General features: G+C 35.9%; 5 protein-coding genes and 1 non-coding gene across 16 annotated transcripts; 3 read left to right on the forward strand and 3 right to left on the reverse strand.

Moving 5' to 3' along the window:
* Positions 1-344: 344 nt before the first annotated feature.
* Positions 345-10,154, reverse strand: LOC132640542 (AP-2 complex subunit mu). Of its 3 annotated transcripts, XM_060357167.1 has the most exons (14): positions 9,872-10,154; positions 8,488-8,665; positions 7,234-7,324; positions 5,000-5,094; positions 4,675-4,767; positions 4,536-4,584; positions 4,328-4,466; positions 4,079-4,195; positions 2,486-2,576; positions 2,242-2,384; positions 1,767-1,881; positions 858-902; positions 694-781; positions 345-528 (listed from the first exon to the last, which is right to left on the reverse strand). In XM_060357167.1, the coding sequence occupies exons 1-13, from the start codon at positions 9,952-9,954 to the stop codon at positions 701-703; spliced, it is 1,320 nt and encodes a 439-aa protein (XP_060213150.1). In that variant the 5' UTR covers positions 9,955-10,154; the 3' UTR covers positions 345-528; positions 694-700. The 3 variants fall into 3 exon arrangements, with proteins under 3 accessions (XP_060213150.1, XP_060213156.1, XP_060213142.1); XM_060357173.1 differs by having other exon boundaries at positions 345-781; positions 4,675-4,764; XM_060357159.1 differs by having other exon boundaries at positions 345-781.
* Positions 10,155-12,003: 1,849 nt separating this feature from the next.
* Positions 12,004-15,935, forward strand: LOC132640561 (uncharacterized). The gene is made up of 2 exons (XM_060357186.1): positions 12,004-12,427; positions 15,215-15,935. The coding sequence occupies exons 1-2, from the start codon at positions 12,197-12,199 to the stop codon at positions 15,449-15,451; spliced, it is 468 nt and encodes a 155-aa protein (XP_060213169.1). The 5' UTR covers positions 12,004-12,196; the 3' UTR covers positions 15,452-15,935.
* On the forward strand, positions 13,277-13,377 carry LOC132618533 (U6 spliceosomal RNA). Its single transcript, XR_009574162.1, has one exon. It is a non-coding gene; the product is annotated as a U6 spliceosomal RNA (small nuclear RNA).
* An 881-nt stretch (positions 15,936-16,816) lies between the features above and the next one.
* On the reverse strand, positions 16,817-24,259 carry LOC132640567 (uncharacterized). Of its 7 annotated transcripts, none has more exons than XM_060357202.1 (10): positions 24,085-24,259; positions 23,769-23,868; positions 22,574-22,634; positions 22,426-22,477; positions 20,609-20,704; positions 18,870-18,923; positions 18,716-18,781; positions 17,881-17,959; positions 17,657-17,802; positions 16,817-17,125 (listed from the first exon to the last, which is right to left on the reverse strand). In XM_060357202.1, the coding sequence occupies exons 1-9, from the start codon at positions 24,186-24,188 to the stop codon at positions 17,725-17,727; spliced, it is 690 nt and encodes a 229-aa protein (XP_060213185.1). In that variant the 5' UTR covers positions 24,189-24,259; the 3' UTR covers positions 16,817-17,125; positions 17,657-17,724. The 7 variants fall into 7 exon arrangements, with proteins under 7 accessions (XP_060213185.1, XP_060213202.1, XP_060213193.1 ...); XM_060357219.1 differs by lacking the exon at positions 16,817-17,125 and adding an exon at positions 17,210-17,547 and having other exon boundaries at positions 22,426-22,468; positions 22,589-22,634; XM_060357210.1 differs by lacking the exon at positions 16,817-17,125 and adding an exon at positions 17,210-17,547 and having other exon boundaries at positions 22,589-22,634.
* An 8,958-nt stretch (positions 24,260-33,217) lies between these two features.
* Positions 33,218-42,441, reverse strand: LOC132640600 (SAC3 family protein C). 3 transcript variants are annotated; one of them, XR_009582298.1, is made up of 10 exons: positions 42,086-42,441; positions 41,296-41,396; positions 39,301-39,522; positions 37,566-37,790; positions 37,339-37,424; positions 37,144-37,240; positions 36,833-36,925; positions 36,585-36,739; positions 34,879-36,430; positions 33,218-33,670 (listed from the first exon to the last, which is right to left on the reverse strand). XR_009582298.1 is itself a non-coding variant. In XM_060357244.1 (9 exons), exons 1-9 carry the CDS (start codon positions 42,327-42,329, stop codon positions 33,643-33,645), a joined length of 1,251 nt encoding a protein of 416 aa, XP_060213227.1. In that variant the 5' UTR covers positions 42,330-42,441; the 3' UTR covers positions 33,218-33,642. The 3 variants fall into 3 exon arrangements, 2 of the variants coding, with proteins under 2 accessions (XP_060213227.1, XP_060213237.1); XM_060357244.1 differs by lacking the exon at positions 34,879-36,430; XM_060357254.1 differs by lacking the exon at positions 34,879-36,430 and having other exon boundaries at positions 37,572-37,790; positions 42,086-42,440.
* A 2,342-nt stretch (positions 42,442-44,783) lies between these two features.
* Positions 44,784-45,386, forward strand: LOC132615218 (uncharacterized). The gene has a single exon (XM_060329782.1). The coding sequence runs from the start codon at positions 44,784-44,786 to the stop codon at positions 45,384-45,386; it is 603 nt and encodes a 200-aa protein (XP_060185765.1).
* The last annotated feature ends 26,160 nt before the right edge of the window (positions 45,387-71,546 follow it).

Raw genomic sequence — 71,546 nt, forward strand, 5'->3', positions numbered from 1 at the left:
TCCGAAGTATTACCATCGTTTGACATAAGCTACTTCAAGCGCCTGTTGCGCAATTCAGTTCCGTTTTCTGCACATGCTTTCTACAAGTAAATTTACTCTCTTCCCGCATCTTTATTGACACGAAAAACCCCGAAAAAACAAAAAAACAAAAACCGAAAGGTTTAAAAGAAATATTGGCAAATACCAGGGTAAGAAATATCAGATTCTAATCAATTCAGGCAATTCATATTTTCCATGCAACAGGCAGAAAATGTTTATATTACCATGCTGTACGGCCAAATTTGGCTATTCCACTGAATATCTATTCCTCTCACCAGCACAAGCACAACCATGTAAACCAAAGATTAATCAGATGAAAAGAAACCACCTAGTATTTTTTTTAATTCTTTATGGATTGGTACCCTGTTCTCACATGGTTTTCATCACTTCACTGGGGGGAAAAAGAAAAAAGATCTTAGGGCAGACTATGTCAAATATACAAATAGAATGGAAACGAAAGCCTCTTCTAGTCCTCGTAAAAGAACTGACCTGTACAACAGAATAATAAATTTTAAACAATAAACATACTATAGACAAACCACGTTTAAAAGCCCTCACAAATCACAATACAAGATTCATAAGTTGCATTTCCAGAATAACAAAATGGCACCCCTATCTTCCATAACTCTGATCCTATAAACTAGATCAGCTTACCTATACTTCAGCACCTAATCTCATAAGAACCAGCTTTTGTGATATAGCGAACCCATTCAACTGTGTTGTAGCCACTCTTTTCCCATACCTGCAAACAGTTGCTATGTGAAGCAGCGACTCAACCCAAAAGAGTCCAAAGTTAATTACAAGTTTAGCAAGCATACCTTGAGAAAACGAACTCGAAGTCCAGATGCTGTAAACATGGGAACCTATAATGCCAAGAAGTGGGTCATTCATCTACAATCAATAGTTTAGCCAAGACAGAAACAACAAAAACAACAAAATTTCAGAGGTTAATTGTCCTAATCATTGCCATAACTGACTATAATCAGATCCTGTATATAAAACCTACATCTTCTCATTGCTATGCTGATTTAAAGTCAGAAAGAAACAACCATTGCCATCACATGAGTGGCCATTAAGCTCCCCAAATAATAAGTGAAATGCACTAAGACTCATATTTGTAATAATTTACTAATCCCTTGATTAGAAGATAGAAAAAAAAAAGGAAAAAGTAGATAAAATTTTCTCTTGCTTGAGCAAAGAGAAAATAGAAAGAAAAATAATAGGACAAAGTCAATTTTCTCTAATTCCAACTTCGTCAATGACATGAAAGACTTATACTTTTTTCTTCACTCCCACTTTCTAGTCAATCCAAACAAAGAATGAGAATGAAATTGTCTTCACCATTTCCTTCCTTTATTCTGCCTTACCTTCTTACCAAGCGAAGGTAAGCTCCCCCCATCAACCAGTAACCTTGGCTGGTATAACATTTCAACAAGGCTAGATATCAAACTCCTCCAACTTGTGTCACAAAAGAGCAGTAGAAGCAAATAGTGGTGATGATAATGTACAACATTCAGTAGCAGTTTTCCACTCTTAGTTGTCCTTTTGGAAATGTTTTCTAAGCATTAGGTTCGACCACATCTAATTCCAAAATTCTTTTACTTTCAGGTCCCTCTCTCCACAAGAACCATTGAAGCTATGAATACATGCCATCATCAACCAAGTGAACACAGTTATCAACCCCCGCACCCCCACCAAAAAAAAAAAAAAAAAAATCATCCACGCACCTGGAATTCCATCTGAATTGGTGGCCTAGTCCAGGACTTCTTCTCTGCTATTGTCGAAATCAACTCCACTTCAGCACTCAACGTTGACTCAGTTTGCCCAGGAAATTTTTTTATCCTGCAACAAGAAGTCCATATTGAAGATCCAATCCACTAGAAACTAGATTTACTGCAGAAGAAGGTAGAAAACATAGCTAGCATACTATTAAAGAATATAGAGCACAGTCAATACACAATCAAATAGTGTCCACAACAATATCATGGATCAGTGGGAAAATGGAAGAGAACATTTTTGTGCACTCTACACCTCTTCAAGAACAACGTCCAATAGAGCGATGCCAATTCCATATTTTTAGACTAGGTCGAAGTCAAAGTCAACCCCAAGCCCCGTGGTCAAACCCCGAAATAAATTATGTTCCCAAGTTATCCATAACTCTATAGGATTATGGCAAACAAGATAAAGCCATTTCATACTCACTTCCACACCAAAGAGTCAATGGATGGATTGTACTTTGCTCTCCCTGATGTCACCTGGAAGCTTGCTTTTGCAGTTTGCTTTGGCACTGGAATTTTAATGACAACTCCAAGAGCAAACATTTTCGCACCATACACACTCTTAACCTGAAAAGGATACAAATCATATTAGAAAGTTATAAAGCATATCAACGTGGAGTAACATTTCGAATTGAATTTCACTCTATATTGAAAGAAGAGCGACAAACCTTAACATTCACTTCCATTCGTGTACGACCTAATTCCTTGATTGTTGGCAATACACGGAAAGGAAGATTTACTCCTTCAGTAATGCGGTACCTGAGGAAAAAAATAAGTTTGCAATTACAAACTTAGGCACTGTTATGAAAAGGGTATGCCTGAACATGTGCATAAAATTCAGGCACTCCTTCAGTAATGAACTGTTCTTTTTCCTAAACCAAGTGGCCAATATTTGAGTTAAAAAGCTTCAGCACATCCGAGCGATCAAACATATGCATACCATATATATAGTCCGCAAACATTACGACTTGCTCCATTACACTACAGATGACACTGGTAAATTTAGATTTCTCAAGAAAATTAAGGAATTAATCCCTTTAATTCTTTCAAGCTGAGTAAGTTTTTAAATTAGTCAAAGTGAAAGGTAAGTAGAATAGTTATAAAACCGCCAATGTTATATGGTAGTGAATGTTGGGCCGCTAAAGTCCTAACATATCCACAAGACGACTGTTGCTTAGATGTGGATATTAAGATGGATGTGCGATCACACAAGATTAAATAAGATGAAAATGATCACATCCACCAGAAGGTGTAACTAGCACGCATTAATAGGTACGATAGAGAAGGTCATTTGAGATTGTTTGGCCATGTCCATGTCAACCGACTGATGTACCGGTCCGTAGGTGTGGAACTATGGTGAGTGAAGGTGTTGGGGACAAAATAGACCTAAAGCACATGGAAGAAAGTTGTCTCGAAAGACCTACAATTTCTTGGGATCAATGCAGACCTAGCTAATGATAGGGCAGAATGGTTCATCAAAGATCCATATAGGTGATACTAGCGGTGAATAAGATTTAGTCATCTTAGAGAACTTCTAATATTATTATTATTACTGTTACTATTATCTATATATATTTAACTTACTTTTCATTTTTTTTTTTATCGGGTAATGAGGATGACATGAGTTGAGCTTAAATGGAGAAATGATGATTATATAGCCGACCCCAACTTGTTTGGGATTGAAGCGTAGTTGTTGTTGTGGTATAGTAGTTTATCTTTCATATAGTTCTGGTACTGGTTAAAGAAGATACCAAACTAACTGTTCAAATTTTTGTGTGAAGTACTTCACGGAAGAAGATCATGGCGTAGTTTAGATTTAAAATTGTTGAAACTTGTGAATCGTGCACAAATAGATCATCTTATAGAAGTGAATGATAAGTTTGAGATGTCTAGAGGCGGGAAATGGAATGCGCCGATGGAAAGAGGGACCAGAAAATTTATATCTTGGAAGTATGATCAGAATACTATGTGATTCCACCTGATTGTAGTGCAGTTCCTACCCCCTATTTGTATAACAATTCAAAGGACAAATACTCAAAGTTGATAGTTTCTTGTATGATGCTTACTCAGAGTTCATATTAAGATGTTAGAGGTAAATCATCATTTGCTGTGAACATGAGCAAAATCTCCAAGTGAAGTTAGCATTGTTCTATAAAAATAAATGAAGAGCCACAGACTCAGCCTTCCAGCTTGAGAATCTAATAAAGATAATAAAAACAGAGCCTAAAAACAACCGTGTAGCGAAAGAGGTATGAACTTACTTCATCAGTTCAAATTCACCATCTGGTGGTACAAAGCTGACAGTCTTTTCTGAATTGAATCTTGTCAAGTTTACACATTGGTGGAAAGTAACATCGTCGAGCTCAATAGTTTTTCCGCTGCACAGAGTAGCAGAGCAATGCATATATGTTGGTGATCAACACAAAATGGTAACCTACCATGCAGAGGCTGAAACTAACATGGAGACCAAACTGAAAAAGCTAGGTACTACACAAGTATTCAGAAGTTACCTCTTTGTTGGACGGGATTTAAGCTGTGACTCTTTCTCAAGGCCAATTTTATCATTTAACCCCAACTTCAAATCAGGCATTCCCGAAAGGAAGCATTTCATGAGAACTTTCCCAGTTACATCACAACGGAGCACACTACCTACAATTGTCTTGTTAGTGGAAAACTGAAAACCAAAAGCATCCACCAAGATACAAGAGAACTTTATACCTTTTGAAGACATAAGGAGATTAACACTTTCCACAATATCCAGAAACACCTGTCAAACATATAAATTCTATTTAAGTTACAAAATTGGGTGGATAAGAGAACCACAGAAAAAGTTTAAGACGTAAACAGAAAAAACCACCTCATTCTTCTTATAAACAAGACCCTCCCTGCGCCAACCAACAGCACCTGTGACTTGTAATGTTGCATTTGGAACTGGTTTATCTAAAGGCTGCTGGTTTTTGTGCATGAGAAGAAGAAGTCAATAGAGTTATCCATATATTTTTTAGAAAGAATAGAGTTACCCATATTACAACAAAAATTTCTCTTTGCTTACATCCCATGACTGATATCTTTTCTTTCGAGAGGTATCTCATGACTGTACTTTTTTTTTAAGAAAACCAAATAGATAAAATATTCTAAACTATTCTATTGATGCTATGAAAGCAAGTAGAGAGACAACTGACCTTTGACGAAAAGGGTGAGCGAACTCCTTCCTGAGTAATATAGAGCTTCAAGATTTCAGGTGAAAGATTTTGAGGGTAACCGAAGTCCATTATTTCTGTGATGTATACAAATTAACGAAAATCAATTTATAAAGACATTTGATAAGTATATGAAAATGACTGAACATTAAATTTTGTGGCTTACAACAAGTGATTATCGGATTTATGCAGATTGAAGTAATTAGCTTGTCCATAGACAGTTGTCATTTATTATCAGACTCCGAATAAACAAAAAGCTCATAAAAGAAGCTTAAGATGTCCATGATTGAAACAAATAAGAACCCAAATACTAAGAGCTCATTTCATACACCAGATCAGCCTCAGGTTAGGCAAAACAAAGTGCGCCCCTCGTAGCAATCAAAATTAGACCAAATTGGATTTATTTTCTTTTATAAGTATCCAGATATTGTTTCATCGCAAAGGAGTTCGGATTGCAGTCTACCTGGCAGGTTTGAGGTAAATGACTGAATTGGCATTCTCATATAAATAGAGAAGGATAACAACTGGGCTAAGGGACATCGCACTAAAGGTGGTGATTTCACCCTGACAACTAACTAGCAGAGCAAGATTCCTCACTCTTTTTCCTGTCTTCATCTTCTTCTTTCGCCTCCTCCTATCCACTACAAACAATTTCAAGACTCTCAACCCGGATGCCTGGGAGCACAGACCTCTTTTAACCCTCTTTGGGTAGCTTCTCTTCTTCCTTCCTTTATCTCTTCCTTTGCCCCAACAGTCAAGCACCCAATCAAACAATTCCACACTAAACCACTGCTTTTTTCCTCCGACGATAGAATACTAATATTTGCCGGCCAATGAAGCATTCAAGCTCTTCCTCCACCCACCCTGCGATAATTTCTTTGATTTTTTCAATTTTTCCTGATATTTTTCCACTTTCTACCAATTGTTTTTGCATTTTTCCAAATATTTTTCACTGCCAATGCTTTTGTTGATCTCTGCTGTTTCTGATTGTGTCTTGAAATTATGCCACTTAGATAGCTTTTTGGTTTGTTGAAGTTGTGTGGTAATATTTTTTTTGTATATCTTCGATTATAGAGAGATCAAAATGTGGACAATAGACTTATAAAACAATAAATTCGGATTGGGAATTTTGGAAATAAAAATTGAATTCACTGATTTATATGCGGTGTCATCCATCATATAAACACTAGTCACAAATACAAATCCGCTCTCGATTCCCCTCGCTAATACTCCAATCCTAAGTAATACGACCCCACCCTGTCCCATTTAATATACCAAATGACCCCCAAGATATGCATTTTTTATGTTGTGCACCGTCCACGAGAGTGTAATATACTACGTCGAGCACATCATGCTAAATCTGGCAAACAGATGTGACTAGCTAGTCACTAAAGCAAGATAATAAACATTTTCTGTCAGATAACGTAGAAAAATCACCAGGGGAAGTTTTCATCATATTCAATTCAGTGGAACAGAGCTTCAGTTAGGGATTTCTGAAGGAAATATTTCAATACAAGCATCTGGAGGGTGTGTTCTCTAGCGTGTATAGTGAAACAGAAGCAGCCCTAGTAGTGCATATGTACTGAAATTCTCCATAGAGGACAGATTATTGTTTTAAAGAAGACTGTCACACCAAAGGCAACAGAAATTTCTTTCCACACTTCCTTTCATCTCAATTAAAAAGGAAAAAGCTTCTTCACCAAGACAGCTAAACCTAACAAAAATTACTAGATATGCATGCTTCCTTAAGGTCCACAATACTGTTTATAGAAACCCCGTGTTCAAGCAAACCACAATGATAAACAAAAGCAACCATATCCAAACAATAGCTCCTTGCAAGAGAGGATATGAAGAACCACATCACCTATCAGTCATCACTCAATTGAACTATTGAAGTATACTATGTAAGCAACATAGCCTCTCCTTAAGTTTGCTTTCCAGTTTCCACATTATCCTTACAACAGTACTCTGTCCAGTTATAATTAAATCTACAACCTTTCCTCTCAAAGATAACGAAGTGGGTAATGGGAAATCAATCGCACACATAAAAAATCAACATCACTTGCAAAGAAAAAACAGAAATTTAAAAAAACAAAAATGTATATCATAATCAATACAGAAAGTCTGTTTCTTTTTTAGTAAGTAATACAGAAAGGCTTTCTTGATCGAACTTTTAGAATAAAATTTCAAAAATAAATCATCTCCGAATGGCTTACCATCCAAAAGCTCATAGATTAAGACAAAGTTATTACGGATGGCATCCTCATCAAAAGAACCACCGAAATAAGATTTGAATAGTGCAACAGCCTGCATGAGAATCAAAAAGAAAGTTGCCAAAACGAGTAAACACAACTAGAATACACTGGAATTAAAATCCACTACCTACAAATTATAGCACATTCATCATACGAGTTATAAAACGAAAGGGCAGTAACAATGACAAGCAGAACACAGATTTGGCAATTAAATAACAGATATGAAATTATGCTTCCCCTTCTCCTTTTCATATGAAATTCCATGCATGTTTCTCCTGAGATAGTTGAAAATGTATGATATTTTTTACAATCGTGGTGTTTGGGAAAATTTGTGCACACCTCGACTACTATCCCAATGGATACCTGCTATTTCTCAGCAAACTTAGGCAGATGAGAAGATATCATGTCGAGTGTTTTGTCTCTAAACCGGATTTGAACCTATTTTCCTATGGTTTTCATCCACCTCATTAACCACTAGATCACACCCTTGGTTTGAAAAATTATGATATTTAGACACCTAATACTGGAGACTAAGAAAATGGGTTTTGGTGTTCAACAATGCTGCGGATACATGAAATACAGATATTTATAATGTGTAAATGTTTTCTTTTAAAATTAGTAGAGGCTATTATAAGCAATATTTATTGCTAGTTGAACGTGGAAATAAAGGGTAGTAAACGCCAACGACAACAACAATAAAGCAATTAGCCAAGGAAGAAAAGAACTTCAGATATTTATCCAACAAAAGGTGGTTGTTAAATATAAGGCATAATACATAAACAGACCTTCAAACTTCGCCTCAGCTGGCAAGTATGCCCTCCAACTTTTGGTGTGCACAAGTAGGCACCTCAACTTGTCTCCACTTTATCAGTTGAACACTCCAACTTACAAAATGATCATCTAAACACCTCCAAAATTTATATGCCATGTCAGCATTTGTGTTTACATGTTCAACTTAAGTTGAGGTGCCTACTTGTGCACACCAAAGTGGAGGGCATACTTGTCAGCTGAGGCCAAGTTTGAGGGCATGTATATGTATTATGCCAAAATATAAAGAACCTAGGTTCAGATAACACAAATATATCCTGCATTTACTCAAAATAATTTCGAAACCCCATTTGACTCCCTAGTAAACCGTCATTTCCAAAGACCAAATGTCAAAATTCTGAAAGTACAGGATATTTTGCAAAATTATTATTAAGAGAGTGAGGTTACCTCAACAACAAACTTGAATGCACATGCGACATTTGCATTGCTGCTAACTACAATCACAATATAGACATTGCTAATTCTCATGTAGAAGAAAGAGCAGCCTCCAATCTGTCTAACAGGACATGTCCCAAGTTCTTTTGTCTGCATTATGTGCATCCGGAAGGCATCTACCATATTACCGCTGTTAAATCAAGTTCACAGTTAATGAGAAGATCACAGCTTATATTGCAATAGACTTCTTTATTTTTGACAGGGGATAGCATGTAGGATTTCTGCACATATTTTATTAGAAAATAGAAAGAAAGAAAGAAAACTGAAGACAAGTAGAAATTATTTATAAAACGTACATAACGATAACTGGAATGGATGTCAAAGCCAAAACTTTGACATATGCAAGCTTCACATTGGTCAGAATTTCTCGATAGCGGGATAAGAAGCACAATTCTTACAAGTGACATGTAATGGAGTGGGCTCTATGCCAATCCAATCCATGATGGAGATACCTATGGATCCTATCCCAAACTTTTACATGTTACTGCCGCTAACGCTATAGAAATTACAGGAGAGAATCTGGACATGCAAGCAAAGAATGCTTTAATCAATCAAGTTCAGGTGTATAAACGAGGAACTAGAAAGTCATTACCTACTCGGTCACAGCTATTATACTACCACAAACTAGATTGCAGGTGGCCAGTTTTTCAATAGCAATCACGACTGGAAGAATCTCTACCTAGGGTGGATGTTTGATGTTACTACTAATAAGTGCCGTTTCTTTTTCCTCTGGTACTATTTCTAAAGAAATATTGGAAGTCTATTACTTGCAGCAAACTGCCCAATCTTTTGATGAGGATCTGGCGAGAGTGAGACCAAGTACAGTACTACTTGGATTCTGGTAACTGATGCTACAGAGAAATGCAACACATACATACATCTGTCACTGCATCACTACTGCTTCGTGGCAATGCATTCCAATACAGTATAAATATATACTCCCTCCATCTCAATTTGTTTGTCTAGTTTTGGCTAGGCACGGAGTTTAAAAAATTAAAAAAGACTTTTAAATCTTGTGGTCTTAAACTAAAATTACGTGAAATGTGCCTTTAATATTGTGATTTTAAACATGTGGAAAGTTGAAATTAAAGAGTTGTCAAAAAAAGGAAAGACAGATTCTTTTTGAAACTAACTAAAAAGGAAAGTAAGAGGAAAAATCTTTCAAGCACACGCTCATGTAAATACGCATCTACACTAAATTTCAACATATCGCTACGAAGTAGAAGCAGTGTAATGACACTTTTTGACCTAAAATCCTAGATCCATCAGTCAATAAATTTCCACAAAATACAATACAGAAATCAGTAAAATGATATCAGAGTTCAACGTAACGTACCCGACATCGTCACGGTAGAGGCGGTTGATGAGGACATCTCCACGGAGATTAAGGAAGTATACAGCTGAAGCTGCCACAGGCATCGCTGCAATGGATCTTACAACCTTCTCAGATCTAATTGATTCGATAAAATGTTGGAACAACAGTTGGATTTGTTTAGGTGAGAAAGAAATGTGGCCAGCTTAAAATCGGCGTCTTCGGTATTCTTTTTCTAATTTCAACGCCCAGGAAGGAACGAAATGAAGACGACACCACCTGCTCTTAGTCTGACTCTGACCTGCTTTAAATTTTAAGAAACGATTAAAGGCTCAAATTTGCTCTATTTTATTTTTACACACTTTTTAGGAAAAAAAGAAATTCAATTTACACCTTTGATAACTGACGAGTTTTAATTGAGACTATCACATATTATTTTAAATTATTATCAAAAGTAAATGTGTAAATTTAAATATTTTTATCAATGTAATTTAACACATATCTCAAATTCCACTTATGAGATTATATTGTTGTTTGTTTTGTAATTTGACAAATGAGATTGTATTAGTTTCTTATTGAAACTTCTTATATAATAAGGTAAAATTAGAGATTATTTACTTAATGACGAGTATATGAATTAATCCGAAGTATAAAATATTCTAAAATTGAGCAAGTTGAAATGATTAGTAACAACTTTGAACCTTTTGCCTTTAAGAAATCCTACTACCTAATTGTTTTTTGTCCCATTTATGTGATATCATTTTTTTTTTAATCTTTCTGAAAAAAATGATACATTTTTATATTTAGAAATAATCTAACTTAAAATTTTCTTTTTTATTCTTAATATGAAATGATATACAGTCACACAAATATATACGACTTATTTTAGATCACCAGTTTCAAAAGTATTTCTTTTTTTATTTAACTCAGTACCTAATTAAATTATATCACATAAATTGAGACTGATGGAATCGTGCTTAATATTCTTTCTCTCTAGTTTTAAATAATAGTTACTAGTAATATAATATTTATTTATTTTTGATAAGCAGGTTTCTGTGCTAATTTAAGCAACTCAGAAGTGAACCAAAGCTCAGTTGGATGAGCATGAGCTTTCATAACGGAGGTCTCGGATTCGAAACCCATGCAGTTATGTCTTTTGTGTGGTTAGTGGAATTTACTTTGTGCGCACCCGTAAAATAGCGGCTGCGGATTTTCTTATTACTCCCTCCAGAGGCGGATCTAAGATTTAAACTTTAGGGGTTCAACATCTTAAATTTTTAGCACTAAACTATTATATTTCTAAAGTTATGGGTTTATATCTACTATTTATTGTAATTTTAGTAAAAATTTTCACATAAATTTATGTCTCGCATCGAAAGTTTGGGGTTCAATTGAACCCCAAGTTATAGTGCTCCATCCGCCTCTGACTCCCTCGGTCCTATAATAAGTGTCACTTTAGCCAAAAAAGTTTGTCCCATAATAAGTGTCACCTTAGGAAACCAAAACATAAAATTGCTAGTTTTTTCCAATTCTATCCTTGGACAAAAAAGTGACATCTAAATGATGATTGAAAAAGCCACATAGTAACTTGGTATTATTGGATTCTCAATGTCAAAAGGTTTACTTCTTGTGCATGCTCTAATAAAGGGTAAAAGTAATTTATTCTTATTATATAAGGGTAATTTGGTAAACTTTATATTGCATTATTGGTTTCTTAATATGCATATTTTTGGCTAAGATGACACTTATTATAGGACGGAGGGAGTATTAAACAAAAAAAAAAAAATGAACCAGGAAACTGCACCTAAAACGCTAAACTTTATACTACTACTCTCTCCGTGTCAAATTATGTCTAAGTTATAATTTCTCTCCATTAAATATTTATCTCATTTTCATTAATGATAAAATTCTACAAGGGTAAAATGAGAAAGAAATAATCAATTGCGTTTTGAACTTTTATAACAATAAATAATTTGAGACAACTATTTTTAGCAATACCAACACAAATAATTTGAGGCCGGGTGAGTACTTGATTAGGTGCTAACAAAGTGACTGAAGCCAGGATCATTTCAGCTTTGTCGTTTACTTTGGGTAAAAACACAAGTTAATTGCGTCACCAAAGTTCCAACGAAAAGAGAGTAAAAAAAAAAAAAACTACTTTAGGCCTATTTTTGTCAGCTCGTCGCACTGCACCTTTAAACTAGTCAATTATCAATCATCATCGTCATCTCTACTCTCTAATTCGCCGATCACCAGTCCGTACGAAGACTTAAGATCTACCGTCGATTGTGATTTTCAGTGTTTCTTTGAACTTGAAATGCATGTACTATCTTATATGTAGTACAAGTGATGGGTATATTCAGGAGATTAGCTGGGTTTCTAGGGTTTTCAAAAGACGAAGGGGGGCATGAAGTTAGAGATGTAGAAGAAGATGACAACAACATAGCACCACCTCAGAATAATAATAATAATAATAATGTTCCTCGTAAAGGATTTAGTGTACCTGTTCAAGTTCCTGTTTCCAGAGATCTACCTGGTCCTATCCTTATTCCCTGTAAAACAGGCGCTGGTGGCGTTCAGGTAATTACTGGGGACAAAAATTGAAAGAAACTTTTATTTTGAGAACCTGTAATATAGTTTTGTTTTATTCGTTTCTGCTTACAACCTTTTCTTTAATATTGATGAACAATCAATCAATTACTATTATGTTAATCCAATTTTGTTAGGTCAGCTTAATAACTGTAAGTTAATGCTACATAAGCTCATTTAGGTGAAATTCCTTGCCACTGATGGATGGGCAGACGCGTACTTCAATCTTATGGTTCTTCATTATCTGCATATGGCTTTTTTTCGTAGGTGCTCATTTTGTCTGGGCTTTTAATTTAATGTTTCTATTCAGCGGACGTGGTTATTGGCAAGAACTTATTGAATCCATCGTTTGGGCTCATAATAAATTAAAAGTTGCTTCTGCTTACTTAGCCGAGAGCCTTGAGCATTATACAAGGACGTGTTGTAGGAGTAACCCATTACCTTCTGGGTGGAATTGCCACAACATGGGCATTCTTCTTAACAAGAATTATTGTAGTAGGATAATGGCAAGTTCTGGATTGTTCTCCTAGTTTTAGAGGCATTGTCATTCTTTGCTATTTCTAGGTTCTATGAATGCAAATATTCAGTGTTTCTTGTAGGACTAAGTTTCTTGTACGTTGTAGTTGTTTGTTTCTTTGGCAAGTTCCCAAGATCCTAGTATTGTTCTCCTATGAAAGTCTAATTGTGCAACCAGGGCATAAGATTTTCGCCTACAAACATGGTGTACAGAGAGGACATAAGATTTTGCCTACAAATATTGGTTCCTGTGATAGACTAGGCTATAAGATTGTCTGCAATCGCCTAAGAAAAGTATCATGAACTAAAGAAAGCCTATAACTTGTCCCTTTGGGAACATCCAATAAAATTGGAATGATGCAGAAGATTACCATGGCCCCTGCGCAAGGATGACATGCACAAATCAAGAAATGGTCCAAATAAAGCTTGTCACTTGCAGGTCCCTATTATGCCAGTTAATGAAATATCTTTGAAGAGAAATACAGGATCAGATCATGATGTGTCCTCAAATGCATAAGAAACGATCACTGTTTTAGCATGAATATTCAAGTCTCTTTTCTTGGCCAATTAATTAAATTCTATGGAAAAGTTTGTCAAACATAGGACGACATCCGATCTAAAGAAAGAATTTAGTTCTTCAACTTGGTTCCTAAATGTTTGAAGCTTTGAAAGTTTAGTATTTGATTATAATTGTTGTGTGGTAAAGGAGATTCCATCAACATTTGTGCTAGGTTATCTTCATCTTATAAAGGAGAATTTTTTGTTATTTGCTAATGCAAGATTCGCTTGGTAGTTTGTTTAGATTTTGGGGCATGGTGATTTCCCTGCAAAAGGAAGGACATTAATATGAAGGATTACTAAGTGAGCGAGGATTTCATTTGTAAGCCTAGATGCGTTGTCGTTAAAGGTTCACTTTCAGGCACGAACCCTGAAACTAAGTGAAGTACAAGTTGGATGTTTCATCTCACTTAGGCGGCGCTTTGGTGTAGGTTCCACGGCGCTAAGGCATCATTATTAGGCTTCTATCTCGAAGGTGTAACTAAATAATAAATATTGTTGGTAAATTGATGTATAAGCTGTTAAGAAAATGTTATGAATGAACATGTTTTGGTATGGAATATGAAATTAGAATTTTATTAAAGTAAGCTGGTCATTAAATTTGAATTCGACTCTTAAAATTGCAACTTTGCATCTCAATCAGAAATCTAAAATGGTTTGAATATGATTGACATGATTTTTTTACTTATACTTGACTTCATTGTGATTTTCTCAACTTGTCCAAATAATTGTTTTTGTGTGTAACTATTTTTCTAGCATTTTATATATACAGACACACATATGTATTTCCTCATTTGCATCTTCTTCACTAATGTCCATGCTTTAATTGTGCCTTGTGCTTAAAGCCCCATCGGGGCTTTGTGCTTTTCTATGCATTCCGCCGTGAAGGAGGTGAAGTCCTCTGAAAATCTGCTCCTCACTCCTAGCTTGTTATCGAACAAAAAAATGGGGATCAGGTGTCTTTCCATCAACCTTCTGTGTATGAGCTCGGTGCTCCACGCACTATCTGATAAGAGTATCTGAAAGCCAGAAAGAAGAGCTTTTTCATTAATTTGTTATTCGGTGTATTCTTTTATGTATTAACTTCAAGGACTCTTAGTGCTTCATATCATAATCAAAATACCTCTATGGCCAACCTTCCTGTCCCTCTAAAACATAAGAAATAGCAAAATGGTGTCTAGTAAAAAAAGGTTTTCTAGTTTAGAGAGGACATGGGAGATTTTCTGGTCAGTTTCTAGTTTAGAGAGGACAGGGGAGATTTTCTGGTCAGTTTTAACTTTTTTTTGGATAAGTTTTTCTAGTCAGTTTAACTTCTTGATGCCGTGGTCCTGCTGCGGTTTGTTAATGCCTGTCGTTGCTTCTTTGTTGAAACTTTGGTGGTTGCGCCTTTTCTTCTCCTTGTGTTAATCAAACACCTAGAGTTGAGCTGCAAAGTTAACAAATAACACCTAATGTTTAAGTTTCTTGATTCATTTGGGATCATGTACGTGCATTATCTTTGATGCTGATGAGAGAATGACAACTTTCTTTGACTGTCCATACATGTTCGACTTGTTTAATTGTCATTCATTAAGAATGACTATAATTTCTTGATTGTTGTTCAGTGCATCCAGTTTTGTGCTTTTGTTGTTCTCTGAATTTTAGAATAACTGGTAAGTTTGTGATGCACATCTTTAACAGTCCTCATTTTTTCTCTGTGCTTAGGGATTGAAATGGTATGCCAAGCGTCTTAGAATAGATGAAGACGGAGATGTGGCAGACGAGTTCCTAAATGAGATCCCACCAGATACACCTTCTAGTACAGAATTGAATCACAAAAAATTCCCTAGGTTTGAATTGAAGTACACTACAAAGTCTGCAAAAGTAACAAGCCAGGCACTCTCAGCAGCGGGAAAAATTAAATATCGTGTGGAATATCAAGGCAGATTGGAGTGGATTTGAAGACTTACTCTGGGTAGTCATTGCATTTGAGATGGGGATTTCAGTAACATGACTGCAGCTACGCAGCTTGCTTGATTTTTTTTTCTTTATTCTCAAGGACTAACGGTGTGTTTATGTGGGGTGGCATTGATTGGGGATTCAGTTTCCTGTTGGGCTCTGATTTGTGAGAAGCTGGTGCCTTGAAGTGATGAAACATACAACAGCGTAATTGTACTCCTAGATATTCCAGTATACACATGCTTATTAAACTTTCAAGAACATCATGTCTTGTTAGCTATTCACTGTATCATTGTATGTATTGAGAAATATTAGCATGGGCATAAATGACACATAATAGGCACTTTTATAGAGTTCCACTTTCCTGTTCTAACCATAAGACTGTAGTAGAGTGGGTTCTCTCGTTTTTTTTTTTTGTATAAAGGTAACATTAGTGGGTTCTCTCGTTAGCTGTTTATTGAACAAAATGTTTAGTACAAGAATCTCACTCGCGCATGCATTATGCTTTAAATAATGTTTTTCTTTGTAGTATTTATCTCACGCCTCTCAAGCGAATTCCAGTTGCTTTGGCAATGGTTAGACTTCAGGATGTTATATTCTGAAATGTTATCCATACGAACCTATGGTGATTAGAGACTCATAGTGAGGCGTTTAAGTTTATAGGGTTTATATATGCTTTCTAGATTCTTGGAGACTAGCAAGTGATACTGTGAAGGTTCCAACTTCTCCTGCAGCAGAAAAGAAGCATCATTGTTGAATAAATTCTTTGTTTTTCCAGACTTCTTGTGGTGAACCCCGAGACTTTATTTTTCGCATTTGGTATAAGGTAAAATGTTTTTCATGAGAGATTTTACCTTGTTCAACAAGTCTTATTTAATGAGATATGAAGTACGTGAGACATGGTGATAGTGGAAGGATTGTTTTGAGTATTAGGTCCTCACTTGTGGGATTACGCTGGTTTGTTTGTTGTTATAGTTGTTTGAGTCTAGAGGTTGTCAGCAAGTTATAAAGAGTTTATTGAATCATGTGATTTTATTGTAGTGTTGAGATATTAGTAAAAAAAATGTCTTGCATACAAATGACTTTAGTCATATTGTTTCATGGAGGAACAAAATGTATAAAGCACAGCCCTTGGGTTCCTTGTTGAAGTAAAAGACTTGCGTTGCTGAAATTTCCTACGAAAGGATCCTAGTTCGATAATGTTCAAAAATTTCAGAGCGCATACTCTTTATATTAACAAAAAATTCAAACTGGAAAGATAGTCTCATCCATTGCGCATTGCCTTCCCTTCTCGTATTTTTATTTTTCCAAAATTCTGAATGAGGTTAGGATTGCTGGTTTCTTAACCATAATGTTAATCAAATTTTCAATAAACATACTTTCAAGGAAAAAAAAAAACCCTCATAACTTCATGCATCTCCATGAAACCTGGCATCCTTTCTTTTAAAACTACACATTATCATGGATCATCTTCTTTTTTCCGATATAAATGGAAGTGTATTTGTCAATATCCACCATGTGGTACAATGATTTGCAGATGCTAAGGTAAATCTACTCTATGCTTCTCGGTTAGACTTGCTTTTGTGAGTGAAGATTGAATTCAGGTAATTCTGCCATCATTTAAAGAAATAGGGGTTGTGTTGAAGAGGAAGCTCCATTTTGCTTTTCCTTACACTACTGCACTTGGAAAGTGTTAAAAGAAAACAGATAAGAGAGAGAAAAGATAACCTAAATATAATCTTCACCAATCCATATGAACACTTAAAACAGAAGTATATTATCAGTTTGCACATTATGACAATCAATAGCAAAGCATGGAATCAGTATTTCAGACAAAGTATTTCTCATTGACGAGCTGATTACTCAAACAGTAAGAGAGCTTGATTGCATCAGTCACAGATTACAAGACGAAGGTTCTATTTCAAACACACACAAGACTGGCACTAAAAAACAATACCAGATACAAGAAATTCTAGCGAACGATCTACAAGTATTTCAATACTCCTAACGTGATAAAAATTCGAGAGGGTATGCAACATCTTTTGTCAGATCCTCCTAGGCCATGTACAAAAATTCCATAGGAAGAGATAACTTTGTGCCTGAAGATGAAATACAAGAGAAATCAACCTATGAGTTTTGCAAACGTAACTAATGAAAAGATACAATGGCAAAACTGAAAAAACATGGTGAATACAGAATTGTGCTCACCTGGACAAGCATTAGCTTCAGCAGCAGAACTCGGTAAATTCCCACTAGGACGAATGAACAGAACATTATCATGCCCAGAGTAATGTAACTATGAGAAATAGCATAAAAGCCAAGCCAAAGCAAAACCCGGCAACGACCGCAAAAGCCTGGATCACAAAATCACATGGTGAATTGCAAAACCTTGTTACGTTGATGATGCCGGAAAAACTCACAATTTCACTTACTTTCCCTTGTGATTCAAACTTCATCTTTGTTGTAAACCATGATAGTCCTCTGTCCACAAAAGGAGCGAGAGCTAAAGCCCTATAGACAATCAGCAAGTCTATAGATTTTAGTTTCTCACAGATATGATGCATACATGTAGAGAGCTGCGAAATTCTTGCCGAGCTAATTTTTGAAGACTGAACCTCATACTGAAGAGAATCTAAGAAAGAATAAAAATTCTGTAAAAACACAATAATTAAAATACAACCAGATTAATTCCATCTGAAACATGATCAGTATTTATTCACATTAGGACGGGAAAATCTAGAAGGAAGTCAGGAAAACTATAACCTAAGCATGTCCAAAGATGCAAATGTATGTATTGCAGAAACAAACTATTCACTCCTAAGAAACATAGGATGATAAGGATTGACTCACAGCTCATAATTCCAATGTTTCTCATACAAAATAATCTGTGGAGTCAAATATCTCTCATGACAGAAGATCCATTGGTGTCATTTGAAGAGATTGTTGTGTCTGCTAAATAAATTCTAAGACTGTCCTCTTCTCTATCTATCCTTCATTACATCGTTTTATATGCATGTTCACTTCTAATATGACATGGTGGTTTCCTCATTTGTCTCCAGGGAAATAGATAGAACGGAGAAACATATTCAGAGTAGTGAAACCAAGACAGTAAACTGATTTGTTTTATCTGATCTAGAATTAATAAATTAGACAATTCCAACAGCAAGTTTGTGGTTTGAAGTCCCCCACACTAACTCCCAAAGGAAAGGGACTGAAGACTCATAGAACACTACTCAGTGGCTAACATGTGCATCATTAGATTCTCACCCTCCTGCTCGGACAAGCTTTGTAACTTGGCTACCAGCCCATACCATGGCCATTACTTTGAGAAACCTGCAGATAAAGTGGAACTACTTAAATTTATCCAAAGAAGCCAAAAGGATCCACCGGAAAGGGAAAGAACGCATAAAGCTACAGTTACCGTTCAACTGCAGCAAGGTAACCCATTCTTCCAGGTGATGGAGCCACATAAAACCTTGAAACAGACAAAAAAGCTGATGAGAACAAAATGGATAAACCATATGAGATTGTGTAACAGAGCAGGTGTATCATGTAGTCTGAAATAGTTGAACAGATAGATGCTTCTGGTCTTTCAACTAATTTTGTTATCGTGAGAGACTTTCTTTAGATAGGAGTAAAACATTGTATATCTTCTCCCATCACCGCCACTTGGTAATATTACTGTTATCAAACTACTGCTTAAATTTGTTTGGCGTATTGCCTCTTGGGTCTCGACACAAACTGGTTTTCACATTGGGCAGCAGCAGGAGTTGCATATTTGATATGTAACCTAGGGCAGCTAAAAGGAAAAAGAGGGGGCAGTCTCTTTTGATACCCTGAAATTTAATCACACTGATGTCTTGTCAATTACCATTATGTTTACCTTAGGCCTAGACTCCTAGCATCCAAAAATGCTTGGCACCAAGAGTGCAGAGGCGAATCTAGGATTTCTAGAACACGGGTTCACCACTAAAAAAAAAAAAAAAAAAAAAAAAAAAGAAGGGAAAAATATATTAAGTGGGAATTGATCCCCAGGCCTCTAGGTAAATAACTCAACCTTCAACCAAGTGCACAATTTAGCCTTATTGTAGCATGTGTTCCAGCAGTTAATATTATACCAATTTTAAAAAATACATACATAAAATACCTAGTTTTACGGAGAGACCATGTGTTCACGCGACCCAAAATCACTACATAAAATCGCCCCTGCAAGAGTGATTGGTGTCGGCGACAGTAATGAGTTGTGCAGGTTATGAATGAGGCGCAACCCCGTTTGCAGAACCTGATTCCCGTGGGTCCATTGCTTGAACTACTTCTTCTTTTAAGAAACTATCATGCATATTTTTTTTCATCTTTTGGATTTTCGTCTTCCATATCGTCATTTTTCTACAACAGTTGAATGCAACCTCATCCAGAGAGATCAACTTGTGCCTTCGAGTTGAGGCCGCTGGTGCCGCAGAACAAACTAAACTAAAAACTCAATACAACTAAAAGTTTCATTTTTTTTTATTTGGCAATAAACTGTGAAATATTACCATACCAACAAAAAGGATCAATACACCTAAGAGAGCACCCAAAGTCCAAGCCAGCTTCTACGAAGGGTGCCAAGAGCTAGTGAGCCTCTAGAAAAACTAAGTACAAATTGAATCTATAAGAGAAACATATTTCCTACCACTCTTCGTATTCCTATACATGTCTAATCTTGCTCTCACTACACTTTGTATCTGTTGTAACTTGTATCATGTAACTAGTATTTACATCCTATCCTCTGAATATTTTATGGTTACTTGCTTCCCATATCTGATATATAATGGCTCCATAGACAGCAGCCATTACTTGCTTCTTGAAATTGCTCCAATGTTTCTTCCTTATCTTGATCAGATCCTCAGCTCCAATGTTGTAGATTAAAAGTTTCAATTTTTTGCACGTGAAATATCTTTTTATTCGATTTTATGGTTGTTTACCTATGAAATTGAAAGATGAACTTCTCTCACAGGGTAAAACAGGGGGTAGGTAAGAATCTCCACAATCAGGCTCATAAGTTTTCTAAAGAGCGAATAGCTAGTGGAGATAGTGTATTGCTGATCAATAATACTATTATAGATTGGAATAAGAAATACAGATAACTATTGGTCCTGTTGTTCGTATCACTTGACATACCACACAATAAGAAAGGTAGTAAGGTAGTATGCAGTATTTAGTAGTCCATATGATAATACTCCAGCGGCGCCATATCTTCTCAATCTTGTCAGAATCCTGATATGCAGCAAGGGAAAAAAAAAAATTAGATCTCAACATTAGGTGTCCCACCAAAACAGGATATTCACCTCAGCACAACAAAGATGTAAAGTTAAAGCTAATTCATCCTTCCATTCCAGAAGATATAAGAAACATATACCAAGACCAGAGAACAACTTTATGTCAATAAGAGGAGTAAGATGTTAAGAAAACTTGAAAATGTGTCCCCTATCATAAATTTAAAAACACATGAACCCCTATCATAAATTTAAAAACACATGAACCAATAGTAGGCGATAAAAGAAATTACTACAGTCCAGAAGGAGATATGGGACAAATAAAGTCCTCCTGCAGGTTCCTTCTTCAATACTCTGATTATTGTAAAAAATCTCAATAAGCATTCAACAGATTGCTATGCCTCATTGAGAAAGGAAGGAACTTCTCAATCAGTTATCCTATCCAAACCAGTGTTGTCAAAGGCGCGCTTAAGCCCTGAAGCGAGGCTCAAACCATGTTGAGCGCTTCGCCTCGCTTTATGTGCGCTTCAGTGTCATCATCAAGGCTCTAAGACATACTTTTCCTTGCCAATGAGCCTCCCTTGAAGGGGTGACACTAGATAATTCATATTTCACTTTATCGTAATATTTTTACAATTCTTTTGTCCATATATTTGTTATTCATGCTTATTATTATTAGTCTTGGACTGAACATATATAGATTTGTATTTTGCACCATTGCGCCTTTTTTCATTAAAGCCCACGCTTTATTTGCGCTTTGCACTTAAAGCCCCAGCTAACCTTAGAGCTTTTTTGCGCTTTTCGCTTTTGATAACACTGATCCAAACAGAGGAGATTTTATATTAAAGGGAAAAGGGTCAAATTTGCTCCTACACTATTCGAGATTGACCAACTTTACCCTCTGTTTGACTCTTTGGTCAATATGTTGTCCCCGTTGTTAGGAAAGTCTCACTTTTCCCTTAACCCTAACAAAGCTCCAATGTGGGGTAATTTTGAACCATAGTCAAAAGTTTAAGGGTAATTTTTTTTTTTTTTTGAAGAATTTGAACATGTGGATCTGCCCATTTCACACTAGAGTTCCTTTAATTGCAAGAACAATTTTAGATGATTTGTTAATGGCAAGGGTATGATTGAAGCAAAAGTCAAACGGAGGGAAAATTTGCTCAATTTCAGATAGTATAGGGGCAAGTTTGGAATTTTTTCCTATATTAAACAGCTCTTTCACCAAAATTTCTGTTGCTTCTGAGTTCCTCTATCATATCTCTCCCATTTCACAAGTAGTTAACTGGTAGTAACTATTAGGACGATGCATTCTAGTACTTAGAAGGAAGACTTGCCTGTATCACTATAAAAATGATTAGTCATACTGGAGTCATTGTTAAACAGCGAAGCATTCCTTCAACTTATGAACACTTGCTCCATTTTTTTTTGTAACTACTGATCTTGTTAGTGCTCTAACAAAGAGACATATTCTCACAAAACTAGCTAATCAACAAGCGAAGCATATATAACTAAGAAAACTACAAATATTGGTTTTTCCAACAATATGGTCCTACTCTAACTAGAAATGGATTGAGAAAAGAGCAAATTTTTCTACATATTGAACTCGATCAAATAACTCAAAATACAGAAAATCGAACATGGAAGCTTAGATAGCAATATCAACCTCGTCCCAAATTTTCCAGACACTATTGGTCAAAGCAGGTAAAAAGTGGCACTTACGTGTTTGATGTGGGTGATTCTGTTTGACTAGTTTCATCTTTTTCTGCAGTACCTAGCAAGATTTGGAAGTATAGCCAATTACACGGTTTAGTTGGTAGGCAAAAGATAAGATATACACTGTTAGGAAGACATCAAATACACATTTTACCTTTTAGGATAATACCTTTTTGATCTAGAGGACTATTTTGAAATTCTGGCGACTCGTAAACCTTGCCTTGCAAAACAGTAGAGAGGTTAGCTATGAGATAAATCACCACTTCATGAATGATCATAGGGATCAGTCGGGAGGAGGGGAGGGGTGGGAGGTCCAATAGCACAATTCTTCTTGGAGGAGGGTTGTTTTTCCTGCTGACTGATCCTGCCATAATTTTACTTCTACCTATTATAGAACCGGTAAACAAAGTCGAGCATAAGTATGATGATCTTAATGACAAAAAGGCTTGGCTTTTTGCTGTCAAAATAGTTCCTAATTGAACTAAAAAGTGGAGAGACTAAGTTGCTAGACCATCAAAGCAAAAAGAAATGCCGGATTAAGAAAGATAACACTAGAACAAGTCAACTTCAGTCACCCGAAAAGTAATATTTGAACACAAACACTATAGTTGTTCTAACTAGCACACAAAAATGATAGTATAAAAGAGAAGGAATTACCAATTGAATTTTTTCACAGTATACATACTTTTACTAGGTCAAACCTATTGTCACGATTACAGTACAGTGATACTTTGCACCCACGGGTCTAAATCCTAAATCTAGAAGGCAATGCAGGATACACACTTCAAACTAGTCAATAAAACTCTAATCAGGTTGTTTGGATGGTTGTTACCTATTGTATTATATTGTGTTGTTAGTTTAAATATTGTTTTGATTGTTAAATTTTATTATATCGTATTGTTAAATCCGTCGTTAAGTAACGACGAAAAGTCTCATTTTGTGTAACGACCGATTTGGTGCGATGACGTCGTTACTTTATTTATTTTTCTTTTTTCATTTTGTCTTTACTTATTATCTAACAAATCGCTTCTGTGTTATTTCAGAATCGCCCATGTATACAGAGGGTCATATACCTCTATTCATTTTTGTAAAGACCCCTTTTAACTAATTTCCTCTCCTGATATTTTATCCTTTACCCTACCTTTTTATAGTAGCTCTATCCCGTACCCTACTTTTCTTGTAGGTTTATCCTTCAAATTGCTGATGTGTGACATTATATAACGACGGGAAACGATACAATCTATCCAAACATTGCATTCATCAAAACAACACATTACGATGCAATACAGCACAATATAATAGGATACATTATGAAACAATATGGTTGTAAAGAGGGAATTGGAGTGTACATTATTATTACTACTAACAGAGCAGAGACGTGGCAATTGCCTGGAAGAGAACTGCTTTTGCCGCAGGTACAAGTGACGACTGCACAACACGTTGGACATGCTAACCTTCAAACATGAAATTAAACAAAACAATCTATCATATAATTGTCAAATTCAAAATATTTTTCTTCATGTTGGGGACCCACTATACTTTACCAAACTCACATTGGCAGAATTGAACCAAAAAATCGTTTAATTTTTTATTTTTATTTTTAAATGCAAGAATGAAAAGAAAATAGACGCAATTGAATGAAGAATTAAAAGAAGAAGGGCTTACATGGCAAGGAAATGAAGATGAAGAGGAGAGTGTAATGGTGAGAGGAGAAGACATGAATCAGAATTCAGAAAGCAAAGTGGAAAAGAGGATAGAGACTTGGACATTTAATTACAGGTCACTAAAAAATTTCAAAATTATGGGGTAACTCAAGTTTTTGGAGTTGATAGGATTAGTGATTAAGTGTCAAAAATATCCCAAATAGTGGATATCCAAAATATCCCAAAATATCCAAAATATCTCAAAATATCTCAAAATATCTCATGTCCTGTTTCTCTATAAATAGGATGCACAGATGCAATGTTGAAAGAGTAGAAGTAAGATAATCTGATATCTCTCTACATATTTCTTCTGTGTATTTACTTCATAGTTTTATTTCATAACACGTTATCAGCACGAGACTCTGTCATCTCGAGCAAATACTTTACAAGCCTCGAAGGTATTGATTTCTTTGTTTTCCATTACTAATGGCAAATCTTTCTAGACGTGAATTTGTAGCCTTAGATATATCCGGCAATAGCTATATGTCTTGGATTCTTGATGCCGAGATTCACCTTAATGCAATGGGTCTGGAAGACACCATCAAAGATAAAAACGAGGCATCAAACCAAAACCGTGCTAAGGCAATGATATTCCTCCGCCATCATCTTGATGAGAATTTAAAAATGGAATATCTCACGGTTAAAGATCCTCTTACGCTGTGGAATGATCTGAAAGATAGATATGATCACCTGAAGATGGTCATACTTCCACAAGCACGTTTTGATTGGCTCCATTTAAGGTTCCAAGATTTTAAATCTGTTAAGGCATACAATTCTACTATGTTTAAAATTATGTCTCAATTGAAATTATGTGGTGAAAATATTACTGATCTTGATATGCTGGAGAAAACATTCTCCACTTTTCCTGCCTCGAGTATGCTCCTGCAGCAGCAATACCGAGAGATGAAGTTCAAAAAATATTCTGATTTAATCTCACATCTTCTAGTGGCTGAACAACATAATGAATTATTGATGAAAAATCATGAAAGCCGACCCACTGGTACTGCCCCATTCCCTGAAGTGAATGAGGCAAATTTTCGCCATTCTAGGCGTGGAAGAGGTCGTGGCCCCAGTCGTGGTCATGGTCGTGGTCGAGGAAGGGATTTTAATCATGATTCTCATTTTGCACCATATAATACCCTTGACCACCAGCAGTGTAAAAGGAAGGATGAAAAGCATGAAGTTGTGCAAAAGAAAAATTCAGAAAATAATTGCTTCCGATGTGGAGGAAAAGGGCACTGGTCAAGTACCTGTCGTACGCCAAAGCACCTTGTTGAGCTATATCAAGCCTCCCTCAAAAGGGCAGAAAAGGATGCCGAAGCAAATTTTATTTCTGAAGATAATGTTGAGCCTATGCATATAGATGTGGCAGATTTCTTTGAATTCCCTGAAGGAAAAATAGACCATCTGATCGGTGATGGATCTGTATTAACTTAGATATTTCATACATGTCGTTTGTATTAGCTATTGTGGTTATGTTTCCATATATATGTAATAAAGTGTGTGTATACTTTGTCTAATCAAAATATCTACTTCGGTGTTTACTTTGCCTATTCTTTCGTTTTGAAGAATATATGGAAAATCCTCAAATATTATTTGGATCAATGAACAATCATGAAGATATTTGTGTAATTGATAGTGGAACAACGCATGCTATATTCAAAGATGAGAAATACTTTTCTTACTTGCGTAGAAAAAGGGGAAATATTAATACAATTTTTGGTAATAGAAATTAATGATCAAAGGCTCCAGAAGAGCTAATTATTTATTTACAAGTATCATGACACTAGCAGTGTCCAAATAATATATGATTATGGTGAACAAATTAATGTCTCTCGAAGAGCTTATATATGATAGTAACATTCATCTCAGATCATAATTATTTCAATCGGAAAATAAATTATAGTAAACCTGAAGTTTACTAGCGAGAAAAATGGTCATCATATTGAGACTACAGATGATTGGAAGATTGAATATCTCCAACTTATTACGGGTAGGGTCGCGTGTGTAAAAGCGTTACCCGAGCATGATGAGATCGCATGTCACAATAAACCAGAAGTTTTGACATAAAATTTCATGCAACAGCAAACCAGAAGTTTATTAAAAGAAATAGCACTCGTCATAGTAAACTTGAAGTTTACAGGTACAGATAATTTTATCAGTTGACAAGACCATTTTGATCGTCCTGATTTAAATCTGATGTGCTAATTGAGTATTAAAAACATATTGAAGAGCTAGAAGATTCTTCAAGAAATTGTTTGTGTTGCTTGTTCTCATGATAAGTTGATTACACCAGCTAATGTTGGGACTGAATCCACAAAATTCTGAAAAATATAAAAGGTGAGTGTGGGCCCCTTCACCTGCAATGTGATGTCTTAAATAGATGCATCTATGAGACGGTCACATGTATGTTTATTGTCAACTGGCAGTTTGACATTTACAAAGTTGCTTGCTCAAAATAATTGAGTTGGAAGCACAATTTTCAGAATATGTAATCAAGACAATCATCTTGATAATGTTGGTTTATATCTAAGTTGGTTTGGCATTGGATGCCTCCTGACCCAACTATTTCATATTTCATCTGCAAAATATGCTCTTAATGTCCCTGAAGGACAAAGTCTACAACGTGCATGGAGCATGGTAGACCAATCGGTTCCAAATATAATAATCCTTGAAAAAGGGAGGAACAAATGATCATAATAAGGAGGCAATGTGCTCTTGAAGAGCTACGACATAACACTTCATAAACCTTATGGGAGGTTCAGGTACCTGAAAATAATGAAGTGATGAGATCTCAGTAAGTTATGTCGAATTGCGAACCGATACAACATGATATCTTCTCGACAATATACAATATAGCGCGCAATATTGTATAAGGTTGTGAGGATTTGATTTCTACGTCTCTTAAAGCATGTTGACGTAGAATAATTACCAAGTAAAATGATGCATCTTGGTAGACGTAATGTTTATTGGGCCAGCAGTCCAAACAACAGAAGATGTCACATTATTTATACTGATGGATGTTGTCACGGCCTATGTGGCTTACTTGATGAAATTTATATGAAAATTCCTGAAGGATATAAAATGCCTGAAGCATTTGGTTTAAAGTCTCGGGAAATGTATTCAATCAGATTACAAAGATCATTATATGGTTTAAAACAATCAGGGCGTATGTGGTATAATCGCCTAAGTGAGTACTTGATAAATGAAGGATATATAAATGATGCCATTTGTCCATGTGTTTTTATTAAGAAAACAAAATCAAGGTTCATAATACTTGCTGTTTATGTTGATGACATAAACCTCATTGGAACTCCAGAAGAGCTCCAAAAGGCGATTGAATATTTGAAGAAAGAATTTGAGATGAAAGATCTCGGAAAGACAAAACTCTGTCTTGGTCTGCAAATTGAACATTTCGCAAAAGGGATCTTTATCCATCAATCTGCCTATACTGAGAAAGTTTTAAATCGGTTTTACATGGAAAATTCGCATCCTTTAAGTACTCCTATGATTGTTTGCTCACTTGAAGTGAGCAAAGATCCGTTCCGACCTCAGGAAGAAAACGAAGAGCTACTTGGTCCTGAAGTACCATATCTTAGCACAATAGGTGCACTTATGTATCTTGCTAATGCTACAAGACCTGACATAGCATTTTCTGTTAATTTGCTAGCAAGATATAGCTCTTCTCCTACACGGAGGCATTGGAACGGGATTAAGCATATATTGCGATATCTGAAGGGAACTAGCGATATGGGTCTGTTTTATACTAACAAAGGTAGTACAGATCTTGTTGGTTATGCAGATGCAGGTTATTTATCTGATCCACATAAAGCTCGATCTCAAACGGGCTATCTGTTTACATGCGGAGGTACTGCTATATCATGGCGATCGACCAAGCAGTCCATTGTTGCTACTTCTTCAAATCATGCTGAGATAATCGCTATTCATGAGGCAAGTAGAGAATGTGTGTGGTTGAGATCAGTGATACATTTCATCAGAGAAAGATGTGGCTTGAAGTGTGATACAAAAATACCAACAGTATTATATGAAGATAATGCTGCATGCATAGCTCAATTAAAAGGAGGTTTCATAAAAGGAGATAGAACAAAGCACATTTCACCAAAGTTATTTTTCACACATGATCTCCAGAAGAATGGTGATATTGATGTGCAACAAATCCGTTCAAGTGACAATCCTGCAGATTTGTTCACTAAATCTTTGCCAACTTCAACTCTTGAGAAGATGATATTCAAGATTGGAATGCGAAGACTCCGACATCTGAATCTTGGTCTTCGTCAGGGGGAGTGAAATACGTGTTGTACTCTTTTTCCCTTAACCAAGTTTTGTCCCATTGGGTTTTCTTGGTAAGGTTTTTAATGAGGCAACTCTCAAAGCGTATTATTAGATATGCGCACTCTTTTTCCTTCATTAGGACTTTTTCCCACAGGGTTTTTCCTAATAAGGTTTTAACGAGACACATCATCTATTAATGGATATCCAAGGGGGAGTGTCAAAAATATCCCAAATAGTGGATATCCAAAATATCCCAAAATATCTCAAAATATCTCATGTCCTGTTTCTCTATAAATAGGATGCACAGATGCAATGTTGAAAGAGTAGAAGTAAGATAATCTGATATCTCTCTACATATTCTCTCTCTACATATTTCTTCTGTGTATTTACTTCATAGTTTTATTTCATAACATTAAGAAATTTTATCATATTTCAACTAGTCTAATACTAGTTTTGTTTTAATACTTTAGCCTTAAGCTTTATTTTTAGTACTTTACTCCTAAGTTTTATATTTTATATTTTGAATCAATTTAATAAAATTTTAATTACCTAAAATTAATAGGAAAAAAATCTCAAAATACATATCACCTTCGCCGACCCTTCACCCTGCTCCCCCCCCCCCCCCCCACCCCCCCTCTAAAAATTAAAAAACAAAAAAAGTTTTGATTTTTCACCAACCCTTTTCTCCTCCCACTTTTCACCCCCCTCCCAAAAAAATAAAAAGATTTAAAAAAAGTTTTGATAATTTTTTTGTTTTTACACAGCTCCCCAGCTCCTCCTCCCACCCCTCAACCCCAACCCCTGCTCCTTCCCAAAATAAAAATAAAAAAAGCTTTGATTTTTTTTGTTTTTTCACCAACCTTCCCCTCCTCCTCTCACCCCTCACCCCCCCACCCCCACCCTTCAAAAAAAAAATTGGTTTTAAAAAAAAAGTTTTGAAAAGTTTTTATTTTTGGTTTTTCGCACCCCTCCAACATTTTTCTAAAAAAATAATTTTTTTGAAAAGAAGTTTTGATTTTTTATTTTTTTTGATTTCTTACTTCACCCACCCACCCCAAAAAAAAAACGTTTTACAAAAAAAAATTATTTTTGGTTTTTTACGCCACCCACCCAAAAAAAAAACTTGAAAAGAAGTTTTGAATTTTTTTTTTTTTTGTTTCTTACTCGACCCACCCACCCTGCCACCCCCTCCCCCTCCTCCTCTTTTAGTGATGCTGCTTTCTTCTTTTATTTAGAAAAAAGTTGCTCAAGAAAAAGAAAAAAACTCACCCGATTTTCATAATTGTCGGACCGGATTTCATTCGTGTAGCACTAGGCATTACTTCATGGATTATTTCCGTTCATTTGGTCAGTAAAACAATGCTGTTTTATTTCAATTATTCAACTACGTATAGCTGCTGATTTTTCAATAATTTATAGTAGCAGTTATAGTTGTTGCAACAAGTGCTAAAGATGTTGTATAAGAGCTTCTGAATTTATTGCAACAACTGTTGTAGTTTTTGCAACACTTGCAACAATTTATGCAGTTGTTGCAACTTTTGTACTAATCTGTTGCAACAACTGCTAAAATGTGTATAAATAATTTAACCTACTTGTTGCAACAACTGTGAAAGCTATCAGACAGCTTCTACTCTTTCCAACAACTTACTGTCTTATCGCAACAAGTAGAATTCTTGTTGCAATAACTACATTAGTTTTTTGACATATTTTACGGCTATCGGATCAAACAGAGACAACCGAAGTTGTCACCAACAAGTAAGTGATCAGTTGCAACAACTCACCTAAGTCACTATGCACTAAATCAAGTGATCATTAGAGTGATTTGATGTGAACTACTTGATTCACTCATATTTAGTGATACACAAAGAAAATCAATGATATTTAGTGATCAATATATATACTTAATCAATTTGATGGTATTTAGAGTTTAGGACAGATGATCAACTAAGTCATTATGCACTAAATCGGGAGATCATTAGAGTGATTTAATGTGAACTATTTGATTGACCCATATTTAGTGATAAACAAAGAAAATCAATGACATTTAGTGATCAATATATATACTTAAACAATTTGATGATATTTAGAGTCAGGACAGATGATCAACTAAGTCATTATGCACTAAATCGGGAGATCATTAGACTGATTTGATGTGAACTACTAGATTCACCCATATTTAGTGATAAACAAAGGAAATCATTAATATTTAGTGATCAATAGAGTGAATATTTTACAACAACTAAGTACATTGTTGCAACAGATGAGTAACTTGTTGCAACATTTGAGTCATCTGTTGCAACACATTAGTAACTTGTTGCAAAAGCTTCAGCAACTGATTGATTAGTTGCAATAGCTGAGCCATTTGTTGCAACAGATTACTTAGCTGTGCTACAATTTACTCAGTTGTTTGATTTTTACCGACAAGGCCAGGAATCTGTTGCAACAGATTACTCAGCTGTTGTAACCATTTACTCAAAGCAACTCTTTGATTATTTCCAACAGTTGTTGAATCTGTTGCAACAGATGAGAAATCTGTTGCAACATCTGCAGCAACTGTTTGATTATTACCAACAGATTTTGAATCTGTTGCAATACATTTGTATCTTGTTTAAAACTACTAAACATAAGGAAGCTGTTGCAACAGGTGAGGAATATGTTGCAACAACCTCAACAACTTTTTGATTTTTTTCAACATGTGAGGAATCTGTTGCAACAACTTCCTTAATTATTGCAATGACTTTATGACTTGTTTGAAATTATTGAACATAATTTGAACAACTGAAATACACACTGAACATATAATATATTGATACTGAATACTAAATACTGAATATATATATATATATATATATATATATACACACAAAAATTGGATAATGTTCATCATCCACCAAGAACATAAAATACAAACTTATAAATAATTATTCGTCAGCCCCCCTTTGGGCTCCAAAAGTACAAATTAACAGTTGTGATATGTTCAACAACTAACTAGTTGTTGCAACAAGTCCTGTTACTTGTTGGAAAAACCCCAACATGTTACAGAAGTGTTGCAACATATTTATTACTTGTTGAAAAAATTTCAGCAATTTATTAACAACAGAACATACATTTGTGATTTGAACAAGATCAACATATTAATTAGGTGAGTTGTTGCAACTAATCACTTAGTTGTTGGTGACAACTTCGGTTGTCTCTGTTTCATCCAACAGCTGTAAAATATGTCCAAAAACTAATGTAGTTGTTGCAACAAGAAGTCTACTTGCTGTGACAAGTCAGTGAGTTGTTGGAAAGAGTAGAAGCTGTCCGACAGCTTTCACAGTTGTTGCAACAAGTAGGCTAAATTATTTATACACATTTTAGCAATTGTTGCAACAAATTAGTACAGAAGTTGCAACAACTGCATAAATTGTTGCAAGTGTTGCAAAAACTACAACAGCTATTGCAATATATTCAGAAGCTCTTATACAACATCTTTAGCACTTGTTGCAACAACTGTAACTGCTACTGTAAATTGTTGGAAAATCAGCAGCTATACCCAGATGAATAATAATGAGCTGAAATAACCCATGAAGTAATGCCCAGCTACACGAATGAAATCCGGTCCGAAAATTACGTAAATCGGGTGAATTTTTTTTTTCTTTTTTCTTGAGCAACTTTTTTTCTAAATAAAAGAAGAAAGCAATAGCAGCAAAAGAAGAGGAGGACAAGGGGGATGGGGTGGCGGGATGGGTGGGTGGAGTAAGAAACAAAAAAATAAATTTGAAACTGCTTTTCAAGATTTTTTTTTTTTTTTTGGGTGCGGGGTGAGTGGGTAATGCAAAAAATCAAAAACAAAAACTTTTTGTTTAAAATAAAATTAATTTTTTTTGGTGGGTGGGTGGAGCAAGAAAAAAAAACACTTCCGTTAATATTTGCAAAGCAGAATGATTTCTTTTTGCCAATCTTTCCGGAAGTGTTTTTGAACTTCAATATACGAAAAATCAATAAATAAATTGAAATACTTATAACAAACACTTTAATTAATTTTTTAATTAATTAACATAATTTAAACAAAATATTAGAAGGGAGCATGTTTATGAGACTTCGGTAATAGATGCATCATGCATATAGTTTGGAAAATCTAAAATTCTTATCAGAATTAAACTAAAAGTAGTTTCTGGCTTTCTGCTTCTACTTTTAAGGGAAAAAAGTGTGTTTTAAATTTATTCGTTAGGTAGAAATAATTTCTGGTACTCCAATGCAATTTATTCTTTATAAGATTAGCATGGCACTAGGTTTTGCCTTTTGCCTTTGCCGGACCCGACTAACGTCGGTGCTTTGTGCACCGAACTATCCTTTTTCTAATGGCATAAGAGTTCCAACAAGCTAAGAGACAAAGATGACGTTAACTTAACAAGATCATCAGTTTTCCAACGATCTGCTATAGGAAAAAAGAGTTGATTTCCTGTGTGATACAAGCGCCTCGTCTTATGAAAGCTTCACACCCATGACCTACCCTCAATTGAACCAACCTTTTCTCTATCAGCTTGGTTACTCGTCAATAGGAAAAGAAAATCTAATTCAGCTAATCATCTTTAGCCTCAACTAAGAATCTTGTACATAACAAACATACTTGTAAGCACAATTATAAGACCATCAGATACGGCATTTGTATTCTGTCTCAGAGGTTTCTCTGTGAGCAGCAGGGTTGAAGGGCTGATATTTGTGATTTTCTGGGAAATGAAAGGTCTGCCACACCACCACGCTAGAGGGAAATTCACGGGAAAGGATGATTGGGCTTCTAAATGGAGTAGCTCCAAGTGTTCTTATAACTTAAAACGTGTTTCTATTTCTGCAGAATCGAAAACAGAATGGTACAAACTTTTTTTTCTTTTTCTTTTCTTCTTTTCCATCCATATGGATATTGAAGTAGCAGGAATGATACAGTGCCTCGTGAGGAGAGGAAAGGGGGAGGGGGGACATTTACAGTTAGATTGCAGAAATATGCAAAATACAAACTTTATTTTTTCATCCGTAAAATACAAACTTTAAAACGGATCTAATTGGCATGGCCCGAGACTGCGGAGTACTTTCAAGATGAGGCATTGAGCAAGATTAAAATAATGTTATGTAAATTTGATCTCGAGCTCCAGTGTTCTTTAGCTGAATCTTCAATCTCCAACCAGCTCAATAGCTTATCGACTCAGCAAATTGAATGCTTCCAGACAAATTTTCATCTCCTTAACCATCAAAGCTCTTGCAGTACAACAGAAAACCTGCTACACAAAGATTGACTTAGAAGGGGGAGTCTGTACAATGATATTCAAGAAAGTAATTTAGCAAGTTCGGAGTATGCAATAATTTTGTTTTCAGCTTAGCTGAGGATCAAGATACAGTAACACTTTGTTCGTACGACCAGAGAAAAATGGATATTCAAAATCCCAAGTACTTCAAAAATTTATGCCGGTCAATATGGAATTCGAGCAAAAGGCAAGTCAGCAGGTAATAACTATGGCCGGGGAATCCAATTACTCGCTTCTTTAGGCTATGTACTGCTAGAGAGTAACAAATCAATGCTAAAGATGATCAATCGTTCAGCCTTGGCATTAGTTAGTAAAAGTCCAACTAAATAGTTACCCCCTCCGTCCCAATTTATGTGATCGTGTCTGGCTGGGCACGGAGTATAAGAATGAAAGGAAGACTTCTGAAACTTGATCTAAAGTAAGCCATAGATATTTGCATGGTTATAAATCATCTCATTAAGGCTAAAATGAGAAGTTTAAAGTTTAATTGTTACTAAACGTAGAAAAGTGTCATTCTTTTTTGAACTGACTAAAAAGGAAAAAGTGTCACTTAAATTGGGACAGGGTGAGTACTATCTATAATGAGTTCTTTTAAGTCAATAGCAGAAGAAAAGAAGTTAAATACACAGCCATCTACATACATACACGAGAGTTCTTTTAGCAACATGGATTGCTCCATATCTACAGATCCTTCACGCTGGTACAAGGTATGCTCTTGTTTGGATTTCCACATATGCTAATTTGGCCTTGTAACTGAGCGAAAATTTATTCTTCTGGTGCAGAAGTAGTTCAATAGGCAGTCTGGACCAACTAATGGATTTCTTAGACTTGTTAGGAAGGAAAGTCTAGTAGTTTTTTTCTTTCTAGCGCTTTTTGTTTTGTTTATGTAACCTTAAGTCCCTTCTCAGTACCAACAACAACAACAACATCCCTAGTGAAATCTCACAATGTGGGATCTGGGGAGGGTAAATTGTACGCAGACCTTACCCCCACCTTGAGAGGTAGAGAAGTTGTTTCCGGAAGACCCTCAGCTCAAGAGAAAACAAGGCAAAAGAGTCGGATAAGGTCAAGCATATTAGGATAACAAGAGCGAAGAGCCAACAAATATAAGCAAAAATCAAAGGGCAATAAACGAAAGAGCAAAACTACGACCACTAGTGCGAGAGAATAAGTGAGACTACCTATTAGCCTCACTAGCCTTCTATCCTAATCTGAGTCCTCCACGACCTTCTATCTAAGGTCATGTCCTCGATAAGCTGAAACTGCGCCATGTCCTGTCTAATCACCTCTCCTCAATACTTCTTTGACCTACCTCTACCTCTCCTGAGACCGTCCATAGCCAACCTCTCACACTTCCGCACTGGGGCATCTGTGTCTCTCCTCTTCACATGCCCAAACCATCTCAGTCTCGCTTCCCGCATCTTGTCCTCCACCGATGCCACTCCCACCATGTCCCGGATGTCTTCATTCCTAATCATATCTCTCCTAGTGTGCCCACACATCCACCGCAACATTCTCATTTCCGCAACTTTCATCTTCTGCACATGAGAGTTTTTGATTGGCCAACATTCTGTCCCGTACAACAAAGTCGGTCTAACCAACACTTTGTAGAACTTGCCCTTAAGTTTTGGTGGCACTTTCTTGTCACACAACACTCCAAAAGCGAGCCTCCATTTCATCCACCCTGCACCAATACGATGAGTGACATCATCGTCGATATCTCCATTTCCTTGTATAATAGACCCAAGGTACTTGAAACTTTCTTTCTTTTGGACGGCCTAGGTACCAAGTCTCACTTCCACGCCAGCCTCATTTGGTACACCACTGAACCTGCACTCCATGTACTCCGTCTTGGTCCTACTTAGCTTGAATCCTTTAGACTCCAACGTTTGCCTCCAACCCTCTAGCTTAGCGTTAACTCCGCTACGAGTCTCGTCAATTAAGATCATGTCATCCGCAAACAACATACACCATGGCACCTCACCTTGAATTTGTCGCGTCAATCCATCGATTACCAAAGCAAATAAAAATGGGCTAATAGTTGATCCCTGATGCAAACCCATCAGAACTGGGAAGTGCTCCGAGTCTCCTCCTACTGTCCTTGCCCTGGTCTTGGCTTCATCATACATGTCCTTGATCGCTCTAATGTACGCCACCGGTACAACTTTAGCCTCCAAGCATCTCCATAAAACCTCTCTTGGCACTCTATCGTAGCCTTCTCTAGGTCGATGAATACCATGTGCAAGTCCCTCTTCCGCACCCTAAACTGCTCCACCAATCTCCTAACAATATGAATGGCTTTTGTAGTAGAGCGCCCTAGCATGAATCCGAACTGGTTCTCTGAAATAGACACGCCTCGCCTCACCCTCATCTCTACCACCCTTTCCCACACTTTCATAGTGTGGGTTAGCAGCTTGATACCTCTATAGTTGTTGCAGCTCTTAATGTCGCCCTTGTTCTTGTACAAAGGAATCATTGTACTCCACCTCCATTCTTCGGGCATCTTCGCCGTCTTGAAAATGACATTAAACAACCCAGTCAGCCAGCCTGCCCTGCCTGCACACTTCCAAAATTCCCCAGGAATCTCGTCAGGTTCGGTCGCTCTTCCCCTGCGCATCCTACGAATAACATCCTTAACCTCATCAATCCTTATACCCCTACAATACCCAAAATCGCGATGCCTCTCAGAGTACTCCAACTCTCCCAACACAATGTCTTTAATAAAACTTTTACCTTATCAAAAAAAAAAAAAAAAACAGTCAGCCTACTTTCACAAAAGGGAAAAAGGTTTATAAATTTGTTCTCTTAATCGAAGATTTTTTGGCTTCGCTTCAAGAGCTTAATTGTTACTGCAGGGGGGATGCATAAAGAAATTTGTAGGACTCACCTCTCGAACCGTTCTGATTCCAGCGGATAATACTTGTGCAACCCTCCTTTTGGATGGATAAGAGTTGTTTGCTTGGTAGGCAAGCAACTATTTCCTTCTTCATCGACTGAGGTTTGAAGGCCACTGTCATTGCAGAAAGATTCTAGATCCCATTCCTAAATAATCATGCATTAGGCAGCCAAATTCAGAAAGTTGAGATCTGAACTTTTTCAGCTAGTCAAAACCCATAATACTATATAAGATTTTACCTTCATCATTAGGAGTTTGGAAAGAGCCACCAAGGGAAAAGGCTGAGGCTTGTATCCTCCATAATTCACACAGGAAATAGCTAGTGCTCGAACCTTAGTAATGCAAATGAAACAAATTAAGGGAAATCAACATATCCAAAACAAAAAAAGAAAAAAAAAAGAAAGAAACGCACTTAAATGGTGGGAGAATGATCAAACCCCAACTTTCTTCCAATAGCAACGGAAAAAGGGTAGGGTGCATGCATTTTTATCAGACAAATGAAAGAGAGCATATACCACAGGAATAAATCTGTTGTTATACAAGAACTCACCTCATTGATAGAAGGCTCAATAATGCAATACTGCAAGTAGGATGCATCAGATTCTGTGATATGGATAAAATTCTTGTAGAAGCCCAATCTAAAGTATCTGTCACAAAATAAAAAGCAACGGTTGACCTTCCCATGTACAAAAATAAAATGTATTCTACTAGCAATGGTAATTGATACTAAATGCCTTTGATCTACCTCAAGATCTTCCGAGCAAAATTCATTTCTGTTGACTTCATAATGTGAGAAGGAACGCGTCGGAACCATAAAGATAGTGTCTCCCCCTGCAAATGAAGAAGTACAATGTTTAGGGAAATTGAACAAAGAAAATGGTCTCTGAGTAAGCACCTGATAATCAACTGCAATTCACAATCTTTAATAAATTCAAAAAGAGAAAAGGGAAAAAAAAAAAAAAAAGACGAAACCTTAACTGTTCCTTGGGTTTTAGAATCAAGGTGGAGAAGCACATAAAAGGAAAAAAATTCAGCTTCATTTTCGAAGATGGACTGTGAAGTTCGATTTGCTTCATAAAGAGTAAATAAAGTCACCAATGCCTTCATTAGCTGCTCCATGTTGAGGTATGACAGCGAAGAAATATTTGAGCCACTACATCTTCTAAGCTTATGCTGGGAAATTATATGAAACTTAACCTGTGGAGAAAAATATATTAAAGCTACATATTTCCAAACTTCTGCAGTTATACTAAAAGAAGGAACACTCAAACATCTTAAGCCTAGATTAAGTAAAATATTTTTGCTTGGTTTCCTAAATAAGAAGCCTCCTTGTCATTAAAACTAGCCAAACGAAAGATTAACAAAGAAGGGGGTAATATATAGAATGAAGTGGAAGTTTGCAATACAATAGGGAAAAATATTAGACCACGGCCTAGACCATAGCTCCCACAGCAATGTTATCCATCTGCTGTAAAAGGTATGAAACTATATCCATTTCAAAAGAATTCTACCAGAACCCCTAAGCCCTACATGTAGTTCTGCAATAGCAATAACAGATACTATTTCTGAAACATCAAAACTTTCAGCAAAACCAAGTTCATTTCCCTATGTCAAGTAAAAGTGAGCTACTTCCTCCATTTCAAATTATGTGTCTTACTTTCCTTTTTAGTCTCTGTTCCAAAAAGAACACCTCTTTTTATATTTATTAAGCTTTTAAATCCAACATTCCCATTTTACCCTTAAAGACACTCCCTTACAAGAATGACATGGCATGTTTAAGACCACAAGAGTCGAAGTATATTTTAGGTATGTTGCATACACCTTTAATTTAAGGCCACAAGAAACAAGTCTTCTTTACATTCATTAAACTTCCTGACAAGTCAAACAAAGACCTATAAAATGAAACTGAGGGAGTATGTCTAAATCAAGAAGTCATTGTAGTTATATGGTAAAATGTTTCTACATTTACAATATGTCTAGATTCATTGTATAAATAACTGAATATGTAGAATATGCTATTTGGTGTTTAGGATATTCTCTACGTTGTAGGAGAACAAATACGTAACCTATAAGTAGAAAATAATTACTTAACCTTACTGTATTAGATTAAGATTCCGCTATAGAGGGCCCCTACTGTGTAACCTCAGCAATCAAGTCAGTAATAACTAATATGTATGTCCTCTCTTCTATTCCTTTATAAGTAATCTTTTTTTTGGTTCGAGGAAAGGTAAATAGAATCATAATCAACAGTAACCTGGAGATGCATAATTACAAAGCTATTTACAACAAAATTCAGTTGTTCCCTTAAATAGACAGGGCATTGATGAAGTCAACAAGCAAGAAACTAAGCAGTAAGGTAGCGTAATGGCTAAAATTGTACCTATAAAAAGGATAACAATTCTATATAGCAGATGATACAACATCCACATCTAACAGCATATTCACTTCTTATTATCAATTCAATTCATCTTTTGAATTCAATTTAAAAGCTTCTCAAGTTCCTTTATCGACTTTCTTTCGCTTTCTGCAATATGTGCAGATACTTGCTCCAACTTGATCTGAAGACTTGAGGAAACAAGATTGAGATGCAAGAACCGTATGATGTTCAAATGCAACAATATCATGATTCATGCATCTACATACATGTATATCATTCTAGCTCTAATTCAAATCTTTTGGATAAGATAACCCGTATAAATGAGCATACCATTCTCTCATACATAGAGACCACTCGACTGCAAGAGATATTTTGCATACTTAGGTCTTGTCTAATGGACCTCATCCTATCAAAGATGAAGTCATGAACCACCTCAAAGGGATGCTCCGTAGAGTCCAGCAAGTTACACAGATAGTTTAAAGTGTCTTCCAACACTGAGAGAGGCCTCACATCAGAATCTTGCAGAGTCTTTGCGGATATAGTCCTGCAGAACTAACAAAAAAAAATAAAAAAATTAACAAAACCATCATTGTAGCAAATACTGAAGAGGGAATTAAATTATACTCCCTCCGTTTCAATTTATGTGAACCCATTTGACTGAGCACGACATTTAAGAAAGAGTGAAGACTTTTGAAACTTGTGGTTCAAAATAAGTCTTGAATATTTGTGTGGTTGTAAATCATTTCATAAAGTGAATTTGTTTTCAAATTAGGAAAGAGGTCATTCATTTTGGCACAGACTAAAAAGGAAATAGGTTCACATAAATTGAAACAGAGGGAGTATTAAAGATCAAAAGTAGCTACAAAAAGACTGAGAAATCACTTCTGCCACAACTAACACTAGACTTATATTAAATAATAAATTTTAAGAAAAGATGGAAAACTGACTAAATACTATATCGCTCATACATGCTGTAAGAATGTATAAACTATATACCAAGTCAAGTTCACACACACACAGGGGGACAAATTAACCTGGACAATAGTCACTTGCATAAGGACTTCATTATGTTTAGAACTCCAGCAATTTTTGGCTGGGATGGGATTGAATCTTGATTTCTTTTTTTTTTCTTTTTTTTTTGAAATATATGATTGTTACTTATTAACTGGTTGCAATAATGGAAATAGAAAACTTTTACGACATGGACGTGCTATCTTTTTTGATCATTGAAATAAAATTCCGTTGTCCTCAAACGAAGCAAAAGGAAGTACCATTTGGAATCTTTAGTACTGCTTTGGGGTATATTTTTTTTAATGACAAGGGAACCCGCAACCGCTACCCTTCGGGTGCGCACAGGGTAAACCCCGCTTCTGTGTGATAGCTCGCAAATCACACAGAAGAGATATCTGCTTTGGGGTATATTTAACATGATAAAAATGAGAATTTTCAGCGATCTATCTTTGTTTACCCCTTCAGGGCTCTGTATTTTATCAATGTTGCAAGTCCAGTGTGTTTCAAAACTTTTTGCACAAAATTTCTTTTGTCCCAAGTGATTTTGTTGGATCTTTTATCCTCTCCAACATTATTGAGTAGCGTATCCATTTAATGCTTTCAGCTGTGGACTGTATTGTTAATAATTCTTACATGTGAAAGCTGAAGCAGGTGGCTTTCTACCTTCAAAACTCAAAAGAAAAGGCCTTCTAACTTCCAGGGAAAAAGCATGTTCTGCTATCCGGGATAAAATGTGCTTGACTCCAATGGTGTTAACCATTTCACACTAATAGCTATAAATTTGGCATTAATTAATCAATGTACGGTACGGAAAATTGTTTGGTATTGTATAAGTCACCAACTTTTTTCTACTTCCTTATATTAACTTGCTTTACATTTGTCGCATTCTCCAGCTGTTTCTTCATCTCTTTTACAGAACCTCAAAACTGGAGATCAAATCATTTTCTTTTTGATGCTCAACAAAGGGCCATATTAAATGTTTGATGAGCTATTACAATTTAAATTCTTTCCACATATTTGACAAGCAGGTTACAATCTAGAAAACGTTTTGTCAAGAGAAACATAGAGCTAGTTAACATCAGTTGATGAAACAAATCAATATCAACTATCAATTAAACCTCGATACTAATCTATTTGTTGTTGGCTATGTGTACCCACTCGGCTATTTTAGTATACAAAAGATTCATTATTTTTATACTGGTCATCAACCTACCAACCTTGTTCTTTTAACCGTACTTGAGACAAGTTATGCTTGAAGTTCAGTTGATCAAACAAACAAACAGGGTAAACAAATAACTCCACCCAATCTGTTACCTTTTTAACAGCAAGGCTTGGTGATGATTCGCGAGGATTTCCATATAGCCTCTCGAACACAGCTAAGTCTCGCAGCCTCTCTCGCTTTTCCCTCTCCTCAACTGCAATTTTTATAGGCATTAGTTATGCAGTGATTACTTATGCCATCTTCTACCTTGCATAAATAACACACAGATTCCCTTATAACCTATAAATGTATTAGTTAGGTGGGATTGTAAACTGGTAACCAAACGCCGTACTTGGTGTGTTGAATTTTATACATAAATGTCATCAAACATGGTACGTACTAGTTATGCTAGCTTTAATACATGAATAACTCATTTCTTAACCAACAACCAAACGGCCCCTAAATTTTCTATAGAGAGATATAATCCAGTTAGAAAGAATGTACTTCATCCCTGTTTGCACCAAAGCAGTTAATTTACCTGGTTTAAGTGATAAATTAAATCATCATATTAAAAAAGTTTATGCATTTAAAAAAGCAGAACATTTCGAGAAAGACATGGAAACCCAGAAAGGAAAAAGTGAAAAACGTTATGATGATTTGGGGAGAGACGCAAGCAGCAAAGTAGAAAATATGAATGAAAACTGTCTCATATAAATTTATTAATCATAAGGCCTCGTATAGAGCACATAAATAAAGTAGTACACTCCTTCTCCTGCTGCTGCTAAAGTATTGGACTCTTACTAAGATTAAAAAATTATGTATTCTACTAAATCAACTATTAAACTCTTCCTACAACTAATTGTAGCAGTAACAGATACAATATTCAAGAGAAAGTTGGTGTACCAGGACACATGAAAGGGCAAGTTCCAACTAAGGATGGTAAATTGTGAACATCATCAATATCTCCATCAATTGATCTGTCCAAATTACTTGAGCTTGTCTTGTTGTTGTTACTGTCGGGAGAAGCATCGTTGGTTGGGTGGGACTGAAATTTGCGGCAAGGTTGAGAAGGCTGGAAGGATCTGGAAGAAGAAGAGGAAAAGTTGCCACGTGGCCTTCTGTATGGAGGTTGACTCCTTCCAGCCATGGATCGGCGTATACTTCACTAGCACTTGATCGGAAGCGGAAAAACGAGTTATACCGTCATAGTAAAAATGAAATGGCTGCAGTCCCCTTCCACAACCCCCCACCCCACCCTCTCCCCAAAACTTGAACATAGATATTTGCCCTTTACAATTTTTTTTTTCTTTTAGTTTTAGGAAATGAGATTTCATTTTTTACACATAAGAAATCTGAAAGAAAATATAAGAGATTTGAATAAATTATTTTTTTTATTTAAATTATAAGAGATCAAGAAATCTTATTTTCTCGAACTTAGACGACATTTATTTGGTGCACACATAAATAATATTTTGTCTTAATTAGTACTACTTGTATACTTCATCCAAAATAATTGAGGGTTTAGATAGAGTTGTCAAAATAATTTTAAAAATCGACCGAACCGATCAAATCGAACCATACTAAATTGATTTTTAGGGTTTTTAACTTCAATCATAGGTTTAGGTATGAAATTATAACAATATCGAAAAATTAGATTGAATATTTTATTTGATAAAAAATACCAAAAAATTCCTGAACTGAACCGAATATATATATATATATATATATATATATATATATATATATATATATATATATATATATATATATATATATATATATATATATATATATAAATTTGTCTTGGACCTCGAGGTAAATTTTATTAAAATGGAGTGCAATACCAAATCTAAAACCTGTTGACGTCGCTGCCATAACAACCCAAGTACTCAACACTAATTTGTTCTTCGTGATTATCTAAACTTTAAGTTTCAACATATCAACAAATTTCATACCCAATCCATCGACGATAGTTGTAGGCTACTAGACTTTGACGTGAGATTTTTCACAATATTTGCTTTGGATATTCATTATAGATTATTATTATATAATAAAAAAAAAATAAAAAAATATGTGTTTATGAAACCTCTACGACTACTACATATAACAAAACACTTCCTTGATAGTATAATGATCATGTACAGCTAAAATAGACTATCCACATTACAAAAGATGTTATACTACACAACTTAATTGTTCAACAAAATCAGTTATAGACATCAATTTAAATCTCATATAGTATAAATTTTCATATGTCTCTTCATAATAAAAGTGGTGCACCATGTGATTATGGTAAACATAATGAGTATATTGCTTCTGATAATTTCCATTGTAGGATATTATATTTCATTGTATGTTATTGTAACTTTTGGGTATTTAATTCTATCAAATTTTATCGGTTGCAATAACTGTTAAATGACGCTTAAAAAACCGAAAATCAATCAAACCGTACCAAACCGAAGAGAAACCAACACGATTGGAACGGTTTCGAAAAGTCTAATTTTGATTACATTTCATAGAGTAACCGAAAAATTGGTATGGTACAAATTTCTAAAAATAACCGACCGAACCGAACCGAACGGTTGACACCCCTAGTATTAGACTTGGGCACATGGATTAAAGAATTCACTTACTCCAAAAAAATTACTTCCTCCGTCTCATATTAGTTGTCCACATTACTAAAAATATTCATCCCATATACTTGTCCACTTACAAAATCAAAATAGAATTAATTAAATTTTTCCTATTTTGACCTTAACATTAATTGTCTTTCAAAATAACCAATATTGATTAGAACACAATTTACTAGGGAGAAATAAGAGTAATATAGTAAAAGTGCACTTTTATTTATGATTTCTTAAATGACATGTAAAGGGTAAAATGGACAAGTAGCATGAGACGGAGAAAGTAAAATACCTTTTTGATAAACTAAGATCTCAATTATGTTGAATCGAGAGGGAGTATTTATCAATTTGGTAGGCTCGACTCTTGACGTACAAAAGGAGCTTAGAAGTACTGTACAAATCATAATTGTGGAAAAAGCTCCATTTATTTTGGAGGTGTTCCAGTGAGTGCACAAACGTTAATCCTACAGCAACTGGGGTATTCAAAAGGTGACTTGCCATTTAAGTATCTAAGCATTCCTCTGACTACAAAAAGAATCTTACTTATCCAGTGGCAACCATTGATTACTAAGATGGTATCCAGGATCTCTTCATGGACTGCAAATAAACTATCTTATGCAGGGAGAGCTCAATTGATACAGACTCTGCTTTTTGGTAGCCAAGCATATTGGTCCCAACTTTTTGTAATTCCTACTAAGGTTCTTAAAACAATTGAAGCCTACTGTAGAAGCTACTTGTGGTCTGGTACCAATACTATTACTAGGAAAGCATTGATCTCTTGGGATAGAGTGTGTACTCCTAAGTCCATTGGAGGATTGGGTCTGATTAATTTAACACTGTGGAACAAAGCAGCCATTGCAAAAGCGTGCTTGGACATTGAGCATAAAACTGATAAAATGTGGATCAAATGGATCCATACATAATACATAAAGGACCAACAGTTTGAGCAGGCCAAGATACCACAACAAGCGAGTTGGATGGTGCAGAAGTTGTTTGAGCCTAGGTGTACTTTGGTGATGGGAATGGGATCTTATAAAACTGGCAACATGATCAAACATATATACCTTCAGTTGATAGGGGAACAAGAGAGAGTTATCTGGAAGGCTCTGAGATTTGCAAATGATGCTAGGCCAAAAGCACAATTCACTTTGTGGCTACAGCTTCATGGTCGACTCCTAACAGCTGACAGATTGTTATCTTGGGGAATGAGCATAGATAAGAAGTGTTCTCTATGTCAATTACAGGATGAAACCCGGAACCACCTCTTCATGGAATGCTCATATGTCAAGCAGGTGTGGGATGGTTTACTGAAGTGGATGTGCAGAGCAGCTCCGGTGCAAACAAACTGGGACCAACATATCTCTTGGATCATCAGGCAATCTAAAGGGAAATCAAGGAAAGCACACGTATTTAAGTTGGTGTATACTGAATTTGTGCATGCTATTTGGATCGAAAGGAATGGTAGAATATTTGAGAAGAAGCAAAAGGAGTATAAGCAGCTAATCAAGGAAGTGACATATATAAGCTGTGTTCGGGCAACTACTAGAACTAAATCTTTGTTTCAATCTTTCCTCTTGTAAATGCTTTAGTCCTAGTATCTTAGTGAAGTTAGTTTCAGGTGGTTTTTTCTAGGATAGCTGGCTGTATTCAAGCTAAGCTATGGTGCTTTTCATGTATTACACTTTGGTGATTAATAAAAAAGAGTTAGTTACCAAAAAAAAAAAAATCATAATTTTCTATAGTACTCCCTCTGTCCAATGTTGGTGTATGCTTTTTTTCTTTTTTGGTCTATCCCAAAAAGAGTGTTTTTATCTATATTAAAAAAAAAAAAACAATTTTAACATTTTGCATGACAAATCTAAGATTATAAGGTTTAAAATACTATATACATCTTTAATTTAAGATCACAAAATTTAGAAGTCTTTCCTTTTATTTTTTAAACTCCGTGCTCAGTCAAACTAAGACACTTGTTAGACAGAAAGCAGGTCGGGCAGGCGAGCGACAGTACAAACAAGCTAACACGTAGGCAGGGTTGAAGGGGTCATCCGCAACCTTTGAATTATCGCAAGCGCAACCTTTTACCCCTTCGTAGACAACCTCTGATTTGTTCGACTACTCGCGGGGCCTACTCCGTTTAGGTATAAGAAGACTCACCGAGAAAAGTGTAAAGTAGTACTCATGTTAAATTATGTCCCTGGTAAATGAAGGAGCTCGTGCCATAAATAGCTAATGAAGATTGGATATCTGATCATTGATAATTGAGTGTGGCATTCCATACAAGGGATATATCAGACAACGACGTTTTTCATTGTCAAGATAGATCTTTTTCTTTGCCTTTCAAAATATAACATATACAGAGAAAGATAGCCGGTCCTCCTCTATAGTAGGAAAAAACACTTCGAGCGAGTTCATAATATACGGAGGGAGTGTACATAAGATCTTTGACAAATCGTTTCTATGAAAAATTGTTTAACTTCTAAAATATAGTGATGGTATCGAGGATGTTCACAATTAACCGGAAAAACAACTCAAGATGAAAATCAAGCAAACACGACTAAAGAAACAGATACTCCATTTTTTATTTAAGACTAGCAAACTAACCCGCACTACACGCGGTCACAAGAGAAATTAAATGTTTCTATTAATTATTATTATAAGAATTATATCTTCATGACAATAAAACTTTTTACACTTTCAGTTTTCTAGTATTCCTTACAACATTAAGATTCAGACTTAAACAACGAATAGACATAATGACTGAGATCTTAATAATTAAGATTAAGTCCTTCACTGAGTGAAAATAAATGAAGCCTTAGTGCAGAGAGTAATCGGTGAAAGATTCCGGAATTACAATATTTATTTTGGGAAAATTGATAAAAGAATTTTTGAAATAGTTCCGTCAGTCTATAAGTTAAAGTGAAACCCAAAACTTCAAATACAGGACCTGTATCTTCGTCTAGATAAAACACTCCTACATCTTACTATTAGACAGGTAATGCAGGACATTTGCCTTTAACAACGGGCAACAAATAATATAGTATCTATTAGGGGTGTCAAATTTGGCCCAAAAAGCGATTGCCCACCCAACCCGCTCAAAATTTTATGGGTTGAGCTCAAGATAATTTTACATTGGGCTGATTTTAGCTCAATCCAACATAGCCCATTTTAAAGTGATCTCCAACTTAGCCCAATACTAGCCCAATTCTAGCCCGTTTTTAAGATTTACTTCAATTTAGGTTTATTGCTTGAGTTTACTCTATTTTTTTTTTATGTGTACACTTTTCTTCTATCATGTATCTTATAAGTTTGTAGTGTGTTTGATATGAAGGGAATTATTTTTCACGAAAAATGGTTTGCTCGAAAATATTTACCATGGAAAATGTTTTCCTCAAAAATATTTTCGAAAAATCCGCGAAAATATTTTTCGCGAAAAATGTATTTCTAGAAAATATTTTCCACGAAAATATTTTTCTAAAAAATAGACCCTTCAAAAAAAATTGGGTCAAGTTGGGCAGGTCATGGCCCAACCCATTTTTAGCCCATTTCAGCCCAAGTAACTTTTGGGTTAATATTAGCCCAATCCATTTATCACCTCAGCCCATTTTGATTGGGCCAATTTCAGTCCAACCCGCCCATTTGACACTCCTAATATCTATCAAGCAACATCGTTTAACCTTTCAAAATAGAAGTTTTGTAGATACGCTTTTTTATCATACAGAGAAAAATTCTATGAAAAGTAAAGTAATAAACATATTATACCACATTCAAATTTTAAGAAATGAATATACTTGTAAGTAGCTACGGAAAAAGAAACTATTCAACACATATATTGTATTTCCTGTACAAATGAAAGCCTTGGGAATTCTGCTTCAATCACCATTTCTTTCTCCTAAACCATTTCAGTTTCGCTGGTTGTTTGGTACAAAAATTCAATAACAACCATATTTCCCGTCTTTTTACCATAGTAACTATCCACAGGAAGAGGAGCACCATCCAAAGCACTGCCGATCCCAAGAATCTGGTGCAAGTGAAGGAACATATATATTACCATAAATTAGATCATATAGATAACCTTAATCCTATATTGATTGGACATGTATAATTTTGGCATTCTTATGGACAAAACCGAACTTTTAATTGTATCATGAGCTAAATATATTAAAGTTTCATGATAGCAGATACTTCTATCTCCTCATACTATAATTTCCTGTGGAACCAACTTGTTACACCCCGTAATTTCATATGTTGAGATTCGAGCTACCTTTCAGGAGGTATGTGAGGTGATATGTGTTTATCTTATGGTTATGAGGGTTTAAGTTCATATAATAAGCCATGGGAGGATTGGAGAAAGAATAACTTTTAGTATATGTAAAGCTTTGAAAGGTACAACCATAGGAAGTACGCAACAATGAAGTAAAGGATGAATTACGATCTCGTAAGTCGTAACCGGGAAAGACAAAGGATATGACCATTATCAAGTATGATTAATGATAAATATCATGTATGGAGAGTTTAGGAAGATTCCGGATCAAGAATAAGTTTGTCGAAAATTTGAAAAAAAAAGTTGGCAGAATTTTGGACAGAATTTTGGGTAAACTTTGGATGGGTATATCTCTGGGTATATCGGGAGTTTTAAGGTGTTTCAAAAGCCTAAAATAAAGTTCGTCGAGTCTAATTTCCAACGCAATAAACCGCTCGTCAAAACGACATCGGAGTAGGGAGTTATGACCATTTTAAGATAACTCATCTAAGCTGTCAAATGGCTTCCGTGGGTCCCACTTGGGAAAGTTGGTGGAACCGACTTATAAGGGGTATAAACCCCCCCCCCCCCCCCCCCCATCAACCCCATTTTTTCATCATTTTACACTCTCATGAGTTCTAGAAATCTCCCAACACATCCCCCAAACATTTATAGCCCATTAAATCAAGAATTTAACAAGATTATACCAAACTAGTCCATGAAAGGTGATTGTTTTTGCTTCTATTTGATGTTGTGGTGAGTTTGGTCTTGAAAAAAGTTGGTGTGGCTAGATTTCTTGAAGTATAAGGTATGTTCTTCATCTTATCTCTTATGTTGAGTTGATTTGAAGGATTAACAAGTCTTAAAAGTGAAAATAATTATGGAGGAAAGGTCATAAAGTGTTGTGTTATGGACTGTTTTGAGCATGTTGTGGCCATGTGGTTGGGTTGATTTACATTTATATGGATGGTATCTAATGTTATTGGTGTGTTGGTGAGATTACGCTCTTTAATTGGGAAGAAAGGAAGTGTATACTGTTGTTGTGTGTCAAAAAACACCGTGTGGGATATTTTATGGAATATTTTGGTATTGATGATGATGTTGTTGATATTAGTATTGCTATTGTTGTTGTTTTGTTGGTATTGTGATTTCGGGCTAGGCACATAAACAGGGGAGATACTGCTCGAATTTCGGCAGATTCTAAAAGGATTTTAATTAAAGGCTTGAGACAAGTGTATGATAGTGAGCCTAACAATAGTATGTATGGTTTTATATGTAGATTACGAGACTAAGAACGATCTTAAGTAGATTGTAAGACAAGAGGTAGGTTCGAAAGTCGGGAAGTGAGCTTCCAGATATGTTCAGGCTAAACCTTTCTTTCTTAAGGCATGATTTCTTTGTTGTGAACCTATACATGATATCTTCAATAACCTTATTTCTAAAAGGACCAAAGCTTATAGTTCCCAATGGTCTTATGATGTCATTGAGCTCGGTTTATGACTATAGATGTTATTCACTGTTGTTGATCTCACCTTATGATTTTGTTCCTTCAAGGTGAAATGTGTTCATGATGATAGTTCCATAATGTTAATCGGAGGTTTGCCGACCTTATGTCACTCCGATGTGTTTAGAAAGGTGTACTTAGGTAATGTCTTGTGGGACATAAATAGAGTACTAGCAGAGGATCTCCAATAAGGTATTTGATGCTAGAAGAGATGCTTATGATTGATCTCAGAGTCTGGTTAATGTTTAGTTAAGCGGTAAGAGGTCCTTATGGACCAGAACTGTGCTTATAAGACTTATGTGATCGTGTATGCTATAACGGACAAGTGATGGCCATGAGAAGTATATAGAGATTACTCAGGGAGACAAAGTCATGATGGTGATTATAATTACCACTGATCTATGACCAGTCGGGCAGATGTTACCACCGGGCTGCGGCCGGTTGGGCAAATTTGTATTTAGGTCTATGACCAGTTGGGAAGTTATGTATTTACCACTATGCTATGGCTGGTTGGGCAGTTATTACCAATGAGCTATGACCGGTTCAGCAGTTATTACCACCGAGCCGGTTGGGAAGTTACCACTGATCAGTCGGGCAGTTGCGCTCTACCGTCGGGCGATAATTGGACGGGCAGTTACCACTATGCTACGACCGATCGGGCAGTTACCACTGATCAGTTGGGCAGATAGCACCAGGATAATATGTAGGTTAGGATCACAATATTATGCATAGATGGAGTTAAGGGTATATCGGGGGCCCTGTCCCGACTTATGTACTTCAGTCATGTTCATAGAGGCTTTGCAGACAGATTTCTGTGTACAACTCAGTTATGTTTTGTTAGTGGATACGTGGACGTCGCAAGCCCATTGTATATATACGTACGCATTATATTATATTCATAGTTGGCCTTCTTGGCCTTATTTTGCCGTTTGAGACATGGAGGATGCGAGTTATCAGTTGGTTCGCTCGGTTTCCGTAAGGTGCCGGGTGCCAATCATGCCTCACCAAGGTTGGGGCGTGACACAACTATACATCCAAATCAAAGGTTCAAGAGAAAAGATAGATCCCATGTTCACATGATCAGAAATATTTAAAAGTGTACCGCTTTGTTCCTGAATTTATATGTTTTCAGTAGTTATTAAACTCCGGAAACATTCAATAGTCCTATCTCAGACTTACTATTCCAATCAACATGCTCGATAACAGACTTACTATTAGTCCAATATTAACAACAATGTCACATTCCCAATTGGACTGAATGTAGTGCGTTTAAAGAAAACCAGAGACGTTTATGAAGAAACTCACCTTTCCCAGGAAAAGAAATAAGAACATATAAGGCTCCATTTCATGGTCATCAACAAATAAACTCTCGAGGTCCTGTGTTTCCATTAATAACTTGTGTTACCTAAACTACAGGATATTAAAGTATTATCTAAAGATATGGCAACCAACGAAAACTAACCTGCTCAACAAATGCTTAAGAGAAGGAGATCCTCATTTTTCATAACTAGTCTAACCAATGCCATCTGCTGGTCATATGGAAAAAAGTATGCAAGTACAATAACCTTTGAATACCTTGTAAAATAGAACTACTGAATACCAAAAATACTATTCCTTCTCTACTACATTAAATTATGACAAAGTTTTAGTTAAACTATAACAGAAACCGATAGACTAAAACTAAAATTGCTTTGTTGAAAGAAAATAGCACCTCACAAACAGTAAAGATCAAAGGAAGACAGATTTTCTAAGATTTTTGGCCCCTGTTAGATAGACTTCTTATTCAAATTAAATTATTTGTCCGAAACCAACAAAATATGACCAACAGATTGCGCAAGATCTCTAAGAAACGTTTTCCCAAGAAACAGTGGCACATTCATAAAAAATTGATTGGAACTCTCAATTAAGAAAGCTCATACTAAATGAGTCATCGCCATTGCAATTTCACTTTTTTTCCATTGCAATTGCACTTCAGTAAATACTAATTTGTACAAAGAAGTATTTCAGAATGTTATGGTTGTATGCTAGATTTTTTAATTGCTTATGTGGCAAGCCTTGTAAGTCGCATTCCAGGACAAATATAGAAGTGATCCATCAAATAGCTCTGTTCTATTTATAAAAAAGTCATAATGGTGGATGAAGTTGTTGAAAGTTGAAACATGTTCCTCTAAGTATTTATCTCAAAAATGTCAAAATAGTTCATGGAAAATAATTTATGACCATGATAAACAGTGATGGAAATGCACTAAGCATCAGGTCAGGTACACCTCAGATATTATTGACAGATGCTTTCCTCCAAACATATCAATTAGAATTTAATTGTTTGAAATAGAGAAATATTTGCTGATGCTCGACATTCTAACTTAAAATCAAGCAGAAATCTAAAAGATTAAAACAAATGTACACAACAAACATGTTAATGTCATTAACTATGCTGGAAAAGTTGGATCAAAACTAAACAATGAAAACATTGTAGATCAATTGAATTTGAATCTCACAAAGAAGCACATTACTAAAATTTGTAAATTTAATTGCTAAAACCAACCTATAATTGGTCAGAAATCAAGTATATGGAAGATTTATTATTCATATTATGATTATTAAGACGTTTGAAGGTACACATATCGTGTTCAAGTTGAGTCATTCAAAATGGAATCTTTTTAACATCTAATAATAAGTATTCAATATTCCCATAACCCACTTTGTAGGATTTCACTGGGTATGTTATTGTTGTTGAATAAGTATTCAATATAATTCCCACAAAGTACCTCTTATCTATGACTTAGATCTCAAGAACAGTAAATTAATATGAAATCCAAGAGTAATGTGGATTTTTAACTCCAATAATGCTTAAAAGTAACTTGGGTGAAATGAATAGTATGGACGTAAAAACAGTTAATGCAGAGACAATTGTTATTTAAAACTAGTAAAATATTGAGATTCATACCGGTTGTGTGCTTCTTCTCCACCACAAAACAGAAAACTGCATGTATTGAAACTGAATAGGCTAAGGAAAGCACTGAACCAAACCACAATTTCTGTCACTATTTTGCTTCCAGTGGCGCCGAATTCTCCTTGTTGATTTTGCCTAGACTTCTATTCTGGGGAGAGTAGAGTTATCTCATACCCTATCGGGTGAAGAAAACAGAGGGACGGGTCTTCTCTTCGGCCGAGGTTTTTAGTTTTTCTAAGTAATAATAATTGAAGAATAAATCCAAAAAGATAAAAGATAAAAATATTTGCTAGTCATATAGGATGCCACGTCATGGCCCTTTATCATGCAATTATATCTATATATATATATATATATATATAAAGCAGGGCATTAAGCCCGCTGACGTGGCGCCCTTCCCAGCCAGCAATCCTATTCATCTATTATCTCCTTTTCTTGGAATTTTCACTTCACGTTCCTTATTTTTTCCTTCACTCTTTGCGCTTAATTATTAAACGAACTGGTGTAAAAAGGACTCCAAAAGTCACTGTTGTAAATAAAGCCCTAAATTAACTGCCAGAAGAAAATAAACGCCTTCTCCCATAATCTTCACCCTCCCGATTGAAACCACTGACAAGAGTTTCTCTACAATGGTCTATACTTACAATGGTAGAGTACTAATTTCTTTTTTGTCCCTTAATTTGACAGGGTGGATTTTTATTATCTTCTTTGCGTTCTTTCTCCATCTTTCTCCCATACTTATATCCCCCTTGGGCTGTGCCAACGTCAGAACGACACCAACGCACTGTCTCAATTGTAGCACCGGTGACTAAAATGAGATTCAATTTGTTGATTTTGAAGTTTGTAACTTTTATTTTTAGTTTTGATCAAGAACTAAAAAGTGAATTGCTTTATAAATTTATAATCCAAAATTCCTACTTTTTAATAATCTAAAATTTAGTTCTACTATGATTCTGATAGTTTGATTTGTTGTTCTCTCTCTTTGTACAGGATTTTTTTTTTGGCAACGGATAGATTTCACATGCTAATTGCAGGTATTATTAGCATATCTGCAATTGCCACAAGTTTTCCATTTTGAAGGTTGGGTTTACTTCCTTGGTTCGATTGTTATATTATTAGCTTCTAATTGTATACTAAGTTGCACGGACTCTGGTGCGGGTATCCGATACGGGTATGGATCCGAGTGTCGGATACGGTGAAATCTAAATTTTAAGATTCGGGGGTGCAGATCTGGGTATGGATACGGGTGCGGGGATTTTGTTAAGAAAATTTAAAATTATAAAAAAATAGAGCTATAAATGTTGAGAGATATTCTATAAAAACATACATGTATATTTTCTGAAACACGAAGCAACAAAAATGAGGCAAAAGTATTGTTATAATATTGAAGGTATGTCATTTCCCTTATCTTAAGTCTGTTTTATCTTTAAGTTTGAGAAATCAAATCTCAATTTTCTCCCAAATTTGTCAATGGACTCCGGTCAAAGTATCCGAACTTGGTTGACCGTATCCCGGACCTATCCCGCTCCCGACCCGTGTCGAGACGGGATCAGCACCAAAAACGGAGAGTCCGTGCAACTTACATTATATATATGCATATTATGCGGTGCAACGTTCTGCAAATAATTTCCTGTTTTTAAAATAATTTTATCCTTCTTTCTGCTCTCTTTCTGTTGGAATTAGTTCATAATTACCAAGGCCCAATGATTAAGCCCGCTGACGTGGCGCCCTTCCCAGCCAGCAATCCTATTCATCTATTATCTCCTTTTCTTGGAATTTTCACTTCACGTTCCTTATTTTTTCCTTCACTCTTTGCGCTTAATTATTAAACGAACTGGTGTAAAAAGGACTCCAAAAGTCACTGTTGTAAATAAAGCCCTAAATTAACTGCCAGAAGAAAATAAACGCCTTCTCCCATAATCTTCACCCTCCCGATTCAAACCACTGACAAGAGTTTCTCTGCAATGGTCTATACTTACAATGGTAGAGTACTAATTTCTTTTTTGTCCCTTAATTTGACAGGGTGGATTTTTATTATCTTCTTTGCGTTCTTTCTCCATCTTTCTCCCATACTTATATCCCCCTTGGGCTGTGCCAACGTCAGAACGACACAAGCGCACTGCCTCAATTGTAGCACCGGTGACTAAAATGAGATTCAATTTGTTGATTTTGAAGTTTGTAACTTTTATTTTTAGTTTTGATCAAGAACTAAAAAGTGAATTGCTTTATAAATTTATAATCCAAAATTCCTACTTTTTAATAATCTAAAATTTAGTTCTACTGTGATTCTGATAGTTTGATTTGTTGTTCTCTCTCTTTGTACAGGATTTTTTTTTTGGCAACTGATAGATTTCACATGCTAATTGCAGGTATTATTAGCATATCTGCAATTGCCACAAGTTTTCCATTTTGAAGGTTGGGTTTACTCCCTTGGTTCGATTGTTATATTATTAGCTTCTAATTGTATACTAAGTTGCACGGACTCTGGTGCGGGTATCCGATACGGGTATGGATCCGAGTGTCGGATTCGGTGAAATCTAAATTTTAAGATTCGGGGGGTGCAGATCTGGGTATGGATACGGGTGCGGGGATTTTGTTAAGAAAATTTTAAATTATAAAAAAATAGAGCTATAAATGTTGAGAGATATTCTATAAAAACTTACATGTATATTTTCTGAAACACGAAGCAACAAAAATGAGGCAAAAGTATTGCTATAATATTGAAGGTATGTCATTTCCCTTATCTTAAATCTGTTTTATCTTTAAGTTTGAGAAATCAAAATCTCAATTTTCTCCCAAATTTGTCAATGGACTCCGGTCAAAGTATCCGAACTTGGTTGACTGTATCCCGAACCTATCCCGCTCCCGACCCGTGTCGAGACGGGATCAGCACCAAAAACGGAGAGTCCGTGCAACTTAGATTATATATATATGCATATTATGCGGTGCAACGTTATGCAAATAATTTCCTGTTTTTAAAATAATTTTATCCTTCTTTCTGCTCTCTTTCTGTTGGAATTAGTTCATAATTACCAAGGCCCAATGATTAAGCCCGCTGACGTGGCGCCCTTCCCAGCCAGCAATCCTATTCATCTATTATCTCCTTTTCTTGGAATTTTCACTTCACGTTCCTTATTTTTTCCTTCACTCTTTGCGCTTAATTATTAAACGAACTGGTGTAAAAAGGACTCCAAAAGTCACTGTTGTAAATAAAGCCCTAAATTAACTGCCAGAAGAAAATAAACGCCTTCTCCCATAATCTTCACCCTCCCGATTCAAACCACTGACAAGAGTTTCTCTGCAATGGTCTATACTTACAATGGTAGAGTACTAATTTCTTTTTTGTCCCTTAATTTGACAGGGTGGATTTTTATTATCTTCTTTGCGTTCTTTCTCCATCTTTCTCCCATACTTATATCCCCCTTGGGCTGTGCCAACGTCAGAACGACACCAACGCACTGTCTCAATTGTAGCACCGGTGACTAAAATGAGATTCAATTTGTTGATTTTGAAGTTTGTAACTTTTATTTTTAGTTTTGATCAAGAACTAAAAAGTGAATTGCTTTATAAATTTCTAATCCAAAATTCCTACTTTTTAATAATCTAAAATTTAGTTCTACTATGATTCTGATAGTTTGATTTGTTGTTCTGTCTCTTTGTACATGATTTTTTTTTTGGCAACTGATAGATTTCACATGCAAATTGCAGGTATTATTAGCATATCTGCAATTGCCACAAGTTTTCCATTTTGAAGGTTGGGTTTACTTCCTTGGTTCGTTTGTTATATTATTAGCTTCTAATTGTATACTAAGTTGCACGGACTCTGGTGCGGGTATCCGATACGGGTATGGATCCGAGTGTCGGATTCGGTGAAATCTAAATTTTAAGATTCGGGGGTGCAGATCTGGGTATGGATACGGGTGCGGGGATTTTGTTAAGAAAATTTTAAATTATAAAAAAATAGAGCTATAAATGTTGAGAGATATTCTATAAAAACTTACATGTATATTTTCTGAAACACGAAGCAGCAAAAATGAGGCAAAAGTATTGCTATAATATTGAAGGTATGTCATTTCCCTTATCTTAAATCTGTTTTATCTTTAAGTTTGAGAAATCAAAATCTCAATTTTCTCCCAAATTTGTCAATGGACTCCGGTCAAAGTATCCGAACTTGTTTGACCGTATCCCGGACCTATCCCGCTCCCGACCCGTGTCGAGACGGGATCAACACCAAAAACGGAGAGTCCGTGCAACTTAGATTATATATATGCATATTATGCGGTGCAACGTTCTGCAAATAATTTCCTGTTTTTAAAATAATTTTATCCTTCTTTCTGTTGGAATTAGTTCATAATTACCAAGGCCCAATGATTAAGCCCGCTGACGTGGCGCCCTTCCCAGCCAGCAATCCTATTCATCTATTATCTCCTTTTCTTGGAATTTTCACTTCACGTTCCTTATTTTTTCCTTCACTCTGTGCGCTTAATTATTAAACGAACTGGTGTAAAAAGGACTCCAAAAGTCACTGTTGTAAATAAAGCCCTAAATTAACTGCCAGAAGAAAATAAACGCCTTCTCCCATAATCTTCACCCTCCCGATTCAAACCACTGACAAGAGTTTCTCTGCAATGGTCTATACTTACAATGGTAGAGTACTAATTTCTTTTTTGTCCCTTAATTTGACAGGGTGTATTTTTATTATCTTCTTTGCGTTCTTTCTCCATCTTTCTCCCATACTTATATCCCCCTTGGGCTGTGCCAACGTCAGAACGACACCAGCGCACTGCCTCAATTGTAGCACCGGTGACTAAAATGAGATTCAATTTGTTGATTTTGAAGTTTGTAACTTTTATTTTTAGTTTTGATCAAGAACTAAAAAGTGAATTGCTTTATAAATTTATAATCCAAAATTCCTACTTTTTAATAATCTAAAATTTAGTTCTACTATGATTCTGATAGTTTGATTTGTTGTTCTCTCTCTTTGTACAGGATTTTTTTTTTGGCAACGGATAGATTTCACATGCTAATTGCAGGTATTATTAGCATATCTGCAATTGCCACAAGTTTTCCATTTTGAAGGTTGGGTTTACTTCCTTGGTTCGATTGTTATATTATTAGCTTCTAATTGTATACTAAGTTGCACGGACTCTGGTGCGGGTATCCGATACGGGTATGGATCCGAGTGTCGGATTCGGTGAAATCTAAATTTTAAGATTCGGGGGTGCAGATCTGGGTATGGATACGGGTGCGGGGATTTTGTTAAGAAAAATTTAAATTATAAAAAAATAGAGCTATAAATGTTGAGAGATATTCTATAAAAACTTACATGTATATTTTCTGAAACACGAAGCAGCAAAAATGAGGCAAAAGTATTGCTATAATATTGAAGGTATGTCATTTCCCTTATCTTAAATCTGTTTTATCTTTAAGTTTGAGAAATCAAAATCTCAATTTTCTCCCAAATTTGTCAATGGACTCCGGTCAAAGTATCCGAACTTGGTTGACCGTATCCCGGACCTATCCCGCTCCCGACCCGTGTCGAGACGGGATCAACACCAAAAACGGAGAGTCCGTGCAACTTAGATTATATATATGCATATTATGCGGTGCAACGTTCTGCAAATAATTTCCTGTTTTTAAAATAATTTTATCCTTCTTTCTGCTCTCTTTCTGTTGGAATTAGTTCATAATTACCAAGGCCCAATGATTAAGCCCGCTGACGTGGCGCCCTTCCCAGCCAGCAATCCTATTCATCTATTATCTCCTTTTCTTGGAATTTTCACTTCACGTTCCTTATTTTTTCCTTCACTCTGTGCGCTTAATTATTAAACGAACTGGTGTAAAAAGGACTCCAAAAGTCACTGTTGTAAATAAAGCCCTAAATTAACTGCCAGAAGAAAATAAACGCCTTCTCCCATAATCTTCACCCTCCCGATTCAAACCACTGACAAGAGTTTCTCTGCAATGGTCTATACTTACAATGGTAGAGTACTAATTTCTTTTTTGTCCCTTAATTTGACAGGGTGGATTTTTATTATCTTCTTTGCGTTCTTTCTCCATCTTTCTCCCATACTTATATCCCCCTTGGGCTGTGCCAACGTCAGAACGACACCAGCGCACTGCCTCAATTGTAGCACCGGTGACTAAAATGAGATTCAATTTGTTGATTTTGAAGTTTGTAACTTTTATTTTTAGTTTTGATCAAGAACTAAAAAGTGAATTGCTTTATAAATTTCTAATCCAAAATTCCTACTTTTTAATAATCTAAAATTTAGTTCTACTGTGATTCTGATAGTTTGATTTGTTGTTCTCTCTCTTTGTACAGGATTTTTTTTTTGGCAACTGATAGATTTCACATGCTAATTGCAGGTATTATTAGCATATCTGCAATTGCCACAAGTTTTCCATTTTGAAGGTTGGGTTTACTCCCTTGGTTCGATTGTTATATTATTAGCTTCTAATTGTATACTAAGTTGCACGGACTCTGGTGCGGGTATCCGATACGGGTATGGATCCGAGTGTCGGATTCGGTGAAATCTAAATTTTAAGATTCGGGGGGTGCAGATCTGGGTATGGATACGGGTGCGGGGATTTTGTTAAGAAAATTTTAAATTATAAAAAAATAGAGCTATAAATGTTGAGAGATATTCTATAAAAACTTACATGTATATTTTCTGAAACACGAAGCAACAAAAATGAGGCAAAAGTATTGCTATAATATTGAAGGTATGTCATTTCCCTTATCTTAAATCTTTTTTATCTTTAAGTTTGAGAAATCAAAATCTCAATTTTCTCCCAAATTTGTCAATGGACTCCGGTCAAAGTATCCGAACTTGGTTGACTGTATCCCGAACCTATCCCGCTCCCGACCCGTGTCGAGACGGGATCAGCACCAAAAACGGAGAGTCCGTGCAACTTATGTTATATATATATGCATATTATGCGGTGCAACGTTATGCAAATAATTTCCTGTTTTTAAAATAATTTTATCCTTCTTTCTGCTCTCTTTCTGTTGGAATTAGTTCATAATTACCAAGGCCCAATGATTAAGCCCGCTGACGTGGCGCCCTTCCCAGCCAGCAATCCTATTCATCTATTATCTCCTTTTCTTGGAATTTTCACTTCACGTTCCTTATTTTTTCCTTCACTCTTTGCGCTTAATTATTAAACGAACTGGTGTAAAAAGGACTCCAAAAGTCACTGTTGTAAATAAAGCCCTAAATTAACTGCCAGAAGAAAATAAACGCCTTCTCCCATAATCTTCACCCTCCCGATTCAAACCACTGACAAGAGTTTCTCTGCAATGGTCTATACTTACAATGGTAGAGTACTAATTTCTTTTTTGTCCCTTAATTTGACAGGGTGGATTTTTATTATCTTCTTTGCGTTCTTTCTCCATCTTTCTCCCATACTTATATCCCCCTTGGGCTGTGCCAACGTCAGAACGACACCAACGCACTGTCTCAATTGTAGCACCGGTGACTAAAATGAGATTCAATTTGTTGATTTTGAAGTTTGTAACTTTTATTTTTAGTTTTGATCAAGAACTAAAAAGTGAATTGCTTTATAAATTTCTAATCCAAAATTCCTACTTTTTAATAATCTAAAATTTAGTTCTACTATGATTCTGATAGTTTGATTTGTTGTTCTGTCTCTTTGTACATGATTTTTTTTTTGGCAACTGATAGATTTCACATGCAAATTGCAGGTATTATTAGCATATCTGCAATTGCCACAAGTTTTCCATTTTGAAGGTTGGGTTTACTTCCTTGGTTCGTTTGTTATATTATTAGCTTCTAATTGTATACTAAGTTGCACGGACTCTGGTGCGGGTATCCGATACGGGTATGGATCCGAGTGTCGGATTCGGTGAAATCTAAATTTTAAGATTCGGGGGTGCAGATCTGGGTATGGATACGGGTGCGGGGATTTTGTTAAGAAAATTTTAAATTATAAAAAAATAGAGCTATAAATGTTGAGAGATATTCTATAAAAACTTACATGTATATTTTCTGAAACACGAAGCAGCAAAAATGAGGCAAAAGTATTGCTATAATATTGAAGGTATGTCATTTCCCTTATCTTAAATCTGTTTTATCTTTAAGTTTGAGAAATCAAAATCTCAATTTTCTCCCAAATTTGTCAATGGACTCCGGTCAAAGTATCCGAACTTGTTTGACCGTATCCCGGACCTATCCCGCTCCCGACCCGTGTCGAGACGGGATCAACACCAAAAACGGAGAGTCCGTGCAACTTAGATTATATATATGCATATTATGCGGTGCAACGTTCTGCAAATAATTTCCTGTTTTTAAAATAATTTTATCCTTCTTTCTGTTGGAATTAGTTCATAATTACCAAGGCCCAATGATTAAGCCCGCTGACGTGGCGCCCTTCCCAGCCAGCAATCCTATTCATCTATTATCTCCTTTTCTTGGAATTTTCACTTCACGTTCCTTATTTTTTCCTTCACTCTGTGCGCTTAATTATTAAACGAACTGGTGTAAAAAGGACTCCAAAAGTCACTGTTGTAAATAAAGCCCTAAATTAACTGCCAGAAGAAAATAAACGCCTTCTCCCATAATCTTCACCCTCCCGATTCAAACCACTGACAAGAGTTTCTCTGCAATGGTCTATACTTACAATGGTAGAGTACTAATTTCTTTTTTGTCCCTTAATTTGACAGGGTGTATTTTTATTATCTTCTTTGCGTTCTTTCTCCATCTTTCTCCCATACTTATATCCCCCTTGGGCTGTGCCAACGTCAGAACGACACCAGCGCACTGCCTCAATTGTAGCACCGGTGACTAAAATGAGATTCAATTTGTTGATTTTGAAGTTTGTAACTTTTATTTTTAGTTTTGATCAAGAACTAAAAAGTGAATTGCTTTATAAATTTATAATCCAAAATTCCTACTTTTTAATAATCTAAAATTTAGTTCTACTATGATTCTGATAGTTTGATTTGTTGTTCTCTCTCTTTGTACAGGATTTTTTTTTTGGCAACGGATAGATTTCACATGCTAATTGCAGGTATTATTAGCATATCTGCAATTGCCACAAGTTTTCCATTTTGAAGGTTGGGTTTACTTCCTTGGTTCGATTGTTATATTATTAGCTTCTAATTGTATACTAAGTTGCACGGACTCTGGTGCGGGTATCCGATACGGGTATGGATCCGAGTGTCGGATTCGGTGAAATCTAAATTTTAAGATTCGGGGGTGCAGATCTGGGTATGGATACGGGTGCGGGGATTTTGTTAAGAAAAATTTAAATTATAAAAAAATAGAGCTATAAATGTTGAGAGATATTCTATAAAAACTTACATGTATATTTTCTGAAACACGAAGCAGCAAAAATGAGGCAAAAGTATTGCTATAATATTGAAGGTATGTCATTTCCCTTATCTTAAATCTGTTTTATCTTTAAGTTTGAGAAATCAAAATCTCAATTTTCTCCCAAATTTGTCAATGGACTCCGGTCAAAGTATCCGAACTTGGTTGACCGTATCCCGGACCTATCCCGCTCCCGACCCGTGTCGAGACGGGATCAACACCAAAAACGGAGAGTCCGTGCAACTTAGATTATATATATGCATATTATGCGGTGCAACGTTCTGCAAATAATTTCCTGTTTTTAAAATAATTTTATCCTTCTTTCTGCTCTCTTTCTGTTGGAATTAGTTCATAATTACCAAGGCCCAATGATTAAGCCCGCTGACGTGGCGCCCTTCCCAGCCAGCAATCCTATTCATCTATTATCTCCTTTTCTTGGAATTTTCACTTCACGTTCCTTATTTTTTCCTTCACTCTGTGCGCTTAATTATTAAACGAACTGGTGTAAAAAGGACTCCAAAAGTCACTGTTGTAAATAAAGCCCTAAATTAACTGCCAGAAGAAAATAAACGCCTTCCCCCATAATCTTCACCCTCCCGATTCAAACCACTGACAAGAGTTTCTCTGCAATGGTCTATACTTACAATGGTAGAGTACTAATTTCTTTTTTGTCCCTTAATTTGACAGGGTGGATTTTTATTATCTTCTTTGCGTTCTTTCTCCATCTTTCTCCCATACTTATATCCCCCTTGGGCTGTGCCAACGTCAGAACGACACCAGCGCACTGCCTCAATTGTAGCACCGGTGACTAAAATGAGATTCAATTTGTTGATTTTGAAGTTTGTAACTTTTATTTTTAGTTTTGATCAAGAACTAAAAAGTGAATTGCTTTATAAATTTCTAATCCAAAATTCCTAATTTTTAATAATCTAAAATTTAGTTCTACTATGATTCTGATAGTTTGATTTGTTGTTCTCTCTCTTTGTACAGAATTTTTTTTTTTTGGCAACTGATAGATTTCACATGCTAATTGCAGGTATTATTAGCATATCTGCAATTGCCACAAGTTTTCCATTTCGAAGGTTTGGTTTACTCCCTTGGTTCGATTGTTATATTATTAGCTTCTAATTGTATTCTAAGTTGCACGGACTCTGGTGCGGGTATCCGATACGGGTATGGATCTGAGTGTCGGATTCGGTGAAATCTAAATTTTAAGATTCGGGGGTGCAGATCAGTGTATGGATACGGGTGCGGGGATTTTGTTAAGAAAATTTTAAATTATAAAAACATAGAGCTATAAATGTTGAGAGATATTCTATAAAAACTTACATGTATATTTTCTGAAACACGAAGCAGCAAAAATGAGGCAAAAGTATTGGTATAATATTGAAGGTATGTCATTTCCCTTATCTTAAATCTTTTTTATCTTTAAGTTTGAGAAATCAAAATCTCAATTTTCTCCCAAATTTGTCAATGGACTCCGGTCAAAGTATCCGAACTTGGTTGACTGTATCCCGAACCTATCCCGCTCCCGACCCGTGTCGAGACGGGATCAACACCAAAAACGGAGAGTCCGTGCAACTTAGATTATATATATATGCATATTATGCGGTGCAACGTTCTGCAAATAATTTCCTGTTTTTAAAATAATTTTATCCTTCTTTCTGCTCTCTTTCTGTTGGAATTAGTTCATAATTACCAAGGCCCAATGATTAAGCCCGCTGACGTGGCGCCCTTCCCAGCCAGCAATCCTATTCATCTATTATCTCCTTTTCTTGGAATTTTCACTTCACGTTCCTTATTTTTTCCTTCACTCTTTGCGTTTAATTATTAAACGAACTGGTGTAAAAAGGCTCCAAAAGTCACTGTTGTAAATAAAGCCCTAAATTAACTGCCAGAAGAAAATAAACGTCTTCTCCCATAATCTTCACCCTCTCGATTCAAACCACTGACAAGAGTTTGTCTGCAATGGTCTATACTTACAATGGTAGAGTACTAATTTCTTTTTTGTCCCTTAATTTGACAGGGTGGATTTTTATTATCTTCTTTGCGTTCTTTCTCCATCTTTCTCCCATACTTATATCCCCCTTGGGCTGTGCCAACGTCAGAACGACACCAGCGCACTGACTCAATTGTAGCACCGGTGACTAAAATGAGATTTAATTTGTTGATTTTGAAGTTTGTAACTTTTATTTTTAGTTTTGATCAAGAACTAAAAAGTGAATTGCTTTATAAATTTATAATCCAAAATTCCTACTTTTTAATAATCTAAAATTTAGTTCTACTATGATTCTGATAGTTTGATTTGTTGTTCTCTCTCTTTGTACAAGATTTCTTTTTTTGGCAACTGATAGATTTCACATGCTAATTGCAGGTATTATTAGCATATCTGCAATTGCCACAAGTTTTCCATTTTGAAGGTTGGGTTTACTTCCTTGGTTCGATTGTTATATTATTAGCTTCTAATTGTATACTAAGTTGCACGGACTCTGGTGCGGGTATCCGATACGGGTATGGATTCGAGTGTAGAATTCGGTGAAATCTAAATTTTAAGATTCGGGGGTGCAGATCTGGGTATGGATACGGGTGCGGGGATTTTGTTAAGAAAATTTTAAATTATAAAAAAATAGAGCTATAAATGTTGAGAGATATTCTATAAAAACTTACATGTATATTTTCTGAAACACGAAGCAGCAAAAATGAGGCAAAAGTATTGCTATAATATTGAAGGTATGTCATTTCCGTTATCTTAAATCTGTTTTATCTTTAAGTTTGAGAAATCAAAATCTCAATTTTCTCCCAAATTTGTCAATGGACTCCGGTCAAAGTATCCGAACTTGGTTGACCGTATCCCGAACCTATCCCGCTCCCGACCCGTGTCGAGACGGGATCAGCACCAAAAACGGAGAGTCCGTGCAACTTAGATTATATATATATATATGCATATTATGCGGTGCAACGTTCTGCAAATAATTTCCTGTTTTTAAAATAATTTTATCCTTCTTTCTGCTCTCTTTCTGTTGGAATTAGTTCATAATTACCAAGGCCCAATGATTAAGCCCGCTGACGTGGCGCCCTTCCCAGCCAGCAATCCTATTCATCTATTATCTCCTTTTCTTGGAATTTTCACTTCACGTTCCTTATTTTTTCCTTCACTCTCTGCGCTTAATTATTAAACGAACTGGTGTAAAAAGGACTCCAAAAGTCACTGTTGTAAATAAAGCCCTAAATTAACTGCCAGAAGAAAATAAACGCCTTCTCCCATAATCTTCACCCTCCCGATTCAAACCACTGACAAGAGTTTCTCTGCAATGGTCTATACTTACAATGGTAGAGTACTAATTTCTTTTTTGTCCCTTAATTTTGACAGGGTGGATTTTTATTATCTTCTTTGCATTCTTTCTCCATCTTTCTCCTACTTATATCCCCCTTGGGCTGTGCCAACGTCAGAACGACACCAACACACTGTCTCAATTGTAGCACCGGTCACTAAAATGAGATTCAATTTGTTGATTTTGAAGTTTGTAACTTTTATTTTTAGTTTTGATCAAGAACTAAAAAGTGAATTGCTTTATAAATTTCGAATCCAAAATTCCTACTTTTTAATAATCTAAAATTTAGTTCTACTATGATTCTGATAGTTTCATTTGTTGTTCTCTCTCTTTGTACAGGATTTTGTTTTTTGGCAACTGATAGATTTCACATGCTAATTGCAAGTATTATTAGCATATATGCAATTGCCACAAGTTTTCCATTTTGAAGGTTGGGTTTACTTCCTTGGTTCGATTGTTATATTATTAGCTTCTAATTGTATACTAAGTTGCACGGACTCTGGTGCGGGTATCCGATACGGGTATTGATCCGAGTGTCGGATTCGGTGAAATCTAAATTTTAAGATTCGGGGGTGCAGCTCTGGGTATGGATATGGGTGCGGGGATTTTTCTAAGAAAATTTAAAATTATAAAAAAATAGAGCTATAAATGTTGAGAGATATTCTATAAAAACTTACATGTATATTTTCTGAAACACAAAGCAGCAAAAATGAGGCAAAAGTATTGCTATAATATTGAAGGTATGTCATTTCTCTTATCTTAAATCTGTTTTATCTTTAAGTTTGAGAAATCAAAATCTCAATTTTCTCCCAAATTTGTCAATGGACTCCGGTCAAAGTATCCGAACTTGGTTGACCGTATCCCGGACCTATCCCGCTCCCGACCTGTGTCGAGACGGGATCAGCACCAAAAACGAGAGTCTATGCAACTTAGATTATATATATGCATATTATGCGGTGCAACGTTCTGCAAATAATTTCCTGTTTTTAAAATAATTTTATCCTTCTTTCTGCTCTCTTTTTGTTGGAATTAGTTCATAATTACCAAGGCCCAATGATTAGAAGGCCCAAATTGTATAGTCTTTTAGTAGGTCCATTTTCATGTATCCGGTCCAATACTTGTAAATATATAAGGACCTTTTACATTTTATTTTGCAATGTAATTGGAAGAATATTCCAGAATGAAATAAAAATGCTCTCTCTTCTCTCGTTTCTCTCTCTTAACGAACTGAGGGTTTCTCAGTCTTCTTTCTTCAAAGTCGTCTATGAATCCAACTTAACATGGTATCAGAGCGATGTATTAGATAGATCTTGGCATTAGATTTCGTGCGGTGTTACCCATTACTGGAGTTTTGAAGCTTTTCATGGTGATTTAGACGGTTTTCAGTTGTTCAGTTTGGCAAAAATTTGGGGTTTCTACTTCAATCTTGGTTCGTTTTGGTTAATTCTCAGTAAAAACCTTTACTTCTTCTGGTTAACGAAGAAGCCTGGTAAAATCTCTCTAATCTCACAATTTTCATCTCATTTTTGCTCAATTAGGGTTGAGATTGGTTCGATTTAGGGTTACATCGTCGATTGTTGGATTTTCGATTCATTATTTGTTTTCCGCACTCTGTACGATTGGTTTTTGCATCTATTGATTGTGTAAATTCATATTGTGTCTGTATCGATGGGTAGCAATGGAAATACTACTCGAAATAATGTTTCTAGTTTATCAGGAACAGAGGGTTTTGCTGAATTCAATGTTGAACCTACTCATGTTTTCTATATCCACCCCTCTGATAGTCCCGGTTTCCAATTAGTCAACGTTCCTTTCAATGGGAATCGTTTTGCAATTTGGAGAAGTGGTGTGATTACATCCTTAGCTGCAAAGAACAAGTTAAGTCTAGTCACAGGAAAAACTCCCCAACCTGAGGAAAATTCTCCCCTTTATTCCTTCTAGGAAAGATGCAACTGTATGGTTAATGCATGGATTACAAACTCTCTATATAGGGAAATAACAATCAGTGTCATGTGTCGTACAACCGCAAAAGATGTATGAGATGATAGAAATGATAGGTTTGGTTAGTCAAATGGATCTAAGTATATTCAAATTCAGAAAGAGATTAGTTCAACCACTCAGGGGTCATCTGATATAGCTACATACTTCACTAAGATGAGGAGTTTGTGGGATGAAATAAACTCCTCATATGTTGGTCCTACTTGTACATGTGGATCCTTACAGAAATTTATTGAGGATCAACAATTATATCAGTTCCTCAATGGATTAAATGAGTCTTACTCCTCTGTAAAGAGTAACATACTCATGATGTCTCCACTTCCATCAATTAGCAAAATATATTCTCTCATCAAACAGGATGAAAGTTAGAGGGAGGCACACACAGGAGCACCTAGCTTCTCAAATGATTCTGTGTCTTTCTCTGCCTCTAGTGCACCTATGAATCATAGACCATATCAACAAAGAGTTAACTTCAACCATAAGAAACCATCTCTATCTACAAATACCGATTCTTCAAAGTTTTGCAAATACTGAAGAAGAAGTGGTCATACCATCGATGATTGCCACAGGTTGCATGGGTATCCTCCTAATTTTAAGTTTACCAAAAACAAGAAATCAACGTCTTTTGTACAGATGGAGAAACCCTCTACCATTAATTCTCCAGTGCATACATCAAGACCAAATTTTCCACATCTAGGTCAAATGGTTTCTCTGCTCATGGTTTCAGTGATGAACAATACAATCATCTAGTGACCCTATTCCAGCAGAATCAACTTCAAATTCCTCAATCCCTTGGACCTAGTTCATCTGGAGACTCTTCTGGATTTGCTCATTTTACAAGTGTGTGTTGTGGTTCCGTTTTTAACTCTGTTAGTTATATTATATGTCCTTCTCAGTCAGATATAGATTATTGGATATTAGAATCAGGTGCCACCAACCATATGACACCTCACAAACATTTCTTAAATAATTTTCAGCCTTTATCAAAACCTTTTCTAATCACTTTACCCAATGGTTATAAGGTAAAAGTCCTTTCAACTGGTTCTTTACATCTTAGGCAGGATATGATTCTACATAATGTTCTTCTAGTCCCCTCTTTTCACTTTAATCTTATCTCAATCTATCAGCTTCTTAAACAGTTTCATTGTTATGCCATTCTAACCATTTCTGCATGCTATTTACAGGGCCCTTCTCTGAAGAGGCCACTGGAAATTGGTAGAGCAGCAAATGGTCTATACTACTTCAACACCAATACTGCCACAACTGATGGACATCATGTTATTCCTCCCATTACTCCTAGTTGCATTTCTGATTCTATTGTGAATTCTGTTTTTAATACTTCAACTAGTTCTCCTTGTAATCCACCTAATGTTACTGTTTCTGCCAATTCCGATTGTACTCCTTGTATCCCTATTGATAATGCAAATAAAATTGATGTTTTCTGGCATCAAAGATTAGGTCACATCCCTTTTAATAGAATGAAATCAATACCTTTCCTATCTTCTTAAGTTTCTGCCAAACAGTCTTTTGTCTGCCCAGTGTGTCCCATGGCCAGACAACAAAGGCTATCTTTTCCTGATAGTAGTATACACACATCTGTCCCTTTTCAATTGGTCCACATTGATATTTGGGGACCATATCACACCAAGACTTATAATGGGTTTAGGTACTTTTTAACTCTGGTTGATGATTTTACCAGAGTTAATTGGACTCATCTCTCGTCATGTAAAAACAATGCTTTGTCTGTCCTAAAGGCCTTTACTTCAATAGTACCAGTTCATTTCAAATCTTCCATCCAAATTTTTAGATCAAACAATGCATTTGAACTAGGCAGCAGTTTAGAAACTTAAAAAAATTCAGTAATAATGGCATTCTTCATCAAATTACCATACCTCACACGCCCCAACAAAATGGGGTGGTTGAGAGGAAACACAAGCACCTATTAGAAACATCTATGGCTCTTTTATTTCAATCCAAACTGCCAACCAAATATTAGGGAGAGTGTATTTTGACTGCAACATATCTCATCAATAGATTTCCATCTTCTGTTTTGCTATGCCACTACACCAAAACCTGGGAGGGACAAATTTCAGTCTAAGGCCATTGCTAGTGTTTTCCTTATTTATCCTTATGGTAAGAAAGGGTATAAACTTCTCAACCTCTCAAATCATTCCATTTTCGTCTCAAGAGCTGTTAATTATTTTTCATGAACACTTAGTTCCTTACACTTCTCCTTCTCCAGCCATATTCCCTTCCCCTTCTCCTTTCACTTATGATGATGACTCCAATTCTCCTTCTACTCTTTCATCTTCTTCTGTAACAACACCTACACTTTCTATTAATCTTTCACCTCCTGTCACTACTACTACTACAACTACACGACCAACTAGACAATCCTCTAGAACACATACCAGACCCTCTCATTTAGATGACTACATATGTAATTCTGCCCTTTCCTTTGATCCTCCTCCATCTGATTCCAAGCTATCTACTGCTGAGATTCATATGCTTGAACCCCAGTCCTATCAACAGGTTGCTTCACATCCTGCATGGAAAGATACAATGCTAAAAGAATTTGCAGCCCTTGAAGCAAATGATACATGGGAGATTGTGCCTTTGCCTTCCCATAAAAGGCCAATCTCTTGCAAATGGGTCTACAAAGTAAAATAGAAGTCTGATGGATCTATTGAACGATATAAGGAAAGGTTAGCCATTAGAGGTGATACTAAAAAAGAAGGTATTGATTACACAGAAACCTTGTCCTAGTCGTCAAGTTTACCACTATTAAATGTTTAATATCCATTGCTGCTAAAAGAATCTGGACCATTTATCAACTTGATGTAAATAATGCATTTCTTCATGGGGATCTCCATGAAGAAGTGTATATGAAGGTCCCACCTGGTCTTCAATTTTCCTCATCTACTTATGGTTCCTTTTCTACGCCTTTAGTTTACAAATTGAAGAAATCTTTATATGGCCTAAAACAATCCTCTAGACAGTGTTTCTCTAAACTGTCTGAGGCACTGTTATCCAGGAGGTACAACTCTAGTAAAAATGATTACTCCCCTTTTACAAAGACTTCTGGTACTTCCTTGACAATTCTTAGCAGTGTATGTTGATGACATCCTACTTGTTGGGGATGATGTTTCTGAGTTAGACAGGTTGAAAGCTTTCCTGGATAATCAGTTCAAAATAAAGGATCTGGGCCATATTCATTATTTCTTGGGTTTGGAGGTTACCAAAGCCAATAGTGGTTATCTTATGAGTCAGCCCAAATTTACACTTGATTTGTTGTCTGAATTCCATTGTGACCATTTTCATCTAGTGGTGGCACCACTTGACTCTTCTATTAAGTTGACTGCTGATATGGGGGCACCTCTATCTGATGCTAGTACATATAGGAGAATAGTTGGAAAACTCAATTTCCTCCAACATACCAGACCTGATATAGCCTTTTCAGTATAACATCTCAGCCAGTTCCTTCAGGCTCCCCAGGTGCCTCACATGATGGCTGCCCTCCATGTTTTGAGATATCTTATGAATGCCCCTGATCAGGGCATATTCTTATCTGGTTCTTCTGATTTCTCCATGGTTGCTTACTCAGACTCTGATTGGCTGCTTGTGCTCAGTCAAGAAGATTAGTCACTGGCTATTTTATTACCCTTGGTGCTTTCCTTGTCTCTTGGAAGAGTAAGAAGCAACTAACAGTGTCTCTCTCATCATCTGAAGCTGAATATAGGGCATTAAGGAAGACTGTTGCTGAAATCTCTTAGCTTGTACGCATTCTTGGTGATCTTGGTGTACCCACTTCTCATCCTGTTCCTATCTTCTGTGACAGCCAAGCTGCTTTGCACATTGCAAAGAACCCTGTCTTCCATGAGCGCACCAAACATATTGAGATTGACTGTCATTATGTTCGTGATTGTTTGAACTCTAGCCTGATTTATTTACATTTTGTTGCTACTACAGGTCAACTGGCAGACATCATGACCAAGTCTTTGCCGGGTCCTTTACATCACACTATGCTTGGCAAGCTTGGAGTGCATACTCCTTCCAACTTGAGGGGGGGAGGGGGGGGGGGGGGGGGGGGAGGTGTTGGAATTAGTTCAGAATTACCAAGGCCGAATGATTAGAAGGCCCAAATTATATAGTCTTTTAGTAGGTCCATTTTCATGTACCCGATCCAATACTTGTAAATATATAAGGACCTTTTACATTTTATTTTACAATGTAATTAGAAGAATATTCCAGAATGAAATGAAAAATGCTCTCTCTTCTCTCGTTTTCTCTCTCTTCACGAACTAAGGGTTTCTTAGTCTTCTTTCTTCAAATTCGTCTATGAATCCAACTTAACACTTTCTCTTTGCCTATTCTCAAT

Source organism: Lycium barbarum, chromosome 1 (assembly GCF_019175385.1).
Source record: "Lycium barbarum isolate Lr01 chromosome 1, ASM1917538v2, whole genome shotgun sequence".
NCBI lineage: Eukaryota > Viridiplantae > Streptophyta > Magnoliopsida > Solanales > Solanaceae > Lycium > Lycium barbarum.

Bases quoted from the DNA above. Each gene is read 5' to 3' on its own strand.
- LOC132640542 (XM_060357167.1), bottom strand. From the start codon at position 9,954: ATGCCTGTGGCAGCTTCAGCTGTATACTTCCTTAATCTCCGTGGAGAT. The intron at 4,768-4,999 runs GTCAGTTGTCTC...CACAAAAACCAG, and splicing joins GCTCACCCTTTTCGTCAAAG to CAGCCTTTAGATAAACCAGT. The intron at 782-857 runs GTATGCTTGCTA...AACTGTTTGCAG, and splicing joins TTCGAGTTCGTTTTCTCAAG to GTATGGGAAAAGAGTGGCTA.
- LOC132640561 (XM_060357186.1), top strand. From the start codon at position 12,197: ATGGGTATATTCAGGAGATTAGCTGGGTTTCTAGGGTTTTCAAAAGAC. The intron at 12,428-15,214 runs GTAATTACTGGG...CTCTGTGCTTAG, and splicing joins CAGGCGCTGGTGGCGTTCAG to GGATTGAAATGGTATGCCAA.
- LOC132640567 (XM_060357202.1), bottom strand. From the start codon at position 24,188: ATGTCCAAGTCTCTATCCTCTTTTCCACTTTGCTTTCTGAATTCTGAT. The intron at 22,478-22,573 runs GTAAAATGTGTA...AAATCTTGCTAG, and splicing joins AAAAGGTATTATCCTAAAAG to GTACTGCAGAAAAAGATGAA. The intron at 20,705-22,425 runs GTAAGTGCCACT...GCTGCATATCAG, and splicing joins GAATCACCCACATCAAACAC to GATTCTGACAAGATTGAGAA.
- LOC132640600 (XM_060357244.1), bottom strand. From the start codon at position 42,329: ATGGCTGGAAGGAGTCAACCTCCATACAGAAGGCCACGTGGCAACTTT. The intron at 37,425-37,565 runs GTTTCGTCTTTT...CTTCATTTGCAG, and splicing joins AAACCCAAGGAACAGTTAAG to GGGGAGACACTATCTTTATG. The intron at 33,671-36,584 runs GTGAGTCCTACA...TTTGTGTAGCAG, and splicing joins GAATCAGAACGGTTCGAGAG to GTTTTCTGTTGTACTGCAAG.
- LOC132615218 (XM_060329782.1), top strand. From the start codon at position 44,784: ATGGTGCAGAAGTTGTTTGAGCCTAGGTGTACTTTGGTGATGGGAATG.